This window comes from Triturus cristatus, chromosome 10, assembly GCF_964204655.1.
Source record: "Triturus cristatus chromosome 10, aTriCri1.1, whole genome shotgun sequence".
Classification (NCBI taxonomy): domain Eukaryota; kingdom Metazoa; phylum Chordata; class Amphibia; order Caudata; family Salamandridae; genus Triturus; species Triturus cristatus.
In genome coordinates this window covers 1227816026-1227888114 of record NC_140593.1, presented here as the reverse complement: position 1 = coordinate 1227888114, position 72089 = coordinate 1227816026, and the positions used below count along the sequence as shown (strand labels likewise).

General features: G+C 47.3%; 1 protein-coding gene and 1 long non-coding RNA gene across 3 annotated transcripts; one reads left to right on the top strand and one right to left on the bottom strand.

Annotated features, from left to right (window-relative positions):
- Positions 1-41182: 41182 nt before the first annotated feature.
- CCNQ (cyclin Q) lies at positions 41183-64089 on the bottom strand. 2 transcript variants are annotated; one of them, XM_085629817.1, is made up of 6 exons: positions 63940-64089; positions 60091-60224; positions 46064-46247; positions 44604-44736; positions 43648-43875; positions 41183-42579 (listed from the first exon to the last, which is right to left on the bottom strand). In XM_085629817.1, the coding sequence occupies exons 2-6, from the start codon at positions 60206-60208 to the stop codon at positions 42490-42492; spliced, it is 753 nt and encodes a 250-aa protein (XP_085485943.1). In that variant the 5' UTR covers positions 60209-60224; positions 63940-64089; the 3' UTR covers positions 41183-42489. The 2 variants fall into 2 exon arrangements, with proteins under 2 accessions (XP_085485943.1, XP_085485945.1); XM_085629819.1 differs by having other exon boundaries at positions 63934-64063.
- LOC146797139 (uncharacterized) lies at positions 63617-69864 on the top strand. Its single transcript, XR_014969690.1, has 2 exons — positions 63617-63896; positions 69489-69864. It is a non-coding gene; the product is annotated as an uncharacterized LOC146797139 (long non-coding RNA).
- The last annotated feature ends 2225 nt before the right edge of the window (positions 69865-72089 follow it).

The following is a 72089-nucleotide window of genomic DNA, read 5'->3' as shown; positions in this document are numbered from 1 at the left end:
TCTGTCTGACTGACGGGGAAAGATCTTCTTCGACAAAGGTAGACTCCTCGAAGCTAAATATGCTCACAAAATAAGTGTACGAATTGATTCAGTCTGAGATTTTGTTATTTTAATATCTTTAGTAGACAACGCCAATTGAAACAATTAGTAATTGACGGTGTAATTTTGACAAATCCTAAAAAAAACAGTACAACGCCAGGCTACAAGAACGACAAACTAGAGCTTATGATTGAGGATGCAAAATAAAAAATAAAATAATGTTTCACTTTTCCTGTTAGATATTTCCATTACAGGTGAGATTCTAGGACATCTCACCGCAATGGCTAAGTATTTACAGAGTCATGATGTGGGAAGTTGGACCACACGGACAATAAAGAAAACAACGTATACCCGAGGCTTCTACTGGTTGCATTTATTTTTTTTGTGCTACGAGAGACCGCCTGCTATTCACTGCCTTAACATAACGTGCACATATACGGTTCTGTTTCATTAATTAAACAGCAAAGCAATAGAATATTTACATACTGTGAAAAGTCAAAATTAATCATTACAGCATCTGCCTCTACGTATTGCACTTCACGCGGGCATATAAAACAAATGCCTACATTGTGGGGTACCTTAAATAAAAAATGCTTTCAAAGTAATTTTGAAACTTTTAACTAGGTGAAGATATAACACTTCAAGTTTTGGCATAAACACAGCAGACAACCGCCATCACTCACCTTCCAGAATATACGTTCATGCTGCAACTATTAAGGAAGCTTAGTGCTGGTGCAATGTTTGCGACACAAGGACCACACGCTAAAGGGTGCACGCTTATCTCAACCGGCAGGTTAGACAAATCTCCCTCATCCAGTTGTGGCTTTTAGCCCCATGCCATGCTTTATGGGCAAGTTGGTCCTGACATTTTACATCCTTTCATAACACTGCTCTCCAAACTGCTTGGACACGACCAGATTATTGACTGATGTTATTTTAGATGCCGCGTGTATACAGATAATTGTTTTAGAAATGGATTTTATAATTTAAGAAACGCATAGTCAAGTGAGTAGTCAAATACATTTATACATTTATTTTAGAAATTCTAAATCCTATTTGGATATAAGTTGTACAATATTACAAGGAAAGCAGCCTTTCCGTTCCTCTGGATGTAGCAGGTGTGTGTGGTGATGAGTCAACTATAACACAATACAGAATAGACTTTCATTTTGGAAATAGATCTTTTTGTTTTTATCATTGAACAGGGTAAGCATTCAATTGCACAGCACAAGGTATTTCATTTAAGTGGTATCTACGCTGTAATGACATTACACATTTCCATTTGTAGCTACTTAAGAGGCACAAAACAGCAAAGCGGCGGTCCCCTTTACTGCCAGTGTCCTGCTAGGATGGACAGATAATCAACCACAGAACATCAACAAAACAAAAGTGGGCAGTCGTGAAGGTAGGCAGGGAAGAGGGGGTGCAGCTAACCGGGACAGGGGCAGTTCATAGTGAACAGTTAGTACGCGCTACTGGTTTTTGCATCAAAGTTGCTCACAGGATCCTTCAACTTGTTTTAACTGTTGTGACTTCTCTGTACCGAGGTACGTCTGTGGCCATTGTTGTTCAACAACAGTATCGAAGGTTCATCACCCAATGCTGCTTTCATTTGGCCCGTCATCGCCCGTCCATCGTTGGGGTCTACGCATCCCAACAGGGCGAGTTCCTTGTAGTGGTCCCTTCCCACTCTGTAGAGGTTCCTAGGGTCGGTGTGGGTGTTGACAAGTGTCTTATGATGCTACTTTGTTCAGTACTGGGTGATCCAGTTATGGGGAAAGAAAGGGGCTTCTGATTCGGTAAAAAAAAAAAAAGTCCTGTTGGCCATGTAGCCTGGATATTCCTTGTTCGTGGGGGATGCAGCATTTGCTAGGTGGTGCTTTGGAGGACTTTGCCGTCCACTTTCATAGTATGCCTATTTTGCGTGTCGCCAGTGTGGTGTCACACCCTCATTTCCAATATTTTTTAATACCTATAATTTTTGATGTGTCACACAGAAGTGCTAAAGCCTGTGAGGGGTTGAATTCTTTGCCGCCTTTGCTTTTAGAGTGTTCAGTATTTGTCACAAATATGGTGCATGATGTGGCAGGACCATATAATATGTGTGAGAGATCCGCTTTAGGAGCTCTACATGTCCACCAGGCACTGGAGTTACTCCGCCTTTGCTTCAGGAGATTTGATGGCGATAAATGCCCGTCTTGTAGTATCTTGAAGTTAGGTTTCAAGCAGGCTTCCCTCATTCCTTTTTCAAGTGAATCTCTTGGGCTCAGCCATTCTTCGTCGGTTCAATGTATTGTCAGTGTTGCCTGCCATGTTTAAGTGAGGCTCGTAATGCTGCACAGCACGCTCTTCTTCTACTTGTCACTATAGGCTTCAGACTGCACCTTTACGTTTCATCCACAATGTAAAGTATTGGTGAAAATGATATCTTTATCGCAGCCCGGTCTATTTTGTTGGTCCGACAATGTCTCAGCTGTAAATACTTCCATTTCTGGGCAATTTTAAATCCAATATATTATTTTTAGGGGTTGTCAGCAAATTCTCTTTTATAATGTGCTGCAAAGTTTGGGGGGAGGAGTTGGCCAAACGGCTAGGGCGGTCGACCTCAAATCTGAGGAACTGGGTTCAAGTCTCGGCAAGGAAACCAACATTCTGTGATTCTGGGCAAATCACTTAATCTCCCTGTGCCTAACAAAAATGAATGTGTCCTTGTGTAACGCAACTGGTGCTCGTGTAAAGTGCTTTGATACCCGATACCTTTGGGTCAAGTTTGCGCTATACAAAACTCAGTAAAAAAAAAGTACTATTCCGACAGATGTCCATTCTTTCAAGGCAGTTGTAGTTGCTTGTGGTAATCTGGATGTTGTACCATATGGGAGCAGCCGAGTGGAAAAAGCTGCTTCTTTTGAGCTTGGTATTTTCGTTCAGGCAGGCCCCCCCTGTTTCCTGGCATAGGGTCTTGGCAGTTTCGATGCATGAGTAGTGTAGCTGCTGGGCTTCTCATATTTTCCAGGTGTCAGTCAATAAGCACTCAGCCTGGCGTTTCAATGCTCTATGAGAAGATATTTGGCTGATCGTACAAATGATGGGCTGTGTAACACAGTGCTATATTCGGTACACAGGCCGCTCTTGGTGAAGGTACATACAGTTTCTCCATTTTCAGTTTTGGGTCTTGACTCTTGTATATAAACGGTTTAATTGTTTTGTCTGGGTCTATTAGTACATTTTGTGGAATTTGAATAAATAGCATACTGAAGACCTAACTGAATTGTGGGGTAATTTCCATTTTGAGAGCTAATTGCAGATGGGACGAGAAGGTTCTGGTTCAAGCTTTCCAATAGCCTTGTCAGTGTTTCAGCTGATACATATTCCAAGGTATTTCCGCTTGTCTTGCATTGATCCAAGGGGCAGATCTGCTATGCAATGAAATGCCAGCATTTGTAAAGCGCACAGCTACCTCCGGAGAGGTGTCCCGGCGCTGGGGGCTGTCGGGAAGATTAAGCGAGCTATTGCCTAGAGTCCCAAGGTGCTGGGCTCACCTCCCACCGGTGCCAGGATCTAACCGTGAACCCCGTGGTCCGGAGTCAGGCACCCTGGCTGCCGCGCCACAACTCTTCCATGACTATTATTGTTGTAAAAGAATTCATGGGTGATGTCTCGCTCTTGTCTCAATTTATTTTATCCCCTTAGAATGGTGAGAAGGGTGAAATGTGTCTAAGGATGGAGGTGGTGAGAACTAACGTAATGCTGTCTGCCTATAGGAACATCTTTAATTCCGCTTCTCTTTGGATGCCACGGGTTGCCTGATCTTTCCTTGTCATGGTGGCAAGTTGCTCAAATACCAGTATAAAGATGAGGGGCAGGGCCGACTCCATCTAACGCCTCGGTGGATCTGGAAAGTATTGGGACACAGATTGTCCATTATTAACCACTTTTGGGAGATTTTGATAGAACTGTTGAAGTTTCTGGATGAATTTAGGTTCTAAGCCGGTCTCCTCTAGGATTCTGACAAGGTATGATTTCTAGAGCTCCACTTGTATACTTGCTCTCAGCTCAGCAGCACACATGATCAGAGGCGGCCATTTCCCTCATGGCCAGTCCCTGCCTGCCCTAGAGCGGACTTCCAATCAGATAAGCAACGTGTGGAGTTTAAACGACAGAAAAAGCAGCCTTTGTAATGGCCATGGTTTCGCCCTAGCAACTTGCTCAAATGCTTGCAGCCCATTCCTTAAGCTTGGACTGATCATTTTCTGTTCACTGTTGACCTACCTCTGCCCACCCACTTCACAAATGGTCCCACCTGCTTAACGGCACGAGTGGTACGCACCCTTGGTCTAAGCTCTCTTGGGAAGCCTTTACCAGGGAACTTTCCCATCTGGGATCTCCTCTTTCAGTTACACCATCGGTCATGACCTAGCAGCACTCAATAAATACACCAAGCTACCTCCTCTCGCTATCAACGCCTAAATCCCTCGGCTCTGTGGTACAGCTCTGCCCTGAGAAGCCAAACAACTGAAAAAAGCGCAGATGGAGATTGGATTATTCTTCCAGCGGTAACAGCGAGTTCGGGATTGCTCAGCGAGCATACAAAAATCTTGTCCTTTCTACCAAAGCGAATGATTCTGCTACGGAAATCTTCAACACACATAATGCAATGCAATAACCCTGTATATTGCTTGATGTCCCAGAAAGGATGGGGTTGAACCTAGAGTCCGCCCTGTCTGCGTGATAAATTATCTCACCTTTTCACTTATAAAATGACCAAGATCTGCAGCGCTTTCCCTCCTCATTCAGCCTGGCAGGATGCGGACCTTCTTCCTCATGGCTCCGATGAGTATACCAGACTTTCTTCTCCAGTGAAGACTCAATGGATGTTCCTCACACAGACAGCTGGCCAGGTTTGAAGGTCCCACTCATGATAGTACCCTACGTAAGCATTCCCTTCAGTCTCTTCAAGACCTTTAGGAGCACATTTTTCAAGATACATTCAGGTTCTCCCCTGGACCCTTATCCTTCCTGTTATCTGGCATTCTGCTTCCCTCTGCTTATGTAGGCTTTGCAGCAGATTTACAATAAATCTATCCTACTTACCTCCGTCCCGGATGCCTTTAAACAAGCTCTACTGAATCGGTTGCTAAAAAAAAACAAGCATTTGCAATGCAATAGGTCTCACACTATTGAAAGTTCGAGCTATTGGCGTTGCTAATAATAATGCAACGCCAATAGCTCAAACTTTCAGTAATTCGAGAGCTATTGCATTGCAAATGTTTTTTTAATTAAATTTTTTAAGCAATCGCGGCACCCGCGCTTGAGCTTCAGATGTTTAAAGCTAAAGCACGGGTGCCGCGATTGTAGGAAAAGTTAAGAAATTGAAGAAAGAAATAAAAGGCACGCAGCAGCGTGCTTTTTTCTATTTAATTACTTTTGTTACAATGGGGGCACCCGCGCTGTAGCTTTAAACATCTTAAGCTAATGTGTGGGCACCGCAATTGCTTCAAAAGTGAAGAAACAGAAGAAGAAAAACATGTGGTGATGCATTTATTTTCTATTTCTTTACTTTTGAAGCAATCACACTTTAGCTAAAGATGATTAAAGCTAAAGCGGGGCATGCCACCACTGTAAGAAAAGTAAAGAGATAGAAAACAAAAATAAGGCATGCGGCCGAGTTCGGCGGGCCACAAATAACAAAAGAAAGGCACAGCATTATTGCAGGTGAGGCGTGCCGTTCTGGTTAAATTCAAAAAGTGTTGGGGGAGAGCATGTCCTGCCTGCAACTGCAGGCAGGAGAATGATTTAACAAAATAGTGCTCCGATGCAGTAATTAAAACATCTAGAGTAACAACACAGTCCTCATGTGAGGTTACAACAAGAGAAAAGGCTCACTAAGGAGGGATTACTAACCCTACTGACCAATGAAAAGCCACTATTTACAACGGACAGTAACAGAAGACAATTGAAAAGATGAGCTGGAAGTGGGTGGAGCTTCATGCCCTGGGTGGCGCTTCATGCCCATCACCTGAATAAAGAATGTCTTGAAGAGACAGCGGAAGCGCTGCCTAGGTGAGATCTAAAAAAAAAAAAAAGCTCACTACGGATGCAGCCCTTCTAATTGTCACCCCATATATCCATCACCTATAAATAAGACTCCTGGTTTTATGCCATTCATTTTTTGGACATTTCTGTCTGTATTTATCCATATTTATTTTTTGCTAATTTTATCGGCATTTATCCACATTTATTTTAGGTTTTGTGAAGAAAAACAAATGAAGCAGAAACTGGTATATTTCCAAATTGCTTTGACCAATGAATATCACTCAAGCTTGAATGCCTGCCAAGTTTCAATGATATGAACACACGCAGGAGATAAATCAATGCACTTATATGAAAATATGCAAATTTCAGTATCAACCTTGTGCATATCTACTGCTGTTCAAGCGTCTTTACTAAAATCCCTTTATTTTTATACCGCTTTTCTATCAAGCCAGACAGCATTAGGCCTGGTAGTCATGGCAGAGAGTATTCAGAATCACTCAAGAAGCAACCCAATTTCCATTTCCATCCACATTTAAAAATAAAGACAGACCAGGAAATAAATGATTAATGGGTTTCTGTCTGTATGTATCTGCAGAAGGCTGTAAAACACCCAACAGGGAGCCTTATCCATCAAGTTATTGGAAAAGGCCATCACTAAACATCTCTATTTTTAAAATCCAATTCCTTTTTTGATCCTTTGTAATCTGTTTTCAGTCTGCACACTGCGGAGACCGCTTTGGTCTCGTTCTCGACAATCTTAGAATGCTGTCGGACCAAATGCAAGTGTTTGCACTTTTGATCTGTTCACCGCTATCAATCTGGTCTCCCATCATTAATTACTGGACAAGCCACTGAAGGCAGGGATCCAAGGACAGGCCTTAGACTAGATAACGTCCCATCCTGCCCACTGGTTGCAGCAGGACATCTTGTACTGTTTCACCCAGAGTTTAAAGCTCTCCCTCACTCCGAGTGCTGCAGGTCTCATCATTAAGCCAGACGCCTTTCCGCCTTTCCGTCTGACCCTTGATGCAGCTCATTCCCTCTTTGGCCTTAGATTTATGTGCTGCACTGATGGCGCACATATTCTCGTTGTCTAAGAAACAACCCTAGTGATTCCAACTTTCAAAGCAGCATGAGTGGTGTAGGCGACTGGATGGAAAACAACAGCTCCAAACTGAGCACAGTCACGACTGATATCTGTAATCATCGCTGGCCACAACCTCCTGTAAATCAGTCACGACTGATATCTGTAATCATCGCTGGCCACAACCTCTTGTAAATATGTCCTGCTAATTTCTGCGCATTTCTCCACTTTCGTCCAACCCATATTCTTAGATTTGCTGCCGAACTTCTGGTTTCAACTGCAACAACAAGGTGATGGATCGAATGCTTGCATTAATCTCAGCCACTGCCAATTGGTTGGGCGGCATCCCAATACTTCGTTTTTCGCCCACCATGCCATCTCAGTTTGGACCCAGTCATATGCAAATCAGTCTTGACCCTGCTCCAAGGGAACAGTCCAGACTAAACTGCCAGGCCAGCTGCCCCCAGAACCAGAATACAAGCAGCCTAGACGTGGGTCCCATGCTCACCGTGTCACTGGAACCAAGCTGTAACTGGCTGATGAGCCCATAACTAAGGAAAAACCAGGCCCGAGTTGCTTGTGTTTTGGTTCAGGGAGGGCCTGGCTTGGCCGTTCGGGCTGGACTGTTCCAGGTGGAGCAGGGTCAAGACGGATTAACACATGGCTGGGTCCAAATTTAGGTGGCATGGTGAGTAAAAGAACGATGGGTTGGAGTGATATCGACAGCGAGTGCTGAACTCCCAGACCCATCTCGTCTGCAGGAAGAAGTGGGTGCAGGTGAAAAGGTTAAGGGGATCGCTCATAGGTGATGAGTTTTTTTAATTTGAAATAAAACTTGATGCGTGAGGCCGCCGAGGGGACTCTCTCATGACCAGAAAGGTAATCGAGGATTTGTGCAAAGGCAAGGCTCGGTCAACATTTTTGATGCTGGTAGTTGGGCACCCTCATACAGAAGTCACATTAAAAGTATACATTTTTGGAGGAATGTGTCACGATACCTTGAAGGAAGGAGGTCTGGGGAATCACTGAACAGGGAGTGTTCTACTGAGAGGAAAGCCATTAAGCACAGGGTTCTCAGAAGCCTATCCTCTGGTTGATACTGGAGCCAGATTTTGGACTGTGAGAGGTGAGGTATGAGATGGAAATTACCCATGTGTCGTCAGTATCTAGTAATAGAAGCTGAAGACGCCAAAGATGTCACTATAGAAAGTTCTGTAGAAGGTGAAATGGCCCACGACTGAACTAAGAGGGACACCAACCGATGGAGGTATGGTCGGAAATAGCGCAGAACACCAGGAGCCGGAAAGAAGCAACTTGGAAGGTTAGAGAATAGTTAAGGACCCTGGAAGAGATAACTAGGCAATAATAAGTCGTTATCAGGAAGGTTTAATGCTAGAGTGTTAGATGATAGAAGAGTGTGGAAAGCTGCCTCTGTATGAACTGTACCAAAGCAAGGTATAGAGTGAGTCCAGTGGAACCCCAACGGTAAGCAGCGATAAAAGTAGATAGCACCTTACTCTCTATTAACGGTAGTTGGATAAGCAGTAAGGCTTTATCAGATGGTAGGGCTAAGCATTTATTGTACACACTCAGGCAAGAAATTGTGTCACACACTTAAAGACTGAACTCAGGCCAATCGGTTTGTATAAAATTATTATTTAGTGTTGATTTATTACTAGAACCAAATCATAGGCAAAATTGTACTCTTAAAGGCAAAGTATCACAAATATGCATTTGATATGGAATTAGCTTTTGTTACTGGTTTGTAGACTTTTTGGCATTAAACAGTCGTAATTTCTTCATAATTACTTTTCTTACTCAGTGAGGTCTCGCTAGATACCACGCTGATACATTTCCTACGTGAAGGGAACAAAGTTAATGCGGTTTGTAACAGTGGACAGTTTTGCAAGGTCACTCACAAGACCCTCTTAGTCCTGAAGGAACAAAAGTGAGTGTACAATCCGGGAGTAGGGTTCGGTCAGATGGACAGCCGGTTTGGACGACCAGCGACTCAGAGGCGGTCGGGTGCAGAGTGTAGCCAAGGGGCAAAGCAGGTGGTTGGTTTGTGGACTGCAGAAGGGCAAGCCACCTTGTTGCTAGGACAAAAAGCTCCTGGTGTCGAGGTTGGCACTGAAGGGCCCAGGTGCCAGCACAAGTACTACACCGCCAGCGGAACAGAGGCGGCTGGGTGTAGGATGCACTCGTGGGAATCCCAGGGTTTCTTAGTGGAGACCACCGGTCTTGGTTCAAGCAGCAGAGTCAGTCGGGAATTTCTGAGAGGCGGTCAGCGACCGGGGTGGCAAATTGGGTCTTTGCAACCTTGTGACTGCAAGGGCTAAGAGTCTGTCGAGCGGTCGCGGTTGGGCTCTTTAGACCACTTCGATCAGGGTGTCGCCTTCGGTCGTGGTTGGAGGGACCTCCCAGATAAGGGCTGCAGGCTTGGGTTTGAAGCTTGGGAGGGGTCACCGCAACCCAGACTAGGCTTGCCAGGGGGACCACCTTAGGGTGTTGGGCCACTGATATTCGGGCTCAACGCACCGGGTGCTGAGTGGTGGGGGACTCACGGAGTCGTCCGGAGTCAGAGTCGGTTGATCTTGGGCAAGTCCGATGCTCACGGGAGACAGTCTTTGGATGGCGAAGACAGTGCTGTTTCTCCGGATTCTTGGGGGCTGCTGACTGGAGGACACTCTGGGATTTTGCTGTTGGGTCGGGACAGGCCAGTAGGGCTGGTGCCAAGTCAGTTGGTGTCCTCTTTTTCTGCCCGGCTCTTCGGTCCTTCTTGTTTTTTCTTGTCTGGGGAGGAAAGGTTCAGGGTTGCCCCTAAATACTAAATTTTGGGGTGTTACAGGTAGGTACAGGTTGGGACCAATGGGTCCCTTCCTTCGGGTGGGTACACCCCCTATTATGCCACCCTCCAGCGGGAGGGGGGCATAAGCCTCTCTCTGGTTAGCTGGGACACCCCCATCTTCAAGATTGCGGGCACAGAGTTGTGCTTTACCTCACCTCACCTCCCCTACCTGAGGGGTGGGGCTGGCAAAGGTGGGCACACCTCTCCTCCTAACTTGGTTTTACTGCCGATTCTCCCGCCCAAAGTGGGGGTCCGAACCAGTGGGGGCCAGTTGCTGGGAGAAGCAAATGGCTGAGGTAGCTCACAAATGCGGCAGGTCTTTGAAGCTTCCCCTACGTAGACCCTGCCTATATTGGGAGTGTAGGCTTAGCACCTCGTCCCAGGATGTGCTTTGTTTCAGGACCCAGAGGGCAGCAGGCGCTCGACCCAGGGGTCCTGAAACATGTCTGGTGATGGCAGCTGGCGAGCAGCCACTCAGTCAGGACACTAGAGTTAGGTCTTTTTTCAGGGGGCATCTCTAATATGCGCTCCGAGTGAATTTTTCATTAAATCCCACATTGGCATCAGTGTGGGTTTAATGGGCGGAGATGTTTGATACCAAACTTCCCAGTTTTCAGTAAAGCCAATATGGTGCTGTCGAGTTCGTAATGACAAACTCCCAGACCATATACTCTTTATGGCATTACTGCACTTACAATGTCTAAGAATTGACTTAGACCCTGTAGGGGTACAGGGCTCATGCACCTGTACCCTCACCACTGGTATAGGGCACCCAGCTAGAGGGGTGACTTACCTAAGCCAGGGCAGAGGGTTGGAGGCATGGCACACAGGGATGTGTGCTATGTCGACTCTTCACTTTGTTCTACACCAAAACATGCAGCCTGCAATGGCAGTATGTGTGTGTAAAGGTGCGGAGCCTCTAAGAGTGGCACAATACGTGCTGCAGCACTTAGAGGCCTTCCCTGGTCATAGTGCACTTGGTACCGGTGGTCACTTTGACAAGGGACTTACATGTGGCCAGAGAGTTGTGAACTGGGTTTTGCAACAGTACAGTTTGGGGAAAGAACATAGGCCCTGGGTACATGGTTGGCAGGAACCCAGGGCACACTCAAAGTACATCAACATTAGGCAAAAAGTGGGGGGCAACCATGCAAAAAGGGGCACTTTCCTACAAAGAGTGATAATGAAGAGGCATGGGAAGGAAGTTAGAACACCAAAGAGAAAGTGGTCCTGGAGAAGTGAAGCTGGACCACACATATAAGAGGCGAAAGATACTTTAGAGACATGAAGAATGAATGGAGAACCAGTTGCAGACTGGACATGAGAGCTTTTTAGCAAACAGGAGTTGGAAAACTGGACAATGGCTCAGAGAGCACCACTTATTAATTGGGGCCTAGAGATGGTCACTACCAATTTGAAGCACTGTGAAGAGGCACAAGAGGGAACAACTGAAATATCTGGAAAGTACTGAGAGCATATTGGAGAATCTGCAAGGGGCTTGTTGATCTGAGAGCCAAAGTGTTCGGAGGTTGGAAAAACAGAATTAGCAGACAGGGGGATGTAAATACTTTAAAAGGGGGAAGATAGGCAGTGAGAAATCAGTGGAATATGAGTGATGGGACTTAAGGAGGATGCAGAAGGTTCTCAATGAAGGAGATTTCAGAGGAGACATATGGGCCAGTCATTCATCAACGGTTGGGACTGGACTGATGGTGCGCAAGGAGAAAGGTTTTCAGTATGAACATCGAGGTGCAACAATGACGTATTGGTAAAAGATCATTTATTCAAATCAATTGGTTCAAGTGAGGCACGTTCTGTGGCTAGTTTGTGGAATGCAAGGAGGCCAGGGTTATGGGAATTCCTTCTTTTTGTATTGGCTAGTGTGCATTTGATGGAGGGTGGAACAGGGTGGGATGGCATCCAGGGATGAGCTCTCAAACAAGAATAGGGTGACCCAATATTCCAACAGGTAGCTAGGTATGCATACAAATCCAAACACGCAATCCCCCTAAAAGAGTTGTTTAGCAATATTATTAAATGATTTTGGTCAGTGGTACCCTCGGTATCCCCGGACAGCCTTTGTAAGAGACATAAATTACATATATTGTTAATATTCTCTGATGAGGTGAACTTCACTTTCAAATAGTCATTTTGGTCTAAGCCAATGAGCATAATTCAAACAAATATCACAAACAGAGGCATAGGCAAGACAAGAAACTGCTGACCAAGTAAACATCACAAATCCTTTGAAAAACCTAGTTACAACGCTTGTCAGCAGATAAATACATTCAACCAATCAAAGCTAACCCTGTACATTAACGTAGTGCAATATTTGTTCCCTGAAAGCATGATCTACCATCCTTCCTTATTGTTAGAGTCCTCTTCAATCTTTACAGGTTCCGCCTGACCCCACTCACAGCCAGGTGGTCAAAGCCAGGGCTGCGGGCCTACTTTCTCACACTACTATTGTTTCCAATAGGGACAGGTCTTTTGCGTTCAGGGTCAATCAGGAACCTAGACATATATGAAGTTCCCGTCCACATGAAGGAGAAGTGAATCACATGCACTAATTGTGAGCACCACCTCCCTGGGCGTGTTTCGTGGGTTCTTGACTTCTTGAGAGTTGTCCTGCACGTTGTGTAATGGGGTATGGCTGACAGCGGCAGTCAGCTTTCAACCAGGCCTTTAGAATGGGAGTCCCTGTCAGAGGTAGGAAAAGGGATCTTGCACCTGGCACATGAGGACTTGAGCTCCCTCCTGATCTCAGGAGATGTGATAGCGGACTTACCATGGTTTATTCTGTCTCAGTGGACAGTATATGTCAGAGACACAAGATGGTTCAAGTAGTTCCGTGAATTCTCAATAACTAATAAGACTAGGGGTTCATTTGTTGAAGGCCAAGGTTGGAGGCAAGAAAGCTCCTAGGATTCACAGCATTTTTGTAATATCTGCATAAAACTGTTGACATACATTCTCCAGCTCTTGCCCCAAAGATAGGATTGAGGCATTGTTGGAGATTCAGTTCCTTCACTGAGGTCCACAAGGGCAGCAGCACCGCTAAGGTATAGTTTCTAACCTGTAACTCCAGTTCTCTCGTAGGGGTATTTCCATGATAGTCAGTAGCGTTGAATAATCCCACCCAACTGCGGGGAACCTGAAGCACTTTTTCCAATATATCTTCTTAAGTGTTGAAGTTCGTTTTTCTTCCGGAAGGCCTGCATACACTTCAAGTCATTATGTAGCCTATAGAATTAGGCGAGAGTGGTCAAAATTCTTCATCATGTTGCACCAAAAGGTAAATAGTCCAATGAGACATGCATTTAATTTGTAAGGTAACAGAAGAAATCCTTCACAGACTGTTTTGTTACGTGAGAGAAGAATGAAGAAGTGCAGGGCAGTGTAGCCCATAGGCTGTCACTGTAAAGAAAGCATAAAAAGGAGACTAGGCCTTTAAGAACTGTGACACCTCCAGTATCACATCATGCTCAGCCAGAGGCGTTACCTCAGTTCTTTTTTTTTTTCTATATGGTGCACTAGCTGAAAATTAGCAGAGCACGAAAGTGTCTGTCTAACTCACCAGGGAGGAGGGAGCGTTGCTTAAGACTATCATGGGAATACCCCTGTGAGAGAACAGGAGTTACAGGTAAGAAACTATACCTTCTCTCTTAGGGGATTTCCATGTATAGTCATAAGCGTTGAATAGAGTAGCAAGCCCATACCCCCTGAGGTGGTGAAGAAGACAGAAACAATCAATAGCAAAGAGATTTCTGAGGTACGCCTGTCCCACTCCAGCAGCCGTTCCCAGCATCAGAGTCAAGGCAGTAGTGCACAGTGAATGTGTGGACTGACCTCCATGTAGCAGCTTTGCAAATATCTGCCAAGGGAATATTTCTTATCTAGGCAGAAATGGCTGCCTCGCCCCTAGTGTAGTGTGCTTTGGGTTTGCCAGCAAGAGTCTTATTAGCTAGATGATAGCAGAACAGGATGTAAGAGACCATTCACCTGGAAACTGACTGTTTGGAGGTAGCCAGACCTGTGCATACTTTGCCATCATTGATGAAGAATTGTCATTTACAAATAGATTTGGTTTTATCTAGATAAAAATTTAAAACTCTCTTTGCATCCAGAGAGTGAAGGGCTCTCTCTGCTGGAGTAGATGGATTTTGAAAGAAAGTGGGTAAAGTTATAGTCTAGTTTACATGAAAATCAAAGATAACTTGAGAAAGGAATTTGGGATAGGTCCTCGTCACTACTTTGGAAGAGTGGAAGACAGTGTATGGCTCATGTACACAAAGGGCCTGTAGCTCACTAACTCTACCTGCAGATGTTAAGACAAGGAAAGCAGTTTTCCAAGTGAGGTGTTGGAGAGATGCCTTAAGTAGAGGCTCAAAAGGAGGTAGCATCAGACGTGAAAGAACCACATTGCGTTCCCATGGACGTGAGGGGTGCCTAACAGGAGGAAAGACCTTAAACCCTTCCAGGAAATCTTTGATGACCGGAATCTTAAAGAAGGAGGTTTATGAAGGACTATTCCTGTATGAGTGAGAGCAGCCAGGTGGACTTTGATGGAAGAGAATTGCAGTCCAGATTTAGCAAAAAGCAAAAGATATGGGAGAATAACCTCCTCCTGGTAAGATGTACGGTCCATCTGTCTAGACGAACAACAGATGCAAAAGCTCCTCCACTTGCAGACAGTATGGGTGGTCGCTTTGCCTCCTTCACAATCTCCATACAGTCCTGAGGTAGGATCAGATGGACGAATTGTACTATCTCAGGAGCCATGCTGTCAAATTCAATGAGGAGAGGTTGGATTGTAACATTTGTCCTCCGAATTTCACCAAGAGGTCTGGCCTGCATGGTAGCCTGAGATGTAGACGGAGGGACCGGTGAAGAAGGTCTGGGAAGCACAATTGCCTCGCCCACTCTGGTGCGATGAGCATCATCTTAGGTGTTGTGGATGAAAGGACTGCCGGGACCAGGGGAATAGGTGGACAAGCGTAGAGAAATTTCTTGGACAAGTCAATCCATTGGGCATTCCGCAATGATTCTGGATGGGGAGAGGAGTAGGCCTAACGGCTAGGGTGCTCGACCTCGGACCTGGGGAACTGGGTTCGAGTCTCGGTAATGACGCTGAACATCCTGTGATTCTGGGCAAATCACTTAATCTCCCCGTGCCTAACAAAAAATGAATGTGTGTCCTTATATAACGTAACTGGTGCTATGTAAAGCGCTCTGATACCTGATTGGATTCGGGTCAAGTTCGCGCTATATAAAATTCTGCAAAAAAAAAAAAACCTGGCGGCAATGTTGTGGCATGTTTAGTTATCCGCTGTGACGAAAAGGTCGGTAGACGGTGTACCACACAAGCGGAAGATATCTTGTACAACATCTTCGCTCAACACCCACTTGTGGTTTTCGTCGATAGCACTGCTTAGCCCATCTGCTTGGACATTCTGAACACCTGTACGGTGACTGGCTGTTACCTTTAGATTCCAGGCAAGGTGCCAGTACCAGATAGTCTGGGCTTCTTGTGACAAGGCTCTGGAGCTCGTCCCCCCATGCTTGTTCAGATTGTACATGGCGGTTGTATTGTCCGCCTGAACAAGCAGGTTGTCGGTTGTGAATGACCGGTGAAACACCCTGAGCGCCAGATGAACTGTGCAGAGTTTGAGGAGACTGATGTGGTATGTCCTCTCCTTCGGATAGGATAAGCCTTGTACTTGCAGGTGATCCCATGGGCTCCTCATCCTAGCAGAGAGGCGTACATCACGATGGTCTGTGTTGGAACGAATTGGTGGAATTGCATCCCCTGCAGGATGTTCGGAGAGCACATAAGCAGTGCAACTTTTGGACTGATGTTAGCGTGGACTTGAGAAAGTTGGCCTGAAGACCCAACCGAGGGAGAAGGTCGCATGTTCATTTGAAGTGTGGTTTGGCTTCTGGAAAAGTGATGCCTTCATTAACCAGTTGTCCAGGTATGAGTAGACAAAGATTCTGTGTTTTTGAATATGTGCTGCAACCACAGCCATGCACTTGGAGAACGTCCAGGGTGTTAACTTGAGACAAAACGGCAGGATGGCATATTTGTAGGGGCCTTGCCCCACGACGAATCTTAGGAACTTCCAATGCTTCTTAGCGATGGAAATATGAAAATATATGCATCGTGCAGGTCAATGGATCAAAGCACTGCCTCTGGTGAAGCTGAGGGTATATTTGGTGTAAAGCCAGTGGGGGGCGGAGCAAGCCAAGGAGAGAGATGGCCGTGTTCTGAGCAAGCTCCTCTTGGACGCCTGAAATATCCTGCATAATCCTACAAGTACAGAAGCTAAAAGATTCGACATGGTGAGGAACGGCTCGGGCTAGCACCGGGTGCCTTTGTGTGATGAAAAAACTGTCCCTGCACTAAAAAAACAGCTGCGCAGCAGCTTTCGGCGATCTGGGGCCCGGTCGGAGAAAGTGAAACTGAAGCCGCGGGCAGCAGTGGGAGACTCATCCGTGACGTACAGCACGCAACGCGGTTGCGAAGTGTGGCCGGGACCGATGCAATTGGTAAGCTGACTCCGGAAGGCCAAACGATATTTGAACTTTCGGCGATCTAGTCTGGTTGAAGTGTGTGGGGAAGACGTGAAGCGAACGGCGGGATGGTGAGTCCCGGGCACACATGGGTGGCAAAGTGGTGAGCTACATCGCGCGGACGTAGCACTGACTCCGGGGGCCTGGCGTGCTGACTGCCTGCAGCGCCTACTGAAACAGTTGACTTTTTACAAAAACAAAAACACATGGAAGGTGGACATGACATATTGAGAGGAGGAGACTGAGCTGATGGTGTCGGAGGCGCTGCGCTGCTTAGGGCAGACGGGAGATGCAGTGAGAGATGCGAGGCCGCTCCGCGACACTGAGGAACAGGCATCTTATTGTGCATGAGGAGCAGGCCTGTGCGTGAGCAGCGCTTCAGACCCTTAAACGCGTGCAACTTCCCGATCGGCAGACAGGCGATTTGGTAGGTGAGACGAACAGGAAGAGTGGCAGCTAGACCCTGTGGTCGCCAACTGAGGCCTGAGGATCCACTGCCATAATATCATTGGGTCCCCCTGGAAATCAGAGACCCCTTTCCTGCTCCTCTTATGCACCGAACAGATCTGAGAGGGGGATATATCTAGTGTGGCCATCAAAAAAAGGAAAAAAAATCCTCGCTTCAAGGGCACTACACGACACCAGTGTATACGGCGAGCTGGGAAATTCCAGACATACGACACAGGAAGACCGCCCTAAAATAGCTTGCATGTTCTACTGAGGCAGAAGGTGGACATACGCGACGCGTCAATACAACTAGGCGGTCCATCTACAATTTTACCTTGTGAGTGAGCTGAGAACTGTACCTGTGGATCTATCTCCAGCAAAAAAAGCAGACGTTGAGCTATGTGCCTGCCTGCTAGACACGTAACACACACTGCATAAGACAATCTCGAGCTCTTGTGCTTTCTGGTGAAGTCGCCCAAATCTGCTTCTATTTAAGCGCTGCTATTCTCCATAGAACCTACGTAGTAGATCAGAGAAAAAACTACGCCATGGGCAAGACAGACCGAAATCAGCCTAAAATAACCTTTGAGCAGACGAAAAAACAACCGGACCATGGAACAGACGAACAACCACCGACGCAGTCAACGGCGGGTGCGACAGGTGGAGAAACGAATGATGACGTACAAGCTATGTTCACAACGATCCAGGCCGCATTGACAAACATTGATGGGAAAATAGACTCGCTGACGTACAGAGTTGACAGGATGTCCGAACGCATAGACAAGCACACAGAAAGAATAGATATGGCAGAGCGCAGAATATCCGAAGCTGAAGACAGTCAGGTGCAGATGGACGCGAAACAGACCACGATGGAGAGATAATTAGTGGCAATGGCTGCGAAAGCGGAGGACTTGGAAGCGAGGTCCTGTAGAAACAACATTCGCCTAACGGGAGTATAGGAAACGACGAACACTGGACCGATGGAGCGATTCGTGGAGCACCTGCTCATATCCCTGCTGGGTCGAGAAACGTTCTCAGACATCTTCATAGTCGAGAGAGCACACAGATCTTTGGCGCCGAAACCACTGGCTGGATCGCGACCAAGACCTATTATAGCAAGAATCTTAAATTACAGAGACAGATGTGGCTCTCCGAAAGGCCAGAGAATTGGGCAAATTGAACCATGAAGGAATGGATATCTCCCTTTACCCAGACTTCACTTCATTTGTGCAGGAAGCGAGAAAGAAGTTCGGCATAGCAAAACAAAAACTAAGAGACTTAAACATACAATATGCTATGCTGTATCCAGCCAGACTTAGAGTCACGTATGATGGGAAATCACAGATCTACAATGAACCTCAGGAAGTGCTGAAGTTCCTCCAACAGAAGGGTCAGATGAGCACATGAAGGAAATCACCACGGGGAGATCAGGGAGAACAATCCACTACGTCGGACGTTGAATGATCGGGTATTGTAAGCATTGATACCTGTTTCACCACACGTTAGACTGTATGGAAATGATACAGTGCTGATCTGATATGAGGTGGCGGCTGCTCAGTGACACTGGATTATCAAATCATAGACCTTTTGACAAGAACACTGCGGCGATTACCCTGTGAACTGCAGCACATGCCCCCTTTCGGAAATGATGAAGGCGCGCCCATCAAGTAATACCCGATTGCAGGGTTGGGACAACATGCAGGACCAGATAAGTTGAGAGATAGCATTTGATTGCACCCTACTTGGGACGCTATTTTTACTTACGATCTGTTGAAATACTCTGGGTCCCTGGTGTACTGGTATCTGGTTTGCTCTAAACTGAAAAATTATTTGTAAATGTGTTGTAACATGTTGAGTTTCTGATATGAGAGTTGACAGGGCATTTACCCATGTGGTTTCTTTCCACAAGAAATGGGGTGGCAGCTCTGACCCCTTAGTGTGAAACACCAGTTTATTCATGGTTTCTTTCTTGGTTTATTTTGTCTGGGGGTGGGAAGGGACGTGGGTACAATGGAGTATTGTTCTAGGGTTGGCTCCACTATATGGGAATGTGCGAACTTTGTGGTGGGTGGGGGACGGGAATGTAAAAAAGTCCAGTCAACATTGAATAAGCATATATCTATTTCTTTACATTGACGCATGATATCTAAAGGCTGACACCAACTAAAAAACCCGCAAACTGACGTTCATGACATGGGATGTCAGTGGATTTCAAAATCCGCAGAAGATACGTAGAGTACTGGCATACTTAGACCGACATGGTGTTGACGTTGCCTGTATACAAGAAACGCACCTTACTTCTCAAACGGAAGCTAGGGTGGGCACGAGATGGGCGACATATCGTATGGCATCCTCATTCTCCACGTATGCTAGGGGTGTGATGCTGATAGTCAGGCGTGGCACTCCCTTTCAACCACTAAATACTATCAAAGACTATCAAGGCCGGGATGTAATAGTACATGGTAATTTTGGGGGCACAATACTGATAATAGTGACGTCCTACGGCCCAAATAATGATGACCCCAGTTTTTATGAAACCATATGGTCCAAACTTAGGGAATTGCCAAGCGCGACTAATATGGGGAGGGGATTTTAATACGTACCCAGCTCTTGATCGGTCAACTGGTAATGAAAGGTATGGCAAACAAGCTGCTAGAGCATACAGGGAGGGCATGGATGCATGGGACATGACTGATATATAGCGACTAAGGCATGATAGACGTAAAGAGGGTACCTGCATGTCCACGACGCATAATACATGGTCTAGAATAGACTACTGGCTTATCACCCAAGATGTATGCACATGGACCAAGACGATTGAACATCTACCCAAAACATTGTCTGATCACTCACCTGTCCGTCTCTCGCTGGATGTCCCTACCTATGTGCCTAAACAATTCACATGGAGGTTACAGGGCAGTGCCCTTTTAGACCCTGTGTTTCGTAGTGAACTACATCAAGCCATAACGGACTATTTTGATTTTAACTCAGGGTCAGTGAGTAGTGCAGGATCGCTATGGGAAGCGTTTAAAGTCACAATAAGGGGGCATTGCATTCACAAACATGCTGGCATTCTGAAGGACATTCAGCAGAAACTGAACATGATTGAAAGAGACATTGCACAACTAGAGGAAGAACATAACGCAAAACCCTGCGCTGCTAGCAAAAATAAGGGAAAAGATGGATGATTATCAGATACACGCAGCTGATGAAATAAAATATAAATCGCGTAGATTCACGGCACGAACGTATGGAGAGGGAGGTAGACCGGGACGAGCCTTGTCAAGCAAAATAAAACCGGCACCCACAGCTCCCTACAATACACGGATGGTAGATGACGACAACCACACTTTATACGACACCTCATCTATTTTAGATTGCTTCAAAAACTATTTTAGTCAACTCTATGGCACAAAAATAACCGCTACCTCACTAGAAATAAATCAATATCTGCAGGATATTGCCATAGCATGGCTGTCTGATACTCACTGGAAATTCCTACGTCACCATATCACTAAAGATGAAATTGTAGACGCTATAAACTCTCTCCCAAATAATAAAGCACCTGGCTTGGACGGGCTCCCTGGAGAATTTTATAAGGCATATAGCGGTCTGTTGATACCATATTTGGCCGAAATGTATGAGGAAGCACATGAAGAAGGCAAACTACCTGTTTCACTAAGGGAGGCCCTCTTGGTAGCACTCCCCAAACCAGACAAAGACTCCACAAAATGCGACTCTTACCGGCTATCTTCAATAAATATAGATGTAAAGACTTTAGCGAAAATAATTGCAACCAGGATACAGCTCCTACAGGAGAAACTGGTACTACCAGATCAGGCAGGGTTTGTACCCAATAGATCCACTACTCACAACCTTCGTACCATCTTCGCATTATATCACCATTTAGATCCAGACATCCCAGCAGCGGCGACCCTACTAGACGCGGCGAAAGCCTTTGATTCCGTTGAATGGGTGTACATGTTTACAGTGTTACGAAGAATTGGCTTTCCAGAGACATTCCTGAAATGGATAGAAATATTATATAACGACCCCATTGCCAGAGTTAGAATAAATGGGCACAGGTCAGACCCTATAAGTATAAGTCGAGGGACGAGACAGGGCTGCCCGCTCTCCCCTATCTTGTTCACGTGGATATTAGAACCCTTGGCCTGCAAGATTAGACACACACACTCAGAGTCTGCATTGAAATTCCATCTACGCCCCCTCAGCATCTCCCTCCATGCTGACGATATGGTGCTATTTACTCAGGACCCGAATACATATTTAAATACATTTATAAGGGAATATATTCGATTTGAGCAATACTCAGGCCTGCGAATAAACTGGGATAAATCGGTGGACATACCGCTTACATCGGCCACAACACAGCCGAACTTGGACTATCCCCTGAAGTGGCACACGGACCCGGTAAAATATTTAGGCATATGGGTACATAGGGATCCGGAACTGGTAGTAAGGGAAAATTATGGCAGAGCAATAACTAAACTGGACGAACAGATAGACAGATGGATACGGATGCCCCTTTCACTAGCAGACCGTATAGCTTTGCAAAAGATAATTATCCTGCCAAAATTTTTATATTTATTTAGTAATATCCCTATTTGGTTAACACAGGCAATGTTCTCAAAATTGAGGACGGCCATGCAGAAGCTCACATGGGCGGGAAAACAGGCCAGAATATGCTGGGATACTTTGACGAAACCGTACCACAAAGGTGGTTTTAGGGCGCCAGATCGCTAATTATACTATTACTGAGCGCAGGCACAGCATGCCCACTACTGGCTACGACCACATGCGTATATCCCACACGTGTCAGTGAAAAGGGATAGTGTATACCCGACCCCTCTGACAGCCAATGTATCGGACCCGAAGACCTTTACCCACAGTGATAGGATTCAAACAGTACACTGTACCTTGAGAGCCTGGTATATGCTAGCACGTCGTGCCGAGAAACTTCCCATTTATGCACCATCACTTCTTATTGCATACCACCCGAAACTGTCAGTCACACAGGAAAAAGGGATGCTACAGCTGCTGGACGAGATGAAACTAAATACTATGGCAGATGTATTCCCACACAGTACATTTATTCAGAGGGAGGAACCATCACTAAGCACACACAATACACCCATGAAGTTGTTTGCCCATATGCGTTTGAAGACGGCGATGTAAGAACTATACGCCTCATTTCCGGAGGAACCACCCCGATTGCAAGCCCTGCAAACACTAATAATTGCACCTAGCCGCCAGAAATTGCTCACCCATTTATACAATACGTCACAATCAGAGCAAGGAGGGCTCGCGAACAGATCGCTTAATAAATGGGAAAAGATGCTAGGGGACACTATAAGCGAACAAGATTGGGAATATAGTTGTATGCAGTTGCAACTAATAACACCAAACTGTAATTTGCGCATAGTACACTTTAAATTCTTACATCAATTTTATTATACCCCGACTCAATTACACAAGTATGGCCTTCGACCAAATGACAAGTGTTACAGGTGTGAGGCTCTACGGGCAGACTTCTTACATACGGCATGGGTCTGCCCACAGATACATAAATACTGGGAGGAAGTTACGGGAGCACTCACACTCATGTTATCCGAAATGATACCAAATGCACCACTGGTATGCTTATTAGGTATATATAAGCTAATACCTGTAAAAAGAAGGACATTTGTGGCTGTAGCGCTTCTACTAGCAAAGCGCCGCGTTGCCATCAGATGGGGTAGTAAACGCCCTCCCAGATTCAAAGACTGGCTCAAGGACATGTCATATTGTAGAGACACCTTGGAGGTCTATGCGGAAGAACTACTGCAAGCATCCAGGCCTAGAGACTACTGGGAACCCCTGATGCAATATCTCCAACATGCACAGGCAGACGAGTAAACACCATGGTAAATAGTGGGACAGTAGAATATATGACAATCTCATCAGCTTCCTAGTAGGAGGGGACCAGAGGAAATGTTTAATAAGGTGATCTAGAAATGTACAACAAAAAAAGTGAATTGTATGGTAGAACGTTTAAGGAATCTAGTGATAAGACGGGTAACCTGAGTGGCGCTGATAGATATGTGATCCCCCAGATACAGGAAAAAAAAAACACACGACTACGAATATATACTATGTGATGTACTTTTATATTATGCATGATTGAGATATAATGTAATGGATGCTGTGTTCGATTCACTTTGGTGAGAGGGCTGGAATGTGCCTGAACCGTTTTTTAATTCTTTTTTAACCAATACCTGCATAATTCTCTTTTTAACTTTTACCGTTTTTAGTTTTAAAACACATCCTGTAATGTAATGCTTTTACCTGAATTTGCGCCGCATCGCACATTTGTTTATTTGTTGCTGCCCGCCCCGGTCCATCCTGTCTGTGTGTCGTTGTGTGGAGGGCGTGGCTGACCTTGCGTAGGCCATCATTTCCGGGTGTGGAGGCGGAACAGAAATTTTGCCGCCCACTCCACTGCTTAGACCCATGTGTGTCCGGCCACGCCGCTGGCGCACCTAAGGCAAGCCCGTCTGTGCCCGGCAGGACCCAGGGACCAGGACCCCTGGCCCTGCTGAGCCACCTAGGAGACTCTGGTAAACAGCTGAAGAGCTGTGGAGCCTGGCAAAGCCCATGGATATATTTTGCAAAACACAAAATACATTTAGACGAAATGAGTTGAAATGTGATCACTGCAATAAGACATTAAGGGCTACTAATGACAAGGACAATAAAGATAGACTGCAGCTAGCACTGCTTAACTGTAGATCTTTATTGAAACACAAATATGAGGTACAGGACCTTCTCAGGGAAAGATCATTAGATGCTCTATTCCTGACTGAGACATGGCTGAATGAGAGCTCCACCCCTGATGTTCTGGATGTAATCCCCAGTGATTACATGTTAGAAAGGCAAGATCGGGAAGGACAAACAGGAGGGGGCATAGCCATTATTTTTAAAGCCTCAATGAAGTGTGAAATCAAACAGGCCGACCTTGACAAATGCGAGGCGTTCTTTTTCGCTTTATCGGATACAGCACATAATACTTTAGCCGGCTTTCTAATTTACCGTCCCCCACGCCCAGGGGTACAATCTATAACTAGCCTGGAAGAGAAAGTAATACAACTCGCACTACGACAAACATTCTCTGGTACTAGGTGATCTGAACTTACATTTTGATAACCTGCAGAACCAAGAAGTATGCACCCTACGCAACGACCTACTGACCCTTAACCTAGTTCAAAGAGTAGGATCTCAAACACACCAAGGAGGCCACATTCTACATCCTATCTTCTCCAATTTTGAGAATATAGAGGTTGAGACACAATGGCCTATTCCCTGGTCTGACCACTATCTAGTCCCGTTCTCTGCCCCTACGCACAGGAAGAGGGAATTACAACCTACTAAGGTAATTACTACGAGGAACTGGAAGAATTTCAACTCCAATTCTTTCACACATGCCCTGTTGGAGAAAATGCCCATCTTAGACATAGTTGTGAATCTAGCCAACAATCAATTGGAAGCCTGGATCACTATTATGGCACTAATATGGCATTAGATAAGACAGCACCGTGGAGCACCAGGACTCATATAAGACAAAATATAACAGCACCCTGGTTTAATGAGGAGCTGATGATAGCCAAAAAAAATGCAAAAGGTGCGAGAGAGTCTGGAGGAAGGAATATAATAGTGAGGCGAAAGGAAATTATAAAAAATAACTAAAACAATATCATTCCTTAATCAAGAAAGTCAGATGTAAGTTTTACACTGATAGGATAGAAGATGCCAGCAATTCCCAGAAAGAAATGTTTGTGATACTGAAATCCTTATGAATACAGGAAAACAGGAATGATACAGATGCCTTGGAGGAGAGCTGTAACAAGGTGGCAGAATTCTTCGCTGGTAAAGTGGCAAAAATTTACGACACCTTCCCGATTGAAGTGAGGCAAGGAACTACTATGGCAGGTGACCGCCAGACAAACTTGGTTGGGGCAACGTTGGATGAGTTCAAGATACAGGAACTTGAAGAAATCACCACCATAGTAAAAGGGATACAATCGGGATCCCCTTTGGACCCAGCCCATCCAAAAATTATAATGCAGGGAGCTAATGTAATCATGCCAAATATTTCTGATCTTATTTCCTGCTCCTTTCAAAATGGCGTGGTCCCCATCAAAATGGAAACAGGCCATTGTGAAACCACTCAAAAAGAAGCCATCGGGGGAGGAGCCTAGCGCGCAACCAAGATGGCCGCGTAGGTGCGAGGCTCCCGAGGACCTCCGCAACCTCCTACATTTATCCTGAATTCATCCTGCCTCGATTGAGGGGACTGTGTTGGTGAGCCTGAGCTGAGGTGGTACCCGTTTTCCGTTCTCGAATCGGACCCCGGGTACCGGAGTGAGCACCGATTGAAGTTTGCGGCCTTCTTCTCGCCGAACCCCGGATTTGCGTTTGGGGGTGACCCAGTGGCAAAGTGAACAACAACGGCGGGCCGGGCCTGGCGAGTCGCGTACCCCGCACTTTCGCTTTCGCTTTCTCACCGTCTCTGCAAGTGGGATCGCGGAGCCTTTTGTGTTGGTGTGGCCTCGCTGGGGGACCCTGCCTGCCTGCCTGCTGTGGCCCACCCCGCCGATCTGGGGTGGCCCCCCCGGAGCTCGTGGCCCTGATTGCCTGCCCTTTACGGCGTTGCTGGTGCGATTGTGGGATCAGCGGCGATGGCCACGAAACAAGATGGAGATCGGTCAAAGACCAAGTCGACCCGGCGTGGCACCGTCCATCAGGCCAACAGCATGGACCGCCACACCCTCCAGAGGGGATCTCCCGGCGGACCGCACAAGTCCCCTGAGGGCCCTTCTGATGCCCCGGACTTGCCCACGGATCTGACTCTCCACGACATCATGGGCGCCATTTCCGAGATGAAGGCCTCGGTGGGCCAGCGGTTCGACACCCTGGCACAGAAGATCGACGCGGTCCTTGTGGATGTTGGCCTGGTGAGGGCCGATCTTTCCAAGACCAACGATCGAGTTGATTCTTTGGCCCAAACCGCATCGGGCCTTACGACTGAGGTGGCGGCACTACAGCTGGAGGTACGCCGGCTAAGTCAGGCGAGCGCACTTATGGATCGGCGCCTCGAGGATTCCGAGAGTCGGGCCCGCCGGAATAACATCCGAATCATCGGAGTACCCGAGGGACGGGAGGAAGCGGCGGCGGATCTATTTGTGGAGGACCTGATCGCTACCCATCTCCAGCCTCGGGGACTGAGTAAATTTTTTGCTGTGGAGAGGGCCCACAGGGTTCCCGGGGGAAGGCCGAAGGTCGGAGCCCCTCCGCGACCTCTCATTGCCCGGATTTTTAACTTTCGGGACAGAGACGCTATCCTGCAAGCTTCCAGATTACATGGGCCGGTTAAGCTGAAAAATATGGAGGTGAATTTCTACCCTGATTTCACCCAAGCGGTCCAGAAGCAAAGACTGAGCTTCCTGGGCGTCAAACGCCGACTCCGGGACCTGAACTTAAAGTACGCCATGCTCTTCCCGGCCAAGCTGCGAGTGGAGGTGGATGGTCGCACGCACTTTTTTGATCGTCCCGAAGCGGCCGGGGACTGGCTGGACACTCTGTCTGGGGATCGTGATCGAGATGGCGGGGGGGGGGGGCGGCGGGAGGAGACGGCCCACTGGATCGGGACTGAGGGGTCAATATTGGGCCTCACTCTGGACGAATACGATGCTACTTTCGATCGAGCGTCTGTCTTTGTACATTCCCCTCCCATGGAGGTTGGGTGGGGTCTAGAAGGGGTACTCTTTCCTCCTCTAGGGGGTCTAGCTAGTTTCATTCTATAGGGGCGACAGGCACACTGCAAGTTGGGGGGGCTGTCCGGGCTCATGCAGGGGTGCAGGGAGGGGGGAGTTTTGTTGGAGTGGGTGGGTTGGGGTGGGGTGTTGTTCGTTTACACCACAAGGCAAACGTATCATTGTGTTACCTCTACAGTGCTCCCTGGGGGACGAGTAATGACTTCTGTTTATGATGGGGGGTAGGGGACTGAGTTTGTTGTCCTGGAATGTTAATGGACTGGGGGACAGGATAAAACGAGGTGTGGTCCTGCAGTTCTTGAAGCGAATTTCGCCCGATATAGTTTTTCTGCAGGAGACGCACCTCATTGGCAACTCCTTTTGCGCTATGAATCGACGGGGCTACCGCCTTGTGGCCCATTCGGGCTTCACGTCTGGTTCAAGGGGTATGGGCATTATGGTTAAAAACTCGCTCCCGTTGGAGATTGATGAGGTGCGCCATGACGATAGGGGACGTTACGCGGTTGTGGTGGGCAGAATGGAGGGCAGAGTGGTCGTTTTTGTGTCAGTATATGTTCCACCGGGGCTGCAGACGACCACCTTTGCAGACCTGGGGCGCCTCCTCCTTGGCCTTCCGGAGGGGATTCTGGTGGTGGGGGGGGGATTTTAATGCTGTAGTTTCCGGAACTGTGGATCGTCACCCCCCTAGGGATCTCCCCCGGGCCCAAGCGTGGTTATCTGGCCTCTTGGATACCCTGGGGCTGGTGGATTGTTGGCGTTTAAAGCATCCCACGCAGCTACAGTACACCTTCCATTCAGGGGCTCATGGTAGTCTCTCACGGCTAGATTATATCCTGGTCCCAGCGGCTTATGTGGGGAGGGTGGGAGAGGTGCGCCATTTGGCACAGGGTATTTCGGACCACTCCCCGCTCTTGTTGCACTTTGATATTTTGCCGAGGGGAGAGGGTAGAGTGGCCCCGATCAATCCCTGGTACCTGCGTGACCCCACCATTCGCGCAGAGCTGATTAAATCCCTTAAGCGCTATTTTGACGAGAATGTGGGGTCTGTGTCATCGGTGGTCTCACTGTGGGAGGCGTTCAAGACAGTACTCCGAGGAGAGGCCCTGTCCCTTATTTCCCACTCCCGGAGGCGCGAGCGGGAGTAGGTGACCCGTGTTGAAGCTGAGATAACCGAGTTGGAGGGTGATCTAGAATGTGGGGTGACGGATGACAAATTACATGTTCTCCAACTCAAGCAGGCGGCCTATAAGGCCCTCGTCACGGAGGCGGCCAGGGACCTCAGTAGAGAGCAACAGGGGAGATTGTATGATGTGGGTGATAAGGCTGGTAAACTGATTGAGTGGCTGGATAAAAAAGAGAGAGCGAGTCGAGTTGTCCCGTTGATTGAGAAAACGAATGGTGTGTGTGTCACTGAACCGGAGGAAATTGTCTCCTGCTTCGCGGACTATTTCCGTGGGGTGTATTCCCCCGTGTCTTCCGCTCTGAAGAGGATTCCCATGCCCTGCTCAGAGATATCGCGCTGCCTTCCCTTTCGGAGGAGGACAGAGTGTTGTTGGACGCCGCTCCAACCTCCGAAGAAATTGCCCTCGCTATACGCTTGGTCGCTTCCGGCAAGGCCATGGGTCCTAATGGTCTTCCCATCGAGTTGTATAAGCTGCGCCCGGATACGCTGGCGCCGCATCTCCGTGCTATGTTCCTTGCGGCCCACTCGGTGGGTTCCCTCCCGCTAGACCAGCGTCTGGCTACCATCGTGGTTATCCACAAGGAGGGGAGGCCACGGGACCGGGTCACATCCTATCGACCCATTTCGTTATTGAATGCGGAGCCCAAAATTCTCGCCAAGGTTTTGGCCAATCGGCTGGTCGGCGTGGTGTGTGACTTGGTCCACCAGGACCAGTCCGGCTTCATTCCCCATCGTAACACAGCCCTCAACCTGCGGCGTTTGCATGGGGTGCTCGCACGTGTCCCGTCCATACGGGAGCCGGCCATCTTGGCATCCTTGGACGCCACTATGGCGTTCGACACACTTGAATGGCCATATATTTGGGCGACGCTCGCGAAATTTGGGTTTGGCCCAGGGTTTATCATCTGGGTTAAATTGTTGTACTCTGGCCCACTGGCGCAGGTGGTTGTGAACGGTAGAGTGTCGGCTCCGTTTGCGTTGGGCAGGGGCACGCGGCAGGGCTGCCCGTTATCGCCGCTCCTTTTTGCGCTTGCCTTGGAGCCCCTGGCGGAGTGGCTGCGGTGGGAACCTTCTATTCGTGGTCTCCGTTGGACCCCCGAGTATGAGGACCGCGTGTCTCTATACGCTGACGATATTCTCCTGTACCTGGCTTCCCCACGTAAATCACTGATAGTACTGGTTGATGTATTGCAATCATTTGGTCGTAACTCCGGCCTTGTCATCAACTGGGCTAAATCGTGCGTGTATGTTCTCTCTGGGGAGGCTCCTATTCTTCCGCGGGGCTGTCCTATCCAGATCGCCCCGCGGGGATTTAGGTACCTGGGTATCTTCATCACCCTGGACGTGGAGGCCCGGTATGATCGAAACCTGCTCCCCCCCTCCAGCGCCTGAAGGAGGATGTCGCGCGTTGGCGGCGTTTGCCGCTCTCGCCGCTCGGCCGGGCGGCATTGTTTAAGATGATGTCGCTGCCGCGTTTCCTGTACGCTCTGCAGAATACAATGGACCTCGTCCCGGCGCGCTACTTCCGTGAGGTGGAGAGTTTGCAACGCCGCCTGTTCTGGGACGGGAGACCGCGTATCGCCCTGGCGAAGCTGACGCTCCCGTGGTATGACGGGGGGATTGCCCTCCCGGATATTAAACGGTATTATTGGGCCTCCCAGCTGGCTGCGATTAATCACGGCCTCTACGGGCCCGCCCTAAACCCGGCCTTTGAAATGGATAAGATGCTACTGCCGGGTGGTGACTATAATCGAGCGCTCTACTCCAGCTCGCTCGACTCACGTCTGACGGGCCACACGCGTGTCATGGTACGAGTGTGGCACGTGGCTAATGTAGCGATGGGGTGGAAGGATCGTTTGACCCGGGCGTCACCACTGTACGCATCTGAGCAGTTGGGCTCCCTGTGGACCTCGAAGGGCTTCGAGAAGTGGGACATGATAGGCATCAGCAGGGTGGGGGATCTCTGGACGAGGGGGGGATTCAAAACGTTCGGGATGCTGCAGACGGAATTTCAGTTGCAAGACAGGGAGTACTTTCGGTATATGCAGATCCGTCATGCACTATGCTCCGCCTTCCCGGACGTCGCCTCCATCCCGGAGTACTCCCCTCTGGAGGATAGAGTGCTGGATGGACATGTACCGGAAAGCACGATCTCGTTAATCTATAAAAAACTGATCAATGACCGCGCGGGATTGCTGCTTGATCTTCGCGAGGCTTGGGTTGCCGATGGCTTGGAGCTGGACGACGAGGACTGGGTCTCTGCGGTGGCCTCCCCGAAAGAGGTGGCCATACCGGCCCGCCTTCGCTTCGTCCAGCTCAAGATACTCCATAGGGTCTATATAACGGGGCCAAGGCTATTGCGTATGGGCTATGCTGTGGACGGGTTGTGTAAGCGTGGGTGTGGTTCTTTGGGGACCTTTCTTCATATTTTGTGGGAATGCCCAGAGGTGGAGCGATTCTGGCGTGGTGTGCATGAGGTCCTGCGGGTGGTTACGCGTGTGCCGCTGCTGCCCGAAGCGAGGAGATGCCTGTTGAACGTGTGGGAACCAACTGACTATTCGGCGCCACAGACGTGGTGGGTGACTCTGGGATATATGGTGGCTAAGCGTGATATTGCTCAACTGTGGGGTTCCCAGAGGTCCCCGACTGTTTCGGCCTGGAAGGAAAATATGGACTGGTGCATGTTTCGGGAAAAGTTGGTGTATGTAGCGAGAGGTAAGCCTGGGACATGGGTGAAAGTATGGGGCCCCTGGAACGCCTACCGCGGGGGACTCTGTGCCCCGCCGTTATTGCCCGATCCAACGCCTGCCCCGTCCCCTTAGCCGGTTTAGCTCTCCGGTACCGGGCACTGAGTCCACCCAGTCCCTGTTCTGACCTTCTCCCCCCCCCTTGATACTCCTATGGATTGGTAGGGTCCCCCTTCAAGGGGAGCACATGCTGCTGTTTACGACCGTGGGTTGCCTTGTGGTTTGATTTTGTTTGTTGTTATTTATGTTAAAAAGAAACCGTCATGTGGGGTCCGGATGGTGTGGCCATCAACGCGGCTAACTCCTGTACGTTTCCCTTTGCCGCAGCCTGCGGTCTACTATGTGTATCTTATGCTCCTCTTGTTTGCTAGCGGCCGGCCTGAAGGTTGTAGGCCCATCTTTGTATATTCTCTGAACTTTGTAATAAACGGTTTCAAAAAAAAAAAAAAAAAAGAAGCCATCACTGGAGTACACAGTGCTGGAAATTTTACGGCCTATTTCGCTGCTGCCTTTTGTGGCGAAAGTTGCAGAAAAAGCGACAAATAAACAACTCATAGACCACATAAATAAAAACGACCTACTGCATCCTTCCCAATCTGGTTTCAGAGTGGCCCACTCGACTGAGTCAGCTCTGCTCATAGCCACAGAAATAGTGAGGAAATATGCAGATGAGGGACAAACAGCCGCACTGATTTTATTAGATCTCAGTGCGGCGTTTGACACTATCTCCGATAAGCTTCTTATTCAAAGATTAGAGGCGTGTGGCATAAGGCGTAGAGCATTGAGTTGGTTGACATCATTTCTCTCCACTCGAAGCTTCCAAGTCGCTCAACAAACCCATCTGTCTAAGACTCCCTTGACTCAAGGGGTCCCGAAGGGCTCAATCCTGAGCCCCACCTTGGTCAACATTTATGTGGGGCCATTGGCGGAGTGTGTGGAGAAATATGGAGTGTCGATTGTTTCTTACGCTAACGACACAACTAATTATGATGCTAGCACAAGACAGTGGCCAAGCAGCTACCCAGTTCTCCAAGTGTTTAGAAGAGGTGGCAGACTGGATGTCTAATCACTGCCTCAAGCTAAACGGGAGCAAAAAGGAGGTCATGGTAGTAGGCAGAACACCATCCTTATGGTCACACGCATGGTGGCCAACACCTCTAGGCCAACTGCCTCTCCCCAAATCAGAAGTCAAAAATCTTGGTATATGGCTTGACCCCGAGCTGACTTTTGAAAGCCAGATTCGGAAGGAAGCAGGCAAATGCTGTGGGAATATGAAAATTCTAAGGAAGGTCCTAGACCTACTACCACCGAAATCCCGGAAAACTATAGTACATGCGGTAATACATTCACAGTTAGATTACGGGAATGTACTTTACCTAGGTGCTACTAAAAGGGGCCTTGCCAAACTACAAAGAGTTTGGAATGCGGCAGCACGGATGGTACTGGGCCTTCAAGAAGAGCGAATACGAGGAAAGCATTGACAGCCTTACACTGGCTCCCGGTAGAAAGGAGAATCGCTTTTAAGGCAATGTGCCATTGCCATCGTATCCTAGTAAAAAAGAGCCCTAAATATTTGCAACAGCTAATAACACTACATCCCAGGACGGAACCTAAGGTCTATGGGGATGGCACAGGTCACTGTACCGAGAATATTCAGAGCTAGAATGGGAACTCGCTCATTCAGGTACCGTGCAGCCATAATGTGGAATGCCCTACCACTAAATCTAAGAACAGAACCATGCGAAAGAAGTTTTCTTAGACAGCTAAGAACATGGCTGTTCAGGCAAACTGGATAGACATACAGGTTAGGGAGCTCTACACAGCGTAGCGTTTTAGTTGGATGACAGCTATCTACCCCCAGAGTAGGTTTTCAGCGCATGGACACACCGGTGGTGTAACCAGGCGCTCTATAAATGAATAAATAGTTGACTGGAACCAATAAACAAATAAAAAAATTAAAAAAAATTGGTGTAAAGCCAACATCCTGAACTTCTTTCAAATCCATTTGGTGGCGATCATTAGGTCGAGAATGGGCCTGTACTCTTGTTTGTCCTGTTTTGGGTCGATGAAGTACCTGGAGTAGAGGTCCTTTCCCAGTTGACTGAGGGGGACAGGTTCCACCACCTTCTTGTGACACAGAGTGCTGACCTTCTTTAGAAAGTCGAGGAGGGAGTTGAATGACTGGTGGAATGGACGGTGGTGGGGCAGTAAATCTGAGACAATACCCATTTATTACAATATTCAAGACCCAGGCGCCTGTCGTTATGCGCTGCCACTCTGCCAGGTAATATGAGCTGCTTCCCCATACCGGAGTGGTTAACGGAAGAGGGGGAAGAGAAGATTCAGGGATTTGAAGTTGTATGTTGGCCCCCCTGGTTAGAATGTTGGTTCCGCACAACCCCTTTGCTGCTGGCGCTGAGGCTGGTATGACCTTTGGTACTGCTGCTGTGGTCTCCCAGTCTGCCATAAAGGGGTTTGAACCCTCTGTGACAAGAAACAACAGTGTAGCATCGAAACGATCAGAGCGCATCCTTAGATTTCTCAAGCCCTATGGATTTTAAAGTGTCCAATTTCCGTTTTCATCCATGCAATTCGTCATCAGCGTGAGAGGCAAACAGTGTTGAACCTGAAAATGGCAAGTTCTGGATACGCTGCGGTGCGTCAGGTTTTAATGTCAGTCGGAGCAATGCATGTCTGCCCAAGGACACTCCATGGCAGTAACTGAGAGCTGCTAGAAGAGAGGAATCCGCTGCCGCACTAATGATCTGGTTAGAGACCAGGGCACCTTGGACAATTTCCAGAAAATCCTCCCGGTGATCTGCAAAATGTAGAATGGAATCCCACAAGGCTTTGTCAATCTGTCCAAGAGGGCTGTTGCGCCGGCTGCCTTCATTGAAGTAGGACTCAGCGACCCGAGGCTTCCAATCTTCTACTCTCCTTATCTGGAGAACTGGCAGAAGGCGGTGTGGCATGAGACTTGCGGACAGCAAGAATTACCACGGTCAGGTGGCAGGTCAGAACACACAAAAAACAGACCTTGATCCGGAGGCTGATACTTTTCTGGAGCCTAGAGGGCATCGACTTCACTACAGCTGGCGTAAGAAACAAGTCCATGGCTGGCTCAAGTAGACCCGGCACTACCTAAGCAAAGGTCTCGAGGCCGTAGTTGGTGGAGAGTCTCGAAAATCACCAAGGTAGATGGCGTTGGAACAGCCACTGGTATGTTCAGTGTAGCTGCACCTCTCACAAGAATCTCTTGAAAGGTGTTTATGTCGTCAATCGGTGAGGAACAAGGATGAGGAGAATCCGACAAGATGGATGAATAGTCAATGGTGATGGCAACCAGATTGCGACCTTGATGTATAGCGTGATCTGCGATGTGAACAGCAGTGCCGTGATCTAGTAGAACGCCCAGATGGAAGATGGCCATGACGAGCCCCTGACCGCAAACGACTGGGGGCTGGAGTGCAAGGCACGTGTGGCAGTGGAGGTGGTGGAATGCCAGGTACCGGTAGAATTGGTGGTGTCAGCAAGACTGGACGCAGAGGAGCCACTGGAGGCAACAAGGATAGTAAAACCGGTAATACAGGAGGTGGCGAAGCTGGTGAAGCCAGCAACTCTCTAGAAAGATTAGGTCGTAAAGGAGGCGTTGCAGTTGGCGGAGAAGAGATCGGTACAGTAGAAGATAGCACCTCTATCAGAGAAGGAGATCTGGAATGTTGCAATTCAGTTGACAAGTAGCTTCTGCTTCTTTTAGAGGGATTCCGAGATCTTCGACGTCGAGGGACTTTGATATCAACCTCGAAGTTGATCGACTTCTCGATGTCGACCACCCCCATCGACATTTGGCTTTCGACATTGAGAGCCTTCTTCTGGCTGAGGGTGGCGGCGACGAGTCAGAGTCCCTCTGCGTCAAAGCACTTCTTGACATCAGGTGATGGTGTAGGCGGTCTCAACGTCGCAGGTGTGTGTTTGCATGACATCGAGCTAGTCCTTGATAGACAGCATGTCTGTGCTATACCTCCTCTCGACGTCAACCGGGACCTAAAGCATTTTCTTCCTGGAAAACCCCTCTCTGAACTTTCACGACCACTGGAGGCGGAGGGAAGAGCTCTGATGGAAGAGTTACCTTCCCCTCGCTCAGAGGTCCCACTGGCTTGTTGGCGTCTTCCTTCTTTACCTTGAAGATGAATTTTCTCCCCGTCATGCAGAATTCACCTGGAGAAAGTCTTGGAGATAACACAGGCGGCAGGCAGGTGTGAAGACGGCAGACAGATGATAAAGACCTCATCTGCCACAGCAAGGATATTTGTCCAAAAAAGAAGGCATTTTAATACAGAAGAATGCCTCTTTTTCTTTCAGAAAAAGACAAAAATCAATAAAGGGAGACTAAAGACGTTGAGAGAAACAGTGGTCACTGACATTTAAAGCTAGATTTTGAAGAAAAAGCCTAAAAAGGGTCGAGTTTAATCCTCCACAGGTCCTGTCAGCAGGAGCCAGAAAAACAAACTGAAGTAACTGCCTCTGGCTGAGCATGATGGGATATTGGAGGTCACACAGCTCTTAAAGGCACAGTCTCCTTTTTCTTCCCTGATAATAGCAGCCTATGGGCTACACTGCCCTGCACTTCTTCATCCTTCTCTCATATAACAAAAGGGTTTGTGAAGAATGTGTTCTGTTACCTTAGAAAGTTTTCATGCATTAGTTGCATGTTTCCTTGGATATTTGTATTTATTTATTAATTTGAGTTTTATATAGCGCAGGCTAGACCCGGAGGTATCACAGCGCTTTACATGAGGATCAGAGTTACAGGTTAAAATTTTACATTTGTTTTAGAGTAATCAAAACATAGGAAACAAAGAATAAGGGCAGAGTTACAGAAAATTTGTTATGGGAGGGGGAGGGAAGGGAGAAAACAGGGAGACGGGGAGAAACTGTGCCCAATGTCCGCTGGGTAGGTTACGGCCGAGGGGATGAACCAGGGCCGATCTCCTCAATAGCTAAACCAAGCAGCTCCACCGGGTGTCGGATATAATGCGGATATTCCCCTTTTGTTACAAGATGAAGAATTGTGTCCACTGTAGCCTAATTCTATAAGCTGCACAATGACTTTAAGTGACTATTCAAGGTCTTCCTGAAGAAAGCGAACTTCAGCACTTAAGAAGATATATTGGAAATAGTGCTTCGGGGTCCTCGCAGGCGGGCGGGACTATTCAATGCTTATGACTATACATGGAAATCCCATACGAAAGAAACAAGGTGCGACTGTGCCATGTTTTGTGACCTAGACACTGTCTCTTCCTAAGGCAAGCTTCCATGCCCCTTGCCCCAGAACATCTAGACCACTAAGTGCTGTGCGGAGATAGCATGGGATGTAGGGGTTCTGTCTTAGAACGATCTTGGAATCAACCACAAAAGATGCAACGTGCAGTGAATTCCTCACAAATCGGTGACTCCACCTGATAGTGTCTTATAGAGTTCCAGAACAGCATGGTTGGGAGAATGGCTCATTCGAGTGTAAAACGAAACTATAGCGGCGCACTCTACAGAATGCTACTAGGTGACCAACAAACGATTGCAAAGTGCTTTGAAACAGACTACTCAGCATTTATGTGAAATGCGACACTGGTTCATCTCGATTTGGTTTCACAGGGAAGTTCAACAAATCTTGCATTATTTTGTTCTCCAACGGTTTGATTCTCTGCCTATGGTTGAACTGTGGTTAAACTTGTTTTGTACAGTTTTAAACACTAGATACGTTTCTGCAATGCACAATCACAAATATCAAACAGCGAGGCATGGAATTCTATAATTCCAATGCCATGGAAGGATGTGCCAGTTTGCTGACCACAAGGACCCAATGCACGGTTGACTCTAGATGCAAGTATTTTAAACTTAAGTTGAAGTAAATTGTCATTCAGAAAGTCCAATTTCATCAGTCAATCCAGGTTTTGTCTTGATCATCAAAACTGACAATAAGAAATCAGCACCTCCGTCACTGTCAATGACATGTACACAAACATCCCACCGTGCTGCCTCTTCTGTTATAAGACTCCCATGCCCAGGAGTGCAACCTGACTAAGAGGTCACAGGAGCTAGGCCAACCAAGAAAGGCTTTAACCCCTTGTGTGCCCATGACAGCTCGTCATGAGGCATTCCCTGGGGAATCCCTCTGGTGCGGGCACCAGTGGGATTCCCTTTTAGTGAAAATAGCCTCGGGAGCTGGGGAAGAGCTTCCCCAGCTCCCGAGCCCCCCCCCTGCTTTCAGTGTAATGACGATCGGCGCGCACGTGGCGCCGACGTCATTACACTGAAACTGAAATGAGCCAAGAGGCTCATTTCAGTTTCACTTTGTACGTGCTCAGCGGGCTATCTCAGCCCCCTGAGCACGTAGAAAGACGGGAGAGGTATCGTTGGAAAGGGGAGAATCTCCCCTTTCCAATGCTTGGGGATCGCCACAGGAGGGCGATCCCCAAGCAGGGATCCACCCACTAGACACCAGGGAGAGGGGAGCGGCCCCTTGGGCAAGGGCCTTTGCTCCCCCCAAATAATTTTGGCCAAATTTAGTCTTTTTGCCCCCCCCTGGGGGGCAGATGGGGGCAGTAGCCCCCAATCTGCCCCCCCGGGGGGGCAAAAAGCCCGCTAGACACCAGGGAATTTATAGGGGTGGGGGCTGGCCAAAATGGGCAGGCCCATGCCCCCACCCCACCCCCCAATTATCACAGTCTTTCTGCCCCCCCCGGGGGGCAGATGGGGCATTGGACCCTAATCTGCCCCATCGGGGGGGCAGAGAGCCCACTATTCACCAGGGATTTCTTTTCATTTTTTTTTTTAAGGGTGGGGGCTGCCCGAAACTGGCACGCCAATGCCCCCACCCACCCACCACCATTACAGCCTTTCTGCCATCTGCCCCCCCGGGGGGGCAAAAAGACCACTAGACACCAGGGAATTTTACAAAAAATAAAAATAGGGGTGGGGGCTGCCCAAAACGGGCAGGCCCATGCCCCTACCCCCCAATTATCACAGTCTTTCTGCCCCCCCCCCCCCGGGAGGCAGATGGGACATTGGCCCCTAATCTGCCCCTTTGGGGGGCAGAAAGCCCACTATACACCAGGGGTTTGTTTTCAGTTTGTTTTAGGGTGGGGGCTGCCCGAAACGGGCACGCCAATGCCCCCACCAACCCGCCACCATTACAGGCTTTCTGCCCCCCCTGGGGGGCAGATGGGGCATTGGCCCCCAATCTGCCCCCCCGGGGGGGGGGGGGGGGCAAAAAGACCAATGGACACCAGGGAATGTTACAAAAAATAAAAATAGGGGTGGGGGCTGCCCGAAACGGGCACGCCAATGCCCCCACCCACCCGCCACCATTACAGCCTTTCTGCCCCCCCTGGGGGGCAGATGGGGCATTGGCCTCCAATCTGCCCCCCCGGGGGGGCAAAAAGACCACTAGACACCAGGGAATTTTACAAAAAATAAAAATAGGGGTGGGGGCTGCCCAAAACGGGCAGGCCCATGCCCCCACCCCACCCCCCAATTATCACAGTCTTTCTGCCCCCCCCCAGGAGGCAGAGGGGGCATTGGCCCCTAATCTGCCCCTTCGGGGGGTAGAAAGCCCACTAAACTCCCGCACGAGAGAGGCACCGTTTTCATCGGGAGACCCGGGGGAACGCTGGGTGGTAGGAAATTTGTGTCAGCCCGGTGATGCCACAACTTTCCCACACAAAAATGTGTGAAAAAGGTGATTTTTTCAGCTAAACTTGAGGTTTGCAGGGCATTCTGGGTAAGGAAACGTTGGGGGATCCACGCAAGCCATACCTCCCTGGAATCCCCCGGGTGTCTAGTTTTCAGAAATGTGTGGGTTTGGTAGGTTCCCCTAGGTGGCCGCCGAGCACCGGGCCAAAAACCCAGGTGACCACCCTTGCAAAACCAGGTCGTTTTGAGGTAGGCAATTTTCATGTCGCCTCAATACGTTTTGGGCCCTTGCCTGTCGCGGGTACTTGGGCCTCCCACTCGAGTAAGGCACCGTTTTTATCGGGAGACCTGGCGGAACGCTGGGTGGTAGGAAATTTGTGTCAGCCCGGTGATGCCACAACTTTCCCACACAAAAATGTGTGAAAAAGGTGAATTTTTCAGCAAAATGTGAGGTTTGCAGGGCATTCTGGGTAAGGAAACGTTGTGGGATCCACGCAAGCCATACCTCCCTGGAATCCCCCGGGTGTCTAGTTTTCAGAAATGTGTGGGTTTGGTAGGTTTCCCTAGGTGCCGGCAGAGCTAGGGTTCAGAAACTACAGCTAGGCACTTTGCCAAAAAAGGTTCATTTTTCACTGCGAAATTGAGGTGTGTCCATGTTGCGTTTTGCGCAGTTTCCTGTCGCGGGCACTAGGCCGACCCACACAAGTGAGGTACCATTTTTCTCTGAAGACTTTGGGGAACCCGGGGTGAGTGGAAATTTGTGGATCCACGCAGATTCCAGAACTTTCCACCAGAGAAATGTGGGGAAAATGTGTTTTTGGGCAATTTTTTAGGTTTGCAAGGGATTCTGGGTAACAGAACCTGGTGGGAGGCAGTCAAGTCACCGCATCCTGGATTCCCCTGGGTGTCTAGTTTTAAAAAATGTATAGGTTTGCTAGGTTTCCCTAGGTGCCGGCAGAGCTATGGTTCAAAAACTACAGCTAGGCACTTTGCCAAAAAAGGGTCCTTTTTCACAGCGAAATTGAGGTGTGTCCACCTTACGTTTTGCGCCGTTTCCTGTCGCGGGCACTAGGCTGACCCACACAAGTGAGGTACCATTTTTCTCGGAAGACTTTGGGGAACGCGGGGTTGGTGGAAATTTGTGGATCCACGCAGATTCCAGAACTTTCCACCAGAGAAATGTGGGGAAAATTTGTTTTTTTTGGCAATTTTTTAGGTTTGCAAGGGTTTCTGGGTAACAGAACCTGGTGGGAGGTAGTCAAGTCACCCCATCCTGGATTCCCCTGTGTGTCTAGTTTTCAAAAATGTATAGGTTTGCTAGGTTTCCCTAGGTGCCGGCAGAGCTAGGGTTAAAAAACTACAGCTACTAGGGTAATTTTGCATTGTGAAAATGTGGTGTGTTCACGTTGGGTTTTGAGCCATTTCCTGTTGTGGGCACTATGCCTACCCCTACAAGTGAGGTACCATTTTTATCGGCAGACTTAGGGTAATTCAGATTTGTAAAGTAACTGTTATTACCTATTGACTTTCGATGCATTTCTGCCTTCCAAATGAGACATTGTGTAAAAAAGAAGTCTTTCTAAAAAATGACTGATAATTCTCATGCTAGTATGAGTATCCCAATTTCGGAAATGTGCAAATATCTACTGTTTCTAAGCTCTATATTTTGTTCCCATTTCAGAAATACATAGGTGTCTTTCATACCGATTTTTCCATGTACACATTTTTACAGAATAATTACTATATACCCGGTACATAATAAAAAACCATTGCAAGTTGCTGCTCAGTTTTTGGCTCTGGGTTCGTCGTGTTCTTGGTGAACCTACAAGTCCTATATATCCCCACAACCAGTAATGTCCAGCGGATGTAACGGTATATTGCTTTCAAAGAGCTGTCAAAATTAGAAGAAGTTACAGGTGAAAACGTTCAATTTATCCTATATTTAACTGTTAAGTTTCTATAAAGAAACCTTGATGGATCTACACAAATGACCCCTTGCTGAATTCAGAATTGTATCTACTTCTCTAAAATGTATAGCTTTCCAGGATTCATTATTGCTTTTGTACCCATTTCTACCATTAACTGGAAGGAGGTTGAAAGCACAAAAAATAGCAAAAATAGGCTATGTCCCAGAAAAATGCCAAAACTGTGTAAAACATTTTGGGTTTCTGACAAAATTCTGGTATTCCCTAAAAGCTGGGAAAATGGTGATTCCAGCCCCACAAACCCTTTTTTGATAACATTTGCAGGGAAAACCCCAGATGCTTTCATTTGCAGCCCGTTTTTCCCATTTTCCCAAGAAAAACTAAATTTTGCTGTATTTTGGCTCATTTCTGTGACCCCTCCAGGGGAATCCACAAACCCGGAGTACCTTCAGAATCCCCATGATGTTGGAAGAAAAGGACGCAAATTTGGTGTGGATACCTTATGTGGTCAAAAAGTTACAGGGGCCTCAGCACGCACTACCCCAAATAGCCAAAAAAGGGCGTGGCACAGGAGGGGGAAAAGGCCTGGCAGCGAAGGGGTTAACTGGATCATGTACCGTTACGGATAGCAAAACAAACCAGTTTCTGTGACATCTAACAAAAATTCAAGTCATGAAGGGAATAAGTCAGATGTAGGCACAAGTGTCCAATGTTGGGGTCTATTTGTAAAACATTTAAACATCAATACACTATTAAAAGGAAAACATCCAATCTAGTTCACTGATGTTCAGTAATTTTAATTCACATTTGAAAACAACAAGTTTGTGTCAAGCTCCCCAACCCTGTAGTCAAGATATGTTCCCACCACTCTGCGGAATGGCGGGCGCTGTAAGACACCAGTTCACCAGACGTTACAGAGCTCCAAATTCCTTCAGAACTCTTTATGAAGTAAGAGATGGTATCTAGAGATGCAGAAATAAAATTAAACAGCACCCCAGAAGGTTCTTTGGCAGCCTCACATTAGTTCCTTCTGGGGGGGTTGGAAATCACATGTTGGCTTCAACTGGAAGTTTAAGGAATGGGTAAACAGACAGCGATAGCAGCAGCCCATCAAAAGCAAATCCAGTCAGTGGGCGAAGAAAGGTCAACCACCTGCCTGAATGTAGGACAGCTGGTCAAAGAGTTCTAGAACAGGTTATCCAGAACACAAGTTACCAGGACACCACTTTCAAGGCTTTCTATTTACAAATCAATGTCATCAATGAGAGTCCAATTAGTTAAGCTGAACCGACACTAGACAAACACATCCAAAATGTGGCGATTTGTTGACTGAAGACTTGGGCCTGAAAATATGCCGTGGAGCCATCTTGCCATTGTAAATGGGGTGACAGTGAACAAGAATGCAGAGTGAAAGGAAATGGAGAGGTGATCAGTCGCCATACAAAGTACTTTAGACAGGTTAGTTTGAGGCACAGAAAAGAATGACAGACATTTAAGGAAGTGAATGTGGTGAGAAGGAAGAATAAAGAGATCTTAGCAGGAAGGTGAGAAACTCAAAAGAAATGAACATACCAAAACTGACAACAAACCTGCATGTCAGCAGATGAGCTCAGAAGGGACACTAAATGGTCTTTGCAATAGCCCCCGCCAAAGCAACTGGGGCAATTTCTGTTAATTGACAAACACTAGTACTTTGGAGGAATGCCAGGCAGAGTTCACCCAAACAGGAATAATCTGGTCAATTGTTCTTGGAGCTCCAGATAAAAGAGTCTCTTTGGCACACAGCGATGCCAACTCCTTTAGAAGCTGCACCCATTCAACCGTGGTCCTGAGAGCTGCAGTATGCTTCCTTGTAGCGACCTCCATCGCCCTGGGCCTCAGCTCCCAAACGCAACAAGAGAAAGCAAAGTCTGTCCCGCGGGTACCAGCACCGGCTAGGACATACTCGATGAAAGGATGAGAACCGCGAACGGGGCAGAGCTCTGCCAGTCTTGAAGTGCTGCCCTCTTGAACGACAAACCCATTCGATGGATTGAATGACGGCTCATATGTCCTTGGCCAGACATGCTCAGTCTTTCACCACAACAGCTAGGAGATCTCAGTGTCCAATGTGTAAATCTGTAACAGTTCTGCAATAATACTGTGAAGCACCGGCTTGGTAAGATTTTCACTAAAAACCTGCAGAAGAGGGAGAAAAAGAGAAGTGAAACTGCAGCATAATACACGTGAAAATTGAAAAATAAAACGTGGCAGGCCGAGAGCTCTCCACGTAGCACACGGGGGGGGGGGGGGGGATATGGGTGTGCATATCATTGAAACTTGTAAGTGTATATTTATTGGTTAAATAAATCTGGAAATACACAAGTTTCAGATTTGTTTTTTCACAAACACCAAAATAAATGTGGATAAATACAGATATTAGCAAAAAGTAAAGAGGAATAAATACAGATGGAAATGTGAAAAATGAAACACCATAGAACAGTGAGTCCTAATCATTTTCAGGGATCTGTTCCATCCTAAATATGATGGTCAAGATCCTTCGCCCTTCTATCTGTCCCAGCTTTAAAACAATCCAGACGAGCAGCCTCCGCAGGCAGACTGGCGTTTTCAGCGGCCTCCGGCCTGGCTCGACAGCACCTTTCTAAGATTCGCAAAAAACTGATCAACAGAAAGGCTATATTCACACCAGACTCCAACTGTAACCGTTAGTACTGATTCTCGGTGCTAAGATGCCGCTAGACGAACCTTGCGACTTAAAAAAAAAAAAATTACAATGAACAAATATACATGATGGAGAATATTACACATAATACTGGTTTCTGGTGAACAAAAAGCCTTAACACAGTCTCGCAAAAAAAACAGCAAGGCTTCCTGTGGGTCTCATGCGGTGCTTAATATGAGCTGGTGGTTTCCAGTGCTTGACACCACTACTTAATTGTCAACACCGGCGCACTTGACACTCCTCCACAAGGTGGTGCTGTCTGGCTAATTTAGAGATGACCAGAACAGGTAATTATTAATTCAATATACATAAAAAATGACTATTACCTACCGCCCAAGCCATTCTTATAGCTTTGGGGGCCTGAAACAGTTCGGCCGGTCACACTTGTAGGAGTGTGAGGGTTAGTAGTTGTGTTGTGGCCTCCTGAAGAGAGCCATGGCCCAAGAAAAGCACTGATCTCATGGTATCCGTGAATGCGACACTTCTATGAATCATCAGACAGTGTAGGGAGGAGAGAGTGTCACCTGCCACCACTGCTTCTCAGTGTCCACATCTGCCGGCACCTCCACACCATAGCACTGTAGGGCGAAGTGCAGGACGGCCACCGCGATGTGCTGAGCCTCGTATCGAAGACATAAGGCCTGGTGGTAGCTGTCCCGCAGCAGGGCCCACGCAGCCTGGGCGATGGGCGTCCGGTCCCAGCAGTGCCGATTCATCCAGTTCTTCAGCGAGACAAGGTAATGCAGGAGATACTAAAAAGAAATGGACACAGTCATGGCTTCTCTAAACGACCACCTTATCAGGACATGGCTGCGTAAAAGATGTGTTCACTTCTGGAATTAGATTACAATCTGTGACATTAAATCAAATGAGGAGACGGCCTCGAGTTAGGGTTTTGAGGCAGGCTTGGGCCACCTGTCACATGTTTTACCTGCAAACATTGTTTAAAAGCTGCAAGGTCTGCCCCGCTACACACAATATTCCAATAGCCTGCTTCGTGGCCGTCTCACTTTAGGAGGAAACGACCTGATGACAGCACCTACAACTGAACACTGGTCATGCATATTCTTCTGTTGACCCAACGAAAAGAACAGTCTGCTCGAGGCATGTGTCTGCCAGCAGTCCTTCTCTCCGAGTGAGGCGGGCTGCTGAAGGGGAGCAGGAGGGCTGCCACGCGGCACTTGGAGTCCTTTACTCGGCTCAAAGCTTGATGGGGAGGGCGGTGCCGCCTGCATGAAAAGCCTCAGCAATGACCTACAGTAAAACCACAGACGCGCACACTAGCAGCACACCTCAACGTGTTGTAGCTCTGCTGGTAGTAAGGGAAGTAATGCGCACTGCAGGCTTCAGCCTTCCTGCTTGGTTTGCCATCAGTCATTTCCTTCCTGTCCTCCTGCAGGACGTGACGTCTGGCAACAGAAGGCACGGGGCGTTTCTCTAAAAAATCAACAGCAAGAAGCAGAAAGACGACAGAACTTACTTTGTGAGGGTGCTGGAAGGAGACTTTGAAGTTAAGAAGGCGCAGCATGAGCATCTCGCACTGCACCACACTGTCTCTCATCTCCCAGAAGCGAGCGTCCAGCTCCAGGGGCTCACTGCCAGGATGCAGGTGCCTGCGTGATGGGAGAAATAAGAACACGCCACATTAAAACGGAACGGATTCTCGCCCACGCGTGAATGGGATTTGTTGCCGGTGGGCTGCAGGATTACCATTCAAATGAAGGCGCCTCTTACTGAATCTGGAGTCCTCAGCGAGCACAGGAAGCTGGAGCCCTCGAGGATATAAGCCTCAGTGAACCTGTCTGTGATCGAAGGCTCCTTCCTTTCCAAGAGTCAGCCATAGCTCCCTCACATCACTACTCCACAGAGAGCCAGCACATCAGGACCAACCCAGAGGATGTGAGACTCCAGGCCCCATGTCCTATGCTGCAGCTCCTCCAGAAGAATAATTCCTATCCAAGGCATCATACATTACTCCTCCAATATGGTCCGCCCATCTCAGATGAATGTCCGAGGGTCCACAGAAGTGCATTTTACAGGAACAGCGCTGTGCAAACTGTCTAATATGAAACTAAGATTGTACAGGTTATGTCACCATTTATTCTCTAAAAATACTGTGCAAACAAATGAAGGGAGGACCTGGCCTGGCAGTTCGGGCTGGACTGTTTCCACTGGAGCAGGGTCAAGACTGATTTGCATATGGCTGGGTCCAAACTGAAGTGGCAGAGTGAGCTAAAGAATGCTGGAAATTAACTCACATCGCTTGACCCGGGGTGAATGTTGGATTTATTCAGCATTCCTTCTGTCATTTGTTTGCTCAGCATTTTTCATCCTAATTGGGAGGTGTGAGTCCATTGCTCGCTTTGCTACTGGATTCAAGCTAGCCTGGCTGAGGAGGGGCGATACCCCAAAACTGGTCCCAGAATGCTTCTTTCTGATCCTGGGGGTGAATGTCTGATTTATTCAGCATTCCGTTCATCATTTGTTTGCACAGCACCATTTATTCTCTAGCCACAAGCATTGGCTTTAGAGGTATGAACCCAAATGGAATTTAGAGATTCAAAAACCGAGGTGGACAAGGGTGGCAGCGAAGGCTCTAGAAGGAGTGAGCTGAAAAGACTTCTGCACACCCCCCACTGGGTCACGTGGAGAAAGACTTGCACAGCATCATGACTCTAAAAGGCACTTCAGAGGCCCAAGGGATCAACATGAACGTTCCAACAAAGCTAAGACTGGCATATTTTAGATGATTTAGAGGTACAGAACAAGGTTATGGAAGGTGAGAAACTGCTTCTTGACACTAGGTTTGTGCATCTGCTGATGGAAAAGCCATGACTGCGAATCTAGGAGGTGAACAGCCAGGCTGGTTTTGGGAGGGAGAGCGGGCCTGGGGTTGTGGCTTGGGTGTCAGGGAGGGAAGAGATCACTTTACAATAATACCTGTGGGTCACATTGATAATGTCCCGTGTCCGGAGATGCTGCTCCTCCACTTTGCCTGCCAGGTAGATGGCAGACATCGCCACCAGGTAAGGATCGTACGTGTCCAGGCTAGTCTCGCAGAAGAACTTGTGGTAAATGGTGCAGGCTGTCGCGACGGGGATGGACTGCATGCCCAGCTTCACTCCTAGACAAGAGAACGTGTACATAAAGTCCAAAGACAATTTCACCTTTAAGCATACTATTGCCTGCCTTCACCCCTGTGAAAAGCAGAGCAGGTCTAAAGTACTGCCCTATACAAGCCAAGGACTGCGCACCCAGCTTCACTGCTAGACTACAGAAAGAGCACAGCTGGCACGCAAAGAAAGCCTCATCACTAAGCTAGCCATGAGGTCCAACTCCATCTGTAGGTAACAGAAAAGCCCAGTTAAAAAGCAGGGTCATGTCAAATAAGGAGGCAGCGAAGAGGAGGAACCAATCGGGGCTTATAACAGGGTCAGCTCTAGCAGGTCCTATAATGGAAGCGGAGGTCCAAGCTTCTAGCCCTGATGGCATCATATGAGAGTTCTAAAAGGCATGTGTTACCAGCATTGTACCCATCTTGGCAAACGAGTTTCAGGCTCTGGCAAACATGGGAAGAGCAGCACCAGCAATGACTGGAGGGGAAGGTCCTTCCCAAGCTTTCGAGGACCCTCTCCAGCATAAGACCTAGAGGCCCATGGTTCACCTTAACAGTGACAAGCTATATGAGATGGTACTAGATTCTCGGGGGCTTATCTACCCCTATGATATGATGCAGGAGGATCACACTGGCATTGCTGAAAACAAACATTTAACTTTATAATATGGGTGGCTCGAGAAACATTGTTTACATCGCATGCCATTATAACGCGGTCATTACAACGACCGCGTTGTTACATCCCAAACCAATACAGCGCATGTCGTTACAACGACTTGCTGTAGGGAGCAGAAGGTGTTGGATTTAAAATCCAACACCTTCCCTACTGTTACACAGACTTGAGTTGCCATAGTAAATTATACTATTCCAAAATCCAGCGCACCCCCTACAGCAAGTCATTGTAACGACTTGAGTTGTAATGGTATGCGATGTAACAACTCGGTTGCTGTAATGACCGCGTTGTAATGGCATGCGATGTATCGCATCCGTTGTAACGTGGCCTATTCGGGTGGCTCACTTCATTGAAAAGCCCAGATGGAGACCCCTAGCAATGGCCTTGCGTGGCACAAAAATCCAATTTGGCACAGGACATTGTTCCTTTAAGATAGAAATAGGAAATTTTAATCTAGTGGAAACATTCCTAACAAGCATTGGGAAATGCATTAGGTTTCGGCTATGTGATTATTAATAAGCTGTTTGTGCAGGCAAAACCTAAATACAAAGATATCGGACTGGATATCAGAGTTGACTATTGGTACCCGGTTCAGTACCCGAGCAACATAAAATCAGAAGAGAAAATGTATGCAAGAATAATTTTTATATTCAAATAAAATAATAACCATTAGATGGCAGTGTTCCAGTTCTTCCAATATGGAGAGAGAGAGAGTGATGTGAGATTTCACATGGACTCGTGCAGGCACATTAATATACCTGCCTAAAAAAAGTCATAAAATCGAGTTCATGAACTTAAGCCCACATAAACTGTAGAGAGAGATCATATGAATACTACTTAGTGGCATCAGAAGGAAGAGCTCAGAAATGTAGCACAGCTATTTCAAAGCATGCAGCCAGGGAAATGTAAACAAACAAAAAATTCCACACAACAGCAGATGGACACAGTAATTTGGCTTCGGAGACTGATAAGAGCCCCTTTTTAAGAAATTTCAAATACAAGAGACTTCACAGGTGAAACCTAAAAATGATTATGACATTATGGTGGAAGCCACAAGGATGCCCGCTGCCCCCGCCCTCCTTCTCTTTGATATAGCCATTGTATTTTGCTATTTACAGATGACGTGTTTGTGTCAGTGACTAACCCTTTGCGCTCATTAACAGCTCAGTTGGGACTCTTCAGTAACTCTGGGAAGGTGTTGGGGTACAGCGTTAGTGGACAAGTAGGTGCTCTTCCCAGACATCTTGGGCAGGGCCATACAAGAACACCTAAAACTTACAAGGCTCTTTACAATGTCAGATGAGTCTATGAAATATTTGGGAGAGGCTAATATACCCAGACTGATTCAACAACTTAAAAACGAGTTTAAGAAATGGCTAAATATATACACTTTCTGAATGGATAATATATCAGCTCTAAACATGAACATTCATCCTTGCCAGACCCTACCAATGTGCATAGAGAGAGACATATTCAAGGAGTGCAGAGCTATAGGGTGGACATCATGTGGTGGGAAAAACACTTTAATCTCATCTTTTGAAATAGTCGGGGAAGAGAGGAGACATTGGCCTTTCTTCCCCACATACAGAATAATGAATAGAGCAGCGCAGCTGTGAATAGTGGGCAAAGGACAATCAAAACACTGGTTACAGCTGGACAGAGCGGTGGCAGAGATGCCTTTCTGGGACTTTAAAGGGCTCCCTTAGAGGAACAGCCACCAAGGTGTACTGAATGTAAATCCAAAGCGCAGGGCTTGGAGTATGTGACTCGATCGTAAAGACAAAACAACTGACATGTTTTCACTTTCATCCCGCATCCTCCAAAATATGAAGGCTATTCTCCATTTAAGTACTAAGAAATGATCAAACTCTGGAAATGCATCAAAAAAGCTAAACTTTATTCAAGGTTGACAAGCATTTATGTAGTGTCCACAACACAAAAGCTAAAATGTGAATAAATCTACCATTTAACGGAACAAAGTAACCTTAACTCCCAACCTAGCACCTCACCAGCACTGGTCATTAGAACAAGTGACTTCAAACATACAATACCAAAGGGCATTGCCAATGATGGTGCTGAATCTCAGTTCTGCTTCCACGTGGATGGACTTCAATGTGAGACGCTTACACTGACAATTACCTATCCTATTGATTACCTGTGGACTTAATCTTGAATCACAAAACCTTTCAACCCTCAAGCACTTACGCAGACATGCACTCGCTCCTTCCCACCCAACAGGGGTGTTAAGGGTGTGTCAGTAAGAAGACATTCATTACTTGGGGGCTGTAAAAAATTACAAGTGAGTGAAAACCACGATTCACGTTTTCCACCCATGCACACAGCTCACCAGCTAAAAGCAGGTAAAATGTACGAGTGAAAGGGAGAAGCATGAAGAGTAACAGATTCACACCGTTATTCACTTTTCTCAGGAGCCAACTCAGAATGTGCAGGTGGTCTTGCATTACACCCTGGAAACACTTATTTCTATTTCTGGCTGCAGAATACCCATGGGGGAAGTTTGCGTTGCGAATAGAAAATAAATGCCCTCTTCAACTTAGTTTTTAGGTCTCGCCTAGCGTTGCAGTGCATGCGCTGCTCGCTCTGAGAGATCTATTGTTGTCAAGTTGATTTCGGAAGTGGGGTTTAAGCCCCGCCCCTCTTTTCTATTGTCTGGTGTCATCGTTTAGGCTAAACGCTGGCTCGTGATTAGAAATCGGGCTTTTTTGTTACAGTCCTGTCTCCTTTTCGGACGGCCCATCTGGACTGGCTGTTTCCATCTTTGTTTGTCGTGACGTAGGAGGGTCTGCTGCTATCTTTTTATTTATCCCACTTAAAGCCCAACTTCTGGGAATGTTTGTGAATTGAAAAAGAAAGTCCTGTCCGCCCAGGAGGACAGGTACATTTCCACCCGTGTGTGTTTATTTTTCATGGGGTCAATGTCTCCAATGCTGCAGGTCTCAGCAGAGACCTTCTCGATAAATGTCAGCACAATACAGTGCTTAGAAAGTGGGCAGCTCACATGCAGAGGCGCCAGGGCCAGACGGGGAACAGCAACCAGCCAGAAGGGGGGTGGAGGGAAGGGGGGGCAAACGCCCCGACACTCTGATAACATGGGGCCTAGCCCTGGGCTCCGCCCTCTGACGTACCTCAGGCCATGCCCACTTGAGACATCTCAGAGGCCTCATCCATCACCAGACTCCGGGCCCGGGGCCTTGAGCTTCAGAAACAAGTCTGAAATGGATCACTTGCCCCCAGGGGCTCAGAGAAAGCATCGCAATAGATGAAGGACTCGCCCTCCCCAGCAGGGGGCGCTGTCCCGGTGACAGGGGTGGGAGTAGTGGGCACCTATGGGACCCCTGTTCAGAGCATTCTCACCCACCGCCCCGTCTCTTCATCTGTGACTTGTCCTCCTGTAGCGCCACGAAGCACATTGCACTGCAGGGCACCAGAGTAGGAGATTTTCTGCACCGATCCCCTCTTGTGGGTCTTGACCTCTGACCCTTCAACCTCAGGAATAACTTGATTCCTGAGATATTTAAGGTTTTTACAGTTTCTCCGCTCGGCCTCAGTATGATGATGCAGGGGGTCGTCCCTGCATTGCAGTGATCTGCACACAGCTCCTGTATGGCTCCTGCTATGGAAAGCGCTTTGACTTCAACGGTGACGTGTCCCGTGCTATATAAAATAAGTAAATACATATCTTTACAGCAGGCACGTTAACCCACTGTGCTATCTCACCCAAGGCCTCCTTGGACTCCCCAGAAGGAGCCAAGGCCTCCTCGGCCCTGTCGTGGTCTGATGGTTTCACGAGGGCAGACCGGTCAATGATCTCTGCCGCAGGCACATTCACCCACTGAGCTATCCTAGCACAAGCCCCAGTGCAGCGGATTAGAGGAGAGTGATGTGAAGGCACACGTGGAGCCACTTCTGGGGGCCCCTGGCAGCACGTGCGTGCCTCACTCTCCGCCCCTCACTCGGGCACAGAGGGCAGGGGCACTCAGAGGAGCCCCCACAGACCTGAGGGGGGCCAAGCACTTAGGGTGTGCCCTCTGACCCCACTCAACACAAGTCACTTAAGACGGAGAGACCCCTTCCCTGCACAGGAGGGGTGGGGGTACCTGGAGGAATCATCTAAAGCCCCCCTTCCGTACCGGAGGGAGGGCACTGAACCCCTGGAGGCCCTCAAGTGTGCACTCGGCACTGATCACTTGGTGATCACCTGAGCCTTTGATGTGTTGGAGGGCAGTGGAGGGGGCGAGACACCTCCCCCTCACACCCAGCGCACTTATTCGAGGTACACACATCCTAGCTCGTAGAACAGTCTTAAGGCATTAGAGGGCTGTCATTTACCATACTGATCATTCTGGGAATTGTAGTATTCTCCAGTCAGTTAAAAGCTTTTATTCGCCTAGACTAGAGCCATAAAAAGACTAAAAAACACAACACCCAAACAACAAAAAATACAAATTCAAACGCTCAACAATCCTAAAGAAAAGGCAAGAAACATACATCTATCAAAACTACAAATATACATCATACATAGCCTTATCACATTTCGTCATGACAACCAAAAAAAATCAGTAAAAAAGCATATGAAAAAATAGAAACAGTAAAAAGAACAAGAACTGTTAAGTAATACGAAACTAAAGGATCATAAGTTCTACAAAGTCTAATCATGTTTGGCACTTCTCTTCCTAACAGCTGTTGGACATAACTAACAACAGATAAACTGTGCATCATGGGACTATAGGTATTGGTAAGTTGATACATCAGATCTGTGGCCGGATGCACCCAAAGAGGACGTTAAACCCGGGTACTCTGCTAGGAAAGGCTGCCAGAAAGTGCCAAATGTGAAACAGGTTCAATAAAATCTATGTTCATGGTTTGGGTGTGGCTTAGTGGACTAATGTGTCCACTGTGAGGGCATGTGTTTGACCTCATGGTCACAGGTTCAAATCCCAGCAGGTCCACTCAGCCTTACATCCTTCTGAGGTCGATAAAATGAGTACCTTGGGGAATAATAAGCATGGTTTATTAGCGCCAAGATACCCTTCTGGGTGAACATGAGCTTTACAAATACACGTTATGTATAATAGATATGGTTCCATCTCCTCTTCAGGTTTAAACTTGAGGTATGGGCAAACCGAATTCATAGGTTGACTATTAGTAGACCAAACATCATTCCTAAATTTGGAATCAAGGCCTTCACCAATCTCTTTGAACTGTTATTGATCTCATTCCGGAAATTAAACAAATTTGAGGTGTCAAGATGGGTGAAAAGTCTCTGAACCTCCCAGGGGTGGAGTCCATTCCATCTAACCCCATACAGTCTTCGAGAACTAATCTGGCAAATGTAGTATGGGGAGACAGCCACATCTTAAGCCATAAAAGAAGGGGTGCAACCCTCACTGTATCCTCCAAACAAGCATTTGCAATGCAATAGGTCTCGCATTTGCAAAAGTTTGAGCTCTTGGCACTGTAAATGACAAACCTTGTATCTATGTGTTTGTTTTGAAAATTTGAGCTATTGGCATTGTAAATGACAAACCTTTTATCTGTGTTGGTTTTGAAAACAGATAAATAAAAGGCATTTTCATTTACAATGGCAATAGCATAAACGCTCGCAAATGCGAGACCTATTGCATTGCAAATGCTTGTTTTTTTTTTTTATCATCAGGGAAATGCTCCAGACCCTTTTTATACTGACATCTGTTTTAAAACTATTTCAGGAAGAAAATATCCTCGGCTGGTGTTTGGTGAAGTGTCAGAAAGGTGGTTTTCTCAAGATTGTAACCTTGGGGGTAAAGGTTGGAGGATTCCTAGGGGAGTTTAAATTGCAGACTTTTTTGCATTTTGGAATGACCGACACTAGCGCGCACTAGTGTAAGAAAGCGGGCCAGACAAGCAAGACAAAGTCACAGCAAAGAAAGCGCTCTCACCCATGCAACGTGTCGCATCGCACCATAGTGAAAATGTGGTGAATGCTTCCTTCAACGCGACTGGAACCGGGACACAGTGCCCTCTTAGCTCTACAGAGAAGCTTGTGCCTGGGGGCGCACTATAAAAAGCCCCGGTGAGAGGATTGTCCTGCACATCACGTGCAGTTTCCCTCTCCAGAAGAAGTCACTGGATCCTTGAGGCTCTCCACGTGATAGCTTTGCGCTGCGCACGTCCTGTGTGTGGAAGGAAAGAGTTGGATAATCTTATCACTATACAAAAAGTGGCCTTTTCACTTCTAGATCATGTCTATTATCACCTTATATTACATCCTTTGTAAGGCCCGCATCAGACAGGTGGACTGGTTTAAGCATCTGCGATTAAACGACCCTCAATGCCTCAGGATCCTTCAGAATCAGAAAGGATGAACTGGAGGAGAAGCTGTGCTTCCTGCGTGTCACCACAAATGTTTGAATAAGTTGTGGAAGTGCAGCTCGTACACACATTTAGACAAACTCTTTACTACAGGGAGAGAGCTGTGCATGGCACCCCACTGCACTCTAGAGAAGGACCCCCAAGGCAGCTACCAGGAGGCAAGTCTTCAGCACCAGACTCCGATGAGCCCCACACTAGAATCACTGGAACATTTGGGGGCTGGGTGGGGTCATCTGTCCCTTTTACTTGTACTGGGCCACAAACTTACATCACAATCACTTGGAACCTTATTTGGGTGTGGGAGGGGGGGTTGCAAATTAGCCCTTTCACTAGTTCTGAGCAGCAATTGAAGCTGATAACAGAATTACGTGGACACTGAAAGGGGGTTGGGTGATCACGTGCCCTCACACTTGTACCAATCCCCAGTGACAATGGAACCAGAAATTCTTTTAACACGTGGTAGTAAATCAGGGAGGGCAAGGAGTAGCGGCTGCTACCTCTGCTTGCCTCTCGGCACCCCTGACACTACAGCGGCTGGTTCCAATTTCGGAGGTCATTAAGGCATTGCATCAAAGCCTGTTGTGCCTTCTTCATGTTCCACTTCTTGCCCAGCACTTAGCAACAAAGAGGAGGGCGCTGAAAGTCTAAGAGCATCAATTATGGGATTTCATGTGGATCTTGTGAAGTTCACAATTCTTGACATTTGATGGCCTTGCACGGGTACTCTTGTTACACACAATGAAGGAGCTCGCTCTGCTGTACCAAGAGGGAGAAGAACAGGACTGATTCCGCTGGGACGGCCCAGAAATCCGGGGGGAAAAAGATGCTGAAGGACACCACTGGCAATGAAGCCTATTTTATGACCAGAACAAGCATGCGATGGACCTTTTAGCACCGGCTCTTCCATGCAATAGCCCATGTGTAGACCCGCTGGGCACTTCAGGCAAACAGGAGCCCAAGACCGAAAAGAGCTCAGACTCAGGTCTTGAGTGTAGACAAAGAAATGCTGCAGCGGCCTGTAAAACTTCTCTGACCACTCACACAACAGTGCATGGAAAGTCCTGCTATGTGCCAAGCAGACATTACATTTCCATGTCTAGTAAGAACACTCATTTAAATTAAAAAACGATGCCAAAGTTCGTTGAGTGGCTACTAATTTTGCAGTGTTAAAATGTCTGGCTTTTGCACACAGCAGAACTGTGGAAAAGGAGCAGGGAGAAATGTGAGAAACACCATCAGGTGGACTTAAAATACACAAAGGTAAATAACTCCACACTCAAGCAACCTATATGATCAAGACCGTGGTACACCAAAGGAGGGTGGAAGCCTGCATAACCCTCTAGAGCCTAGACTGCTCAAACATAAACCACAAACATGGCTCTAGCAGGATGGATCCAATGACAAAGCAAGAGGAAGACTTGTTATTCGTCGCCTCAACGGTGTCCTTGACACGCTTAAAACTCAGTCTATTATTCCTTTTAACTGAAACAAAATGGTGGCTCTGGAGGACTGCAGAGAAAGAAGGCACCAACATGTAAAAGTATTCTCTTGTCAATAAACGTTTACTTATTCTAATATGGTATGCCTATTTACACAATTTATAAAAACGCATGGTGATCTGCTAGAACGTTGATATCTAAGTAAACAATGTAATAACAAAGACGGACAAAAGACCATAATGGTACTATTACAAAAACAGCCGTCGCCAGGTTCAAACGTCACATACTATAAGACCAATCAGTGCATTTCACAATTGAATTGCATCGAACCATGTTCCTTTCATAGGTCAGTCACAACATGTGAGTTGTATGCTTGTTCTTTTCAGCAGATGTTGATCCTGGGTGATGTAGGTTGATGCGTTTCGCCCTTTTCTTTATGACCGCCTCAGGACTTTGCAGAACAGGCATTGCCCAACAATTGTTTTGTAAGGGCAAACTGTAAAATGAAGAACAGGTTATGCGACGGTTGGAATGCGCAAAGAATGTGTCACCATGAAATCACCCCTCATGGTTGCTTGCTTGGCCAGGGGGGAAGTAGGTGCCCAAGCGTGGTGTAGAGGCAAAGGAATGGGCCGGGCTGGCTGTCATAGGTAACAATGACTGTGAATGTGTCACCTTGAAATCCTGAAATTATGCTGTCGTAGAAGTGTTTAGATCGCAGTCGCAAATCTAAAACAGGCGTGGACTATCTTCCTCTGCCGTGCCAGCTTTCTAACCCTATCCGGAGGTCCCTGGCTTCAAGACAAAAGCCTGTGGCGTAAAGTTCCAGACACCCTCACTGGTGCTGTCCACTGATGACATCCTTTAAATAGGAGAAAGAGCAAACTTGTGGAATAATAACAGATAGGGCTTCTTCAGGTTACCATGGAGCCAATCTAACCTCCAAGTGGAAGATCAGTGGTATCCATGGGCTCGAAAATACGGAAGAACCACGAGTAAGAACTATATATCTATTCATAAGCTTTACAGGGCACAACACGTTGTTTTTAGTTCTTCGCACCCCTGTATATTGCCCGTCTGTTTGCCGAATGTAGATAATACCAGGGTCCCACTGGTGATGTGTCAGCAAGATTTTCTGATCGTTATTTCAAGGTATGAGAAAGGAAGTTGTTTTCAAGCCTTCTCCAGGATGCATCTAGTTATGGTCTGCTCTCAGGCTAGGGTCTAGTTTAACTGTCTGCCTCTCACCCCTCCATCCACCCCAAGGATCCTCCTGGGTGTGTAGTGGCACGGTCTTCAAGCCTTCTCTGGGATACATCTAGTTAGGCTCTGTACTCCACCCACCCCCAAGAATCCTCCTGGCTGTGTAGTGGAGCACTTATGAGGACAGTGTGTAACTTTGGTCAGCTGAGGGTTTTGAACTTGATCCTCGCGGAGGCTGGGAGGCAGTGAAGATTTTCGGGCTGCCTTAAAGTGGACTCACTTATTCAGATTCATGCACAATCCAGCAGCACAGTTTTGACGCCTTGTACACAGAGTACATAATGTTGTAGTAATCCAACTGCGCCACCGATAGGGCTCTTGTGAACTCGAACTCCACTGTTCAACAGATTCAAAGTTGATGCCCTCAATCACTCCTCAGACTCCGGGCATGAAGTGCAGCTTGATCTTGAATAGAACATTCTTGCTCCTTACTTTCAGTAAGTTTGGTGCATTCACTCCGAGGCTGAGCTTCTCTACCAGCCATCACCAGAAGGTTACGCTTGGAACTACCCTAGGATAGTAAGCCCTCCTTCATCCAACCGGGCACACGATCAAGGCAAGTGGAAGTGTGGTGGTTGATTGTGGACACACTTATCAGAAGGATGTAGATTGAAGAATTGTCGGAATACATTTGATCATCTAGAGCCTGGGCCGGCAGCATTACTCTAATCACACATGTGCTTCATTTCTATTTTTTTTGTCTCTTGTGCATGCATTTTATATTCTGACATTTAAGGAATTGGGGCCACTTCTCAATACCAAAGCCCCCCACCCACCGTTGCGGAAGTGCGCTGAACTTGAATTCAATGACCTTGCTGTACTTCCCTACGGCTCGCAGGTTGACAAGTGAACCCAGAGAACAAGCTCTACAAGAGTTGTTCTATCACTTGCTTTTCATGTGGCTGTTGTGGGCCTCTGTTGACAAAAAAAGGCCTCGAAAAATCAAAAAAATGTTACTCGACCTGCAGGTCGAGTAACTTGAATAATCTTTTCGACCTAACTGTAATGTACTCGACCCGTCAACTGGTCTCAAATTGTGGGATCCTAGGCAAATAATTTATTTTACAGCCGCCTTTTTCTTCATTGTCATACAAGTGCCTATAGCAAATTTTAAACAACACTCCCTCCCAATCTACCACGCGCCCTTCACAATGTTTGAATTGGGCGACATCTTATGCTGTGGGCAACTCCAGGCATAAAGATCAACAAGATCTCTGGCAAAGAACCCCTGAAAGGGATCCAACGGATAGTAAAGCGCCACCCTAGTGTGCGAGATATGTAGATATGTGCACCCTACATAAGATGCCCTCAATTACCGTACAATTCCCACTCTCTCTGAGACAGGTGGCCCAGCGGAACAGCACACTAATTCTATTTTTGCAATTGTGATATTTGATTAGTTCCTGTGCAGACCATGGCTTCAATAAAACTGGCAATAATTGGCTCTTTCAAATTTAGACCAATATTACCCTGGTTAAATTTTTGTGTATTTAAGATAGACTACCTGGAAAAGACACCGACAATCTGAGCACTTTTTTTGTTGTTGTTGAGAAAAATGTTTATTTTCTTATATACCTTGAGCAGTATGGAGGGTCCTCAACATTTACTAGTCCAAACTGTGCAAAAATGACTGGGTAGCCACCTCTGAGATTCTGAGTCAGCCCTTACTCTGCAGGCACACATCAGCAGACATAACAAGAAAGTGGTGGAAGTTTACGCCTGAAGTAGCATTAGTAGCTGATAACTCTAGGCAGCACAATGCCACTACAGGCAGAGATCAACCATATGCATATCAATTTTACCATGGCCGATAAGGGGCATTCCAACCCAACCTGCCATGTCCCCTCTGAATGAGAGCACAAACGACCCCATACAGGTTTCGGTTTCATTGGGCCACAAGGCTGATCTGCTTTCGCAAATAAGGTTGCTCCAATAGTCATGTGCCAGGTTTTATGTACTCTACTAGTGACTCATGCCACCACTCTCATTCCCACCTCTACAGCAAGATGATACTCTGGTTAAATGACTAGGTAAAGCCATCAGGAAGACCCTAACTGCACTACAGCCCACCAGAGGGGCAGGTCAGGCCATGCTTAGAACATGCCACAGATCAATGTGGAAGCAGAATCCTGATATGTGAAAAACATAACCGATGTTCAGCACAAGCAGGTTTTCAGGTGTAGGTCCAGCGAGGTCACAGAAAAGATATTTGAAGGAGGTTACAAATTTGCGGTTACGTAAACAGCTGTATTGTAGGTGGTGAGATACATTGATTGGGATTATACAGACATCATGCGTTATAGTACTACCATGCCTCGCTGAGAAGGGGAAACTTGTTTTTTGCTGAACCCTAAGTCATCAAAAAAGTTTTAGAACATTAGCAATAAGGTGCAATACAAAGCCGGGCAACAATAGTGGATTAATTGGGGGATATTACAAGCTTTAATGGGAGCAGATGACCGGAGTACCTTTAGACATAATAGGTCTCTGTCAGCAAATCAAAAACTATACATCATGTGCTATTCTTCTGTCCAACATACCCAAAGCCCAGAGGGAAATGGATACGTCCTCTGCAAGTCTCATGGCATTTGGAGGCACTATGAATCCTGATGAGTGACATCCATTTATACTGTTTTCGGTGTAAGCAAGTTCTTATTCACAGTAGGGCTTATAAGGAAAACTAATGGTCTTAAATTTTAGACCAGGAGAAATTGGTTGCATGCCACTGGTTGCTATTTTGCATATGCATGCGTTTTTACATCTTGCTGTGGTACGAAAGCTGTTTTTATTCTTTTTAAACTGATTTGTCAATAATTTACTGTAAACGACTTTGCACTTAACACAGCAAAATAACTTTGCAAAAACACGTGTTGGTACTGTGCTCTATGCATTTCAAGGCAATTTCAAATACCCTTTATCGGGTAAACCACACAATGCAAACACCAACCCCCTACTTTTGTATTACCCGACGACCGTCAATGCGAAAGCACTTGGGTAATCCCGCGGTGCACGACTCTTTGATGAATGTGTGATTACAACTGCATGACGGCACCACCCGCATGACCCTTGGCATAGTAAACTAGAGGAAAATCCTCTGGAGAGAAGACCAAGACAGGTGAGAGCTTTAGGCCTCATGAGTATGCATGGTGTGCGTGCACAAGAGAGAGCAGGAATACACAAAACCCAGCCCTGACAAAGGCTACAGACCCGATCAGGCTCTTAGAGTGGGCCGAAACATTTTGGCACGAAGAGTACAATTGAACTATTACATTCAATAAAACCCAAGAGATTCATGCTTTTATTCATACCCCAGGTATCCTCTAAATAAAGAAGAATATTTAGGTATACCTGGAGGTATTTTTAATAGATAACTCTTCTGGATCCCTGCTTATCCAGCTTGGCTTTGTCTAAGAACTTCCATTCCAGCTATAGTTGAGTCCGCCCTGGTGTACCATCTTACTAGGGTGTGGCTAGGCGCTGATGATGAAGCATGTCACGATAAGTGAGTGAGGCATCTACTCCAATATCTTTGGATATCCCAAGTCCTTGGGATACAGCAGAGGTGAAATCCAACAGCCTAATACAGACGGGATCCCATTTTCCCAGTCTCCTTGAAAAATCAGTTGCCTGTGTGTGTGAGTATCGATAGTGAGAGAGTGCAACTGGTTTAACTATCTCTCGCTCTCCTTTGTGATAATGGATATAAGGGCCATCAGGCTTGTTTGAGAGTCAGTGGCTCGTATAAAGTTATCAAGCACAGCATAAAACTCCTTTCAAGATAGAATATTCGTAATGTGGATAAAAAAAACTGAATCAAAATTGTATCTACAATATTTTGATAGTCAAAATGATTATGACTTTAAGATATACTCTCCCACAGAATGAGAATGTATCCCCGCATTGACCTTAGCTGTTGCCATAGTGATTAGCATCAAACAGGTTTGCCAACAATTTACTGCAAACGCCTTTGCACTTAACACAGCAAAAATACTTTGCAAAAACAAGTGCTGGTACTATGCTCATGCATTTCAAGGCAATTTCGCACACCCTTTATCGGGGAAAGCACACAATGCAAACACCAACCCCCTACTTTTGTATTACCTACCTGCTTCCATGATGAAGCGCGACACCTTAAAGTGTGTTTTAGTCTGGCTGGATACTTTTCCTGAGCTGTTAACTTGGCCTTTTACGGGTCGTAGGCTACTGCTAGCCTCAGAGTCCATTGCAAATCCCGGGTCTCTAAAGAAAACAGACAAAAAAACGAGTTTTATCCTTGCAGAAGAAGTAATAACTTTTTGAGCTCCAGGTAAGGCAAAATTGAAACATCTGTGGAGAAACCAATGTGACAAACAAAAAAGCAAACTGAAAAATGCCCATCTGCAAGAGGACTATCTAACTCTTCCTGATGACTCTGCCCTACTAGTCTTGAAGCACATGAACGGCAGGAACTAAAGGTGGGAGAGTTCTGTAGGCTTGCTTAGGAAGATGGGCTGGAACAATTAAAAGGGCTCCAGATTGCTTTTAGGAGACACAGGCTGTATCGAGCACAAGCCCTGGAGAGGGAGCAGGTGACTCCTGTAATTACCTCATGCTTTGGGCAATTGGCTACTGCTTTTCTGCAGTACTACAGCCTTTCAGATTCAGCAGAATCATTCTACTCCTTTGAGAATGAACCAGTGAAGAGATCACCGAGACATCCATGAGCAGGAAGTGTCTCTCCGGCAGGTGCAAAGCGTTTTTAAATGCATTTCTCACAGTCAGTGCTTGTCTAACTGACAACTTTCAATGGAACTGGTTGATAAAGACGTAATGGGGCAGTAAAACCGAATTTGCCAAAATTCTCCAATCGAAAGAAATTGCTTCAAATTACAATTTCATACTTCAAATGACTAATTAACATGACAAAAAAAACGCTAAATCCTTCCCTCTTCTATACCTCCACTATCCTTTTCACACCAAATAATAGACTAACATGTTCACTGTTCAAATTAATTTCATATTTCCTTATACTAATTCACCACTAATCCTTTTTGGGTTACGGAGTAGATTGCTACCGGCCAAAAAGCGCTTCAACACCTCATCAGGGGTAGCAAGCGTTATGTAAATGCAAACCCTTCCCTCTTCTATCCCTCCATTATCCTTTTCAATGCAAATAAACTTGCATGTTCACCACTCAAATTAATTTCATATTCCCCTATTGTAATTTCCCCAATAACCCTGCTTGAGTTATGAAAACACGTGCTACCCACCGAAAAGTGCTTCAACACCCCATCAAGGGTAGCAAGCACTATATAAATGCAAACCCTTCCCTCTTCTATCCCTTTCAATCCAAATAACAGACTAACATGTCCACCGCTCAAATTAATTTCCTTTTTGGGGGGGGGGGCAGGGGGGGGGGGGGGTTTATATAGCACAAACTCTACCCAGAGGTATTGGAGCGCTTTACAGGAGCACCAGTTGCATTACAGACAGACACATTTGTTTTGTTAGGTACGGGGAGATTACATGATTTGTCCAGGATCACAGGATGTCGAGTACCCCTGTTGAGACGCAAAGCTGCTTTCCCAGCTTCGAGGTCAACCGCTCTAACCATTAGGTCTTATCCTCTACCCTCTCCCTATATGAATTTGCCACTAATCCCTTTGGGTTCCGGAGTAGCGTGCTACTCGCCGAAAACCACTTTGACGCCTCGTATGGGGTAGTAAGTGCTATATAAATGCAATTACAATAGCAACATACTTACCGCAAACTACATAATATAACCCCTCTTGCCTATGTCATTTAACAACAGGAAATAACAACACTTTACTTAGGAGTGAACTCCCTCCCCTGAAGGCCCAATACATTCCGCAAAATTAAGTAGCTGGTAACAGCTACATTTTGAACAACAGTTATTATGGTTCATTCGAACGAGACAATAAGCCACCCAATAAGGGGACAATTGGGCGTGGGGGAAATTATTACTTTTTTTCAAAGTCTATACAGCAATTAAAAAAAAAGACTGTGGCACCTGTGAAATCATATCTCCCCTTGAAGAGATGCTGTTTCAAACTTGCGTGGCACAATAAAACACAAGTCTCTTACAAAATGTGACGGGGGTCCCAGTAACTCCCACCAATAATCTCACCCCACAGGGGACTTGGACTAAATAGAGACCCTCCCACATACCCTGAATGCTTCCCCAAATTCTGCCTGTGGCTTCTGTATGCAGCAGAGAAAATAATGGGCGAGAGCCCTATTGAATTGTGAACAGAACCTATGCATATGCCATATCCAGCAGATCGGCAAATAAAGGAGTGAAAGAAGAAAGTGAAAAAACTGATTTGCAGGGTGGTCAAGCTCTGGGGACTGGAGGAGCCCAAGCCCTTAAAAAAGTGGGGAGACTACCATGACGTCACAGTGCATTACATCGCAGGAAGTGACATCAGACAATAAAGACCTCACACATGTGTAGCAGGTCTCTCACGAGTACATTTAGGTACATTACGAGATTTAACAAATGAAATTGTGTATTGGGGTGAAGCCAAAAAGGTGGCACAACCCATGTCGTTTTAAGTGCCCCAGGCAGTGCAAGACAGGAACACACTGATTCCATCAGCCTCGACCAATGCTTTTTTTTTTTACTCTGCCGTAAATAAATTGGCAACAAGGAGAGACATGGCAGTAGATCTGTTCTGCTTAATTGGTTGGTAAGCCTGCATTTTAATATATCTTATGAGGTAAGGACCCTGCCGCAGAGATCTTATTGTGCCCAGTAAATCGCAAGGAATAATAATAATGGTAAGATAACTGGAGGTTAAGCTGGAGAAATCAGTGTTTTGTCTAGTTCCAATTTTGAAATAAAGTAGCACAGAGGGTTAATGCAAAGCACATCATGTAACATGCAGATGACCGGTTTCTATTTTCTGTAGATAGGTAAGTGGGTTGCTGCTTTTAAAAGAGATCCATTTATTACTCACAGCTCATAAACTGTAATCCTTCTAATATAGCACAGCGAGCTATGAAGGTTGTGACGTGTATACCTTGTAACCCTCACTGTCTTACATAACACTTCTTGTACATTGATTTACCCAGGTTGTGTGGCTTTGTTTCCACTTCCGTCTAAGTGTGAGGCATCAAACCAAGCCTAGCCAGATTACAGGAACAAAAGGGGCCTCATGGCCCCTTAACTTCGGCCTTTATCTTTGGACCAGTTGGAGGGGAAAATAACAAAGCTACCTCCCTGCCTGCAGATTGCTGCTGGGAATGGAGAGCAGACAACATGTAGGCGCTGCTGAACGTGTCCCTGTGATACCAGGACAAGTTCAGCATACTTCAGTAAGGCCAACTTCTTGCCAGGGGGGACCCTGTGAAAATAGTGAGTAGACACTGTCTACACCACACTTGTGCCCTTGTTCTATCAAAGAGTAAAGAGAAGGCGAACCAGGGCCCAAGAACAGTCAGCTGTGCAGAGCGGCATACACAAACGGTCTGAGAGTAGCTGATCAAGTCCGGGTATTCATGCTGTATTCTGAATCGTAGTCCTGTTCAACTCAAACTAGGACTGCACGCCACAGACAGTCAAGAAACAGCGGGTTGAATGACTCATCCAACTATCGGAAAGCACATTGAGGCCACGCCAAGAGGCACACGGCACTGCATAGAGGACACCTTGCTGCACACGGACTGCGACAAAGACATTCGCCTCTGTGCCGTGAGGGGCGGGCAAACCCCGAGGCTGGCCCCGGCTGCGCCCGTGGAACACCATGGAGCCAAGGAACGCAGAGAGGCTTCAAGGCGCCTACCGGGAAACGGGCCCCCGAGCGCCCCCCACCCACGGCGTCACACGGCCATGCCCGGCCACACAGGAGCGGCCCGAGTATAAACAATCACACGCTGAGACGGACCTCTGCAGGGAGCGCGTCGGAAGAGGTCAGGATCACCGTGTAAAATATATTTTGTAACGCACGTTTACCATTGACTTCCACTGACGGACTGCGGCTGCCCCCTACTGAACACGAGAGCACAACCCCATCTCATTCTCAACCGCCATGGGCGAGCTTATAACGGAACCAGGCCATGTGTCCCTTCAGTGTGCTTCCGGGTCATAAAACAACCAATCCCGCAGCACAACAGCAGAAGGTATTTGTATAACGTAAAGCGTTCTATTAGTGGATCGTCGGGTCACCCCTCACAGCCAATCCGAGTACGCCATCCAGAGTTCCTAAATGCTGATTGGCAGTGGAGTGCGCGCGAGTCCAACCCGACCACTTCAGATGGCGGGCTTCACCGGGAGGACCCTGGTCTCACCGGGCCCTGCACTGGGGTCCGGCCAGTCTCAGGTCCGGGGGTGGGGGCTCCTCTGTTTCCGGCCACCCCGGGCAGGATGGAAGGAGTGGGGGGGTCCTGCAGGGCTTTAAATCGGAGGGTTTCTGAAAAGGGGCGTGGCCTGTGTAATTAAGGGGCTGGTTTAAACTTGTAAATTACGTGTCTGTGATTCTATGTCAGTCCACGGAGGCTCAGATTATGCTTCTCTTTGCTTTACTGCAAACAAACAGCAGCCAATAAAACAACTTTAAACGTCAGCATACCCCGGAAGTACAACCCCCTCCAGTAGTATGCCCCAATCACTGTCCACACTATCATATATAAGGTCCGAATTACGCCATCACTTCCTCTTTCTTTGCTGCTGCAGCAGCAGATAAGTGCTTTTCCCTTACTTTTATCAGTTTTTGGTAGAGTGTGGGGATATTGTGTGTTGGTTAATATTATCGTTCTTACCTGTGTTCATGGTTGTTATAATTTGGTTATTGACGGCGACGCGGCTCCGGAACGTCTGTTCTCGGCTCCGTTTTCGCTGAAGTTGTGGCGCCTCGCAGCGCGCGCGCGTCGATAGCCTGCTGCGGGCGTTAGGGGGCGGTGGAGAAGGAGGAGGCAGACGCGACTCGCTCGTGCACAGAGAGCGGTCGCGTCGTTAGCAGGACGCTCTGGCTGAGCGCGCGAACTCGTTCTTCATTCAATTTGAACGAACGGCTCCTCGCGCTCAGACCCGCATGACTGCACACATCTCTGGCCTCAATTACTGAACGCTTACCGGAGCGTGTGACCGGAATAGAGCGCTGCTCTAGGGGAGTGTATTGGGGTTGCTCCTTCCACCTTGATCATAGCGCAGAACCTTTAGTTTAGGTTGTTCTTTGGTGCTCCTCTTTGAGAAGCAGGTTCTGCCAGACCCCTGGGCTGCTCCCCCCCGTGAATCTCTTCCAACTCCTCTGAGCTTGTAGCAATGGCGTACTACGCCGAAGAGGAGGACCAGTGGGTAGAATGTGACAATTATGAGGACTATGAGGAACCGGAACACTTGGAGGAGAATTTGGTGAAAGCCCTGGATACCCACGTCCAGGGTTCAGTTAACGTGGCCTTAATCAAAGCCCTGAAGCCTTTTACTAAGCCCCTCCTTAAATATGGCAAGAGGAAAATGAAGTCCAAGCACAGGGATGCAGGCACTTCGCGGTCCTCGGCCAAAGTTTTGGCACGAATGGCAAAGAATGTAATGAGGGACCATGGTTCCATGGCTGCGTATGAGACGGATGATTCGTTGCCAGCTACTACTACCACTTCCGACTCAGATGACGAGTCAGTGAGACCCAAAAAGAAATCTCATAAGGTGAAGCATACTGCTTACAAGGCTGATGACAGCCAGGCGCCTAAAAATCTGCTGTTTGACCCGCAGAGCCTTATTCATCCACGGTCTTCGGAATGGGTTCCCTGTCCTGAGGTGGCACATTATGTGGGGGTGAACTTGCGGCAGGGTTTCGAGAAGGAAGTGCGGGCCACATTGCGCTCAGAATGCCCGAGGCCATCCCTGACTGGCAAGGTGGCGGACACGCCGGAATTAGATCCTAATATGGCTACATTCATGCGAAAGTTCGCTAAAGACCCGAAAAAGGGCTTAGATAGAGCCTGGCGGGGATGCCAGGATAAGTTGTTGGATGTTTCGGGTCCCCTCACTAAAATTCTAGACGCGGCGGTCAACGCGAAAAACCAGAATGTTTCTTTGGACACCTCTGAGATTATGGAGTGGGCCCAGCGGGCCCTGTGCTTTCTAGGAAATGCAAATGTGGCGCTATCTACCGAAAGGAGGCGCTCGTTCTTGATGAGAATAGATTCTCAATTGGCAGAGATGGCCACGACCGAACCGGGTTCTTTGGCCAATGGCATGTTGTTTGGCGACAAATTCGTCAAGGAGATGGGCAAGTACGTGGCCACTTTTTCAGCTTTAGACAAGGCGCAGGCTAACATCAAGAAAGTGTTCCACACTGGTGTTTTTGATAGGGCCGGACGCGCTAGAGGTCGAGGGTCCGGCCGTGGTTACAACCAGACCTCCCGAGGGGCGGAACAAAGAGGCAGAGGAGGTCAGAGGTCGCAGTTTTACCCCTCCCGCAATAGAGGTGGCCGAGGTCGAGGCCACAGAGGATCCTATCGAGGACAGCAGAACTCCGGAGATAACTCCTATTCAGGTAACGATGTTGAATGCCACAGAATGCATGGTGGGAGGTCGTATTGCGTTGTTCCTTCACAGGTGGCAGGAGATTACGGCCGATCCCTGGGTGTTACAAACTGTCCAGGGTTTCCACATAGAATTCTACAGCACTCCGACTCAGAGTCGGGTACCTGGCGCCCTACATTTTTCCCTACAAGAACAGAGTTTCATCGACAGGGAGGTGGAGGCACTACTCCAGAAGGGTGCAATAGTGAGGGCTATTCCCCATCCTCGGGGTTTTGTAAGCACGATTTTCCTTGTCCCGAAGAAGGACAAAGGGTTCCGTTTGGTGCTGAATCTAAGAGAATTCAACGCTTGGGTGGTGTACCGACATTTCAAGATGGAGGGCATCCATTTGTTGAGGGACATCCTCTAAGAGGAGGACTGGCTCGTTCGTTTAGACCTAAAGGACGCCTACTTGGCGGTCCCTATTTTCCCACCACACAGGAGGTTTCTCCAGTTTCTCTGGCGCGACCAATGGTTCGAGTTTTCCGCGATGCCCTTTGGTCTGTCTTCCGCCCCTTGGTGTTTCACCAAACTCATGAGACCGGTGGTCCAATGGTTGAGAGAACGAGGGGTCCGCCTGATCATTTACCTCGACGACATCCTAATTATGGCACAGTCACAGGAACTCTTGTTGAGGCATCTTACGTGGACTCTCCAACTGCTACAGGAGTTGGGTTTCCTTGTGAATCTGGAGAAGTCAGTCCTGATTCCATCGCAATCGATGGAATTCTTGGGTTTTCAGATCAACTCCCTCACGTGCCAATTGCTCCTTCCTTTGAAGAAGAGAGTAGTGATCAGGAAGGAATTGAGGAAAGCGCTTGCCTCTCCGACAATTTCGTTACGGACGTTGGCTCGCCTAGTAGGGTTGCTGGCGGCGTCCATTCAGGCGATTTTTCCGGGGCCCTTGCATTACAGGGCCCTGCAGAGACTGAAAATTTTGCATCTACGCAAGGGTCTCTCGTATGCGCAACAGATAGCCCTCTCACCGGAGGCTCGTACGGAGATCAATTGGTGGTTAGACCATATGGAGGCCTGGAACGGCAGGGCCATTTTCTCCTCCAGCCCGGATGTCGTGATAGAGTCGTTGGTCTCAGGAGGAACTAAAGTTGCATATCAACTGCTTGGAACTGCTGGCGGGAGCATTCGCGATTCGAACTCTGGCCCCGCAGAAGGTGTCTTGTTGCATTCTTCTACGTATGGACAATGTGTCCGCGGTGAGGTACATCAATCGCCTCGGAGGGACCCGCTCTCGCCTCTTGGCGGAGATAGCCAAGGACTTTTGGCATTATTGCCTGGACCATCGTCTAGTGGTGACGGCGGAATATATTCCCGGGTCGTCCAACGTGATTGCCGATTGGAATTCACGGCATTTGCGGGACAGCAGCGACTGGAAACTGCATCCCAACTGTTTCAAAGCGCTGAATCTCAAGTGGGGACCCTGTGTGCTGGACCTGTTTGCGTCCAGACTCAACACTCAACTTCCGCGGTTCTACAGTTGGCGACCGGACCCTCTAGCGGTCGGATCGGACGCCTTTCTTCACTCGTGGACGACGGGCATTCTATATGCCTTTCCACCATTTGTCATGATTCCGAGAGTGTTGGCGCATGTTCGCAGACAGAGAGCAGAGTTAGTCCTGGTTACTCCTTGTTGGAAGGCGCAGGCATGGTTTCCAACCGCCTTGAGCTTGACTTGTGCGCCTCCGGTGCGGCTTCGGTCGTTTCCGGACATCCTCACGGATCCTCAGGGACTGCGCCACCCGTTGGTGTTGCAGAACCAACTGGGCCTCATGGCCTGGAGACTTTCAGGCGTCGCTGGCAGGTGCCGGGAGTTTCGCAAGACACTCTCTTTTTCTTGTCCCAGGCTTGGGCTCCATCCACACACAAGCGTTACGAATCAGCTTGGAGACGGTGGGTTAGTTGGTGTGGTGAGCGACAGTGTGATCCCGTGGGATCCGATATTCATCTAATAGTGAACTTCTTGTCGGAATTAGCCAAGTCCGGTTTGGCGTACCGGACGGTAAATAATTTTCGATCGGCTATTTCAGCGGGTCACCCGCATGTGGAGGGCAGGCCAGTGGGGGAACATCCTTTGGTCTGCAAGGTAGTGCGAGGGATTCGTTTGGTGAATCCTCCTCAACCTCGGTACACCGCACTTTGGAATGTGTCGGTGGTTTTGCGTTTTTTGAGGAATTGGCCAAATAATGAGGCACTTTCTAGGAAACAATTATCGGCAAAATTAACAGTCCTACTGTGCTTAATTTCATGTAGACGGGTATCGGATGTGCGAGCACTGGATTTGGCAGGTAGAGTATTTACTCCTTCGGGAGTTTCCTTTACGATTTCCAGACGTACTAAGACGCATTCTCAGTGTATTACGTATCCTGCTTTTCCTCATCATAGCAAGTTGTGTGTTGTAAAGTGTTTGAAGGTTTATGAAGATTGTACTAGGGAATTTCGATCTGATGTTTCAGGACAATTGTTAATTGCTCTTCAGCGACCTTTTCGCCCGGTCTCATCTGCAACCCTGGCCAGGTGGGTCACTTGGTTACTGGGCCTTGCGGGGGTGGATGTTTCCATATTTGGAGCTCACTCTGTTAGGGGAGCTATGGCCTCTAAGTCTTTGGGGGCGGGTTCCCGGTTGCAAGACATCATGACTGTGGCGGATTGGTCGACTGATTCCACATTTAAAACGTTTTATCATAAACCTATTGTGGATGTAGCTTCGGTGGTGGTAAATCAACTTTAAACTAGCATAATCTGAGCCTCCGTGGACTGACATAGAATGAAAAATTGTCTAGCAAGCGCGACAAAGAATTTTCAATTCTATTAAGGACACGGAGGCGAGGATTATCCCACCCAAGCAGTTGGCATGTTGGCATACTGATGTAATTATTATGATGTTGTACCCACCCGATAATCCTGTACATTGACTTCATAGTTGTTTTGTACGGGTGTCACGATGTCAGTTTCCATTTCAGGAGAACAGACCAAACAATCTTGAGGTTCAGGACGTCTGGCATCGGCAGGGATGATTCGATTCATCGGGGTGGCAATTCATCTGGACAGAGGACAGTTGTCGTCTTTTCCGGAGAGGATATTCAAGGTTCAAGTTTGGACGCACGTCGATGGAGCAATCGGTGGTCCAGTGTTCGACGGTCAAGTTGGTGGACTGTGTTGAAAAGTTTTTTCATGCAAAGAAAGAGGAAGTGATGGCGTAATTCGGACCTTATATATGATAGTGTGGACAGTGATTGGGGCATACTACTGGAGGGGGTTGTACTTCCGGGGTATGCTGACGTTTAAAGTTGTTTTATTGGCTGCTGTTTGTTTGCAGTAAAGCAAAGAGAAGCATAATCCTCGCCTCCGTGTCCTTAATAGAATTGAAAATTCTTTGTCGCGCTTGCTAGACAATTTTTCATTCCACCAGGTGCCATCATATCAGACTGGTATTTTGCTTCCTCTCTAAGCTCTCTCTTATTTCATCTAGGTATGTAATGCAGCAACCATCATACACCTCAAACCAGCCAGGACTATTAGCTTGTCAATGGTTGTTAGCAGTTTAAGGTAAATGAGTAACAACAATGGCTTGATTGTGAATAATATTGAAATGTTTAAATCCTGAAATGGTGACACATTGAGTTAAACATTACGGAGGCTGTGGAATGGGTATTGCTCTTCAGACTATCTCAGTTACGCCTGATATGTTCACTCTGTGTTAGACATAGTTACCCTTTTTCTCTCAACATCCCCTCCATCTGCATATCTTAAACCTAATCTCTTTCAGCACCCCTTTTTCACTTTCCTATAAATACCCTTGCTTGCATCTCCTTCCCTTAACCACCCCCCAAACACACAACGAACCCAATCACCTGTAAGCCATACATTTTCTTTTGCTTTCACCATGTCAATATATTGACAACTATGTACCTCTTTCACATGTTTTCCTAAAATCTCAATTGTAATTGGGATACGTAACCACTGCTGTGTGCACTCCGCAGAGAGGCAAAGGATGGGATGTTCATGTGTACTGAACACTTTTTTGACCCACTGACAGGCAGAGTCGGAAACGCACTTCTTTCAGATTCAACTCTTGAACCCTCAATTGTGGCCAATTATAAACATCTGAAGGCGACTCACTTGAAAGTATGCACTATACATAACTGCGAAGTTTTCAAGCTGCTTATGAGTGACATTTTCAAGGTTCGTGAGTGCCTATGTGTGACATATGCATGACTGAAGTGTGACACTTAGTCGGTAGCAGGAAAACAATACACATGTCTAAAATTTCAGCCTTTTGGTCCGCAAAGTACTTTATAACAATTGTTGCATTCCTGAAATACTTGACTAAGGTATAGGATCGACAGTTCTTATATTGAGCTGAACACCACTTCAGTCAGCACGATCAGGCCTTGCAGCGTGGCACATTTGGGTGCAGGTAATGGACTAACTACTAGGCTAACTACTTGTAAAGTGAAAGTGTTTGCTTCCTGTCTGAAAACGCACCATTTATCAGAGTGCCTAAAAAACTCCCATGTTGTTTTAAGTGCCCTAGGCAGTTTAAGACATGAGCACACTGCTTCTTTCAGCCATAAACGCTGTAATCACACCCCAAGCCAGCCAGCCTCACTCTGCTGCTGTGGAGCAGATTTTGCTGTCAGTGCCAGTAGGGCACGCCATAGGTTGGGAGAAGCTCTGCAGTCCATGCTTAAGTGACCCAGTGCTGCTGCTGTTCTGTTGCCTCCAAGCCAGTGCCTGTAAACATATTTTATTTTTGGCCACCGGTTTACATTTTGTTACATAAAAAAACATTATTGTGAGAGGAGTCTTCCTTCCAGTCCTTCGCTGGTGAGTGCAGAGCCTTCAGTGCATGATTCTTTCAGCTGGGGAGATAAATATTTCTTGTAATGAAACGTGGACATTCTGCTACACATTGCACGTCTGTGCTAGGCCTACAGCAAACATGTCTCCGATATATGTGTCAGTACCTGCAGCCCTTTCAGCCAAGGGTGGTAATATCCCATCACCCATCATCAGTCCCTCTCCGCCTTCAAAACTTCACACAGAGTTCTTATCTCCTCACAGCACTGCCACAAAGAGGATGACGGCGCCACTCACTCTGCCTGCAGCGGGTGCGCTGTAACACAAAAACAATGTTTTGAGGCAAGTTTTCAGGTCAATTCGCCAATAATCCAATCGCTGACTTCTTGTTCTTGATGACACACTGACAGTGCAGTGCGCAATAAAACAAGCCATGTTGCCACCCCTGGAACAGAACATCACTCAGCTTAGGCAGGCACACTGCCGGTTGCTCACACGGAGAAACAGTCTCTGTGGGCTGTTGTCAGAGAGTGTGTTGAATGTCACGTGGGACCTGAGGCCTTCGAACTGAGTGAGGCCGGACCTTGGTGCCAATTCTGTTCAGTAAACAGTATTTGTTAATAGTTTTTGTTAGTGAAGAAACTGAGGGTGGTGCTGTATGCAGGCTCAGAGTGGTAGTAGCACTGTGTGTACATCACACATCACATATTGTGCCTCTCAGCTCTGGTGGTGTCACAGGCAATATAAATGGGTGACTAAGC

Excerpts from the sequence above, each read along its gene's own strand:
- CCNQ (XM_085629817.1), bottom strand. The coding sequence starts at position 60,208 with ATGGACTCTGAGGCTAGCAGTAGCCTACGACCCGTAAAAGGCCAAGTT. Across the intron at positions 46,248-60,090 it reads GCGCTTCATCATGGAAGCAG|GAGTGAAGCTGGGCATGCAG; the intron begins GTAGGTAATACA and ends TCTCTTGTCTAG. Across the intron at positions 42,580-43,647 it reads CTGAGAAGCAGTGGTGGCAG|GTTTTTAGTGAAAATCTTAC; the intron begins GTGACACTCTCT and ends CCTCTTCTGCAG.